The 72,089-nt window shown below is 44.5% G+C and overlaps 1 protein-coding gene across 2 annotated transcripts; it reads right to left on the minus strand.

The window, feature by feature from the left end:
- Positions 1 to 9,722: 9,722 nt before the first annotated feature.
- On the minus strand, positions 9,723 to 50,140 carry SRP72 (signal recognition particle 72). 2 transcript variants are annotated; one of them, XM_073661290.1, is made up of 19 exons: positions 49,895 to 50,140; positions 48,117 to 48,237; positions 32,714 to 32,837; positions 32,316 to 32,459; positions 32,089 to 32,200; positions 31,163 to 31,194; positions 19,498 to 19,622; positions 19,358 to 19,415; positions 19,044 to 19,175; positions 18,798 to 18,926; positions 17,857 to 17,929; positions 17,711 to 17,775; positions 16,303 to 16,398; positions 15,646 to 15,749; positions 15,484 to 15,561; positions 15,218 to 15,352; positions 14,524 to 14,561; positions 11,009 to 11,168; positions 9,723 to 10,215 (listed from the first exon to the last, which is right to left on the minus strand). In XM_073661290.1, the coding sequence occupies exons 1-19, from the start codon at positions 50,070 to 50,072 to the stop codon at positions 10,032 to 10,034; spliced, it is 2,088 nt and encodes a 695-aa protein (XP_073517391.1). In that variant the 5' UTR covers positions 50,073 to 50,140; the 3' UTR covers positions 9,723 to 10,031. The 2 variants fall into 2 exon arrangements, with proteins under 2 accessions (XP_073517391.1, XP_073517401.1); XM_073661300.1 differs by having other exon boundaries at positions 9,725 to 10,215; positions 49,958 to 50,140.
- Positions 50,141 to 72,089: the final 21,949 nt, after the last annotated feature.

Below are 72,089 nucleotides of genomic sequence, written 5' to 3' on the forward strand. Positions count from 1 at the left end.
TTTAATGTAAAACGATTAAAAAAAAGTTTTTTTGCAAAAACATATCAGTGAAGTGGGAGAAGGGGAAGAGGTGACATGGGGGAGGAAGATAAAAAGGACACGTTCTACATGTTTCAAGCTGTGGAGCTCTTAGTCCTGACAATGAACGTGTCCAAATGGTCTGAATTTATAGAAAACAGGAAAAAGGAGGAGATTAGTAGATGGAGCACATTATTGCTTCAGGTGGGTGCTGTCTATGGGTGGTGTGTAGGGGAAACCAGGCTATGAGACAATGTTTGGAAGCAATCCCTTACCAAGGCAGCTAGTTTAGCCAGTGTGAACATTGCCCTATATGTCCAAAAATAAAATAATGGTATAAAAGATGTCCAAATCAAAATACAGTCTTATGTTAGATTTTCGATCTACTTCCTTATACAATAAGACTTCAAAAATAATTTGGTCTCTATGATATTTGCCTGAAAATATCCGTGGAGGATCAATTGTTTAGTGTGGATATAATTGCTATATTGCAAATAACCCGATATGTCTGAATAGGCCTCAAGGAGATACGCTATGTTGGAAGTAGACAACATTAAAAAACCCAACAGCATATGAAGGACTACAAACCTCTTCGATTTCAATCTTACAGCACCATGTGTTGTGTGCAGTATTGTATGGTTTGTATACAGAGAAAATACAGAGAAATAAAATGTTAGTGCACCATATACATTTTTTTTTAAGTGTGACATTCTAATATGGAATACAATAGCATGGGTAGTTGTAATATACCAAATAAAGACATTGTTTATAGCTTATATATAGAAAAATAAAAAATGAGATGTGGTGTACAAACACTTAAGGTGTGGCATTTTGGTATGTAATGAAACAATGTGGGTGATTCTAACATACCACATAAGTAAAGACATTGTTTATACTGAGAAAAAGGTATTTGTTGTATGTCAGTTATTTCATATGGATAAAATTGCTGCGTTTCAGAAAACCCTACATGTCTGAATAAGACTCAGGAAAATACATTACGTTGAGAGTAGACAACATCAAAAACCAGTACCATATGAAGGACTACAAACCTCATCAGTTCCAATTCTAGGGCACTATGTGTTGTGTGCAGTATTGCACGGCTTGTGTAAGGAAAATAAAAAATTCTTTATATGAATGTGACATTTCAGTATGGAATGAAATGGTATGAATGAGTGGTTGTAACGTATCGGGTGACTACATCGTTTATACTAGGAAGGTATTTGTTCTATGTCAATTGTTTTATGTAGATATAAATGCTGCATTGCAGAGAACCCTACATGATTGAATGAGACTCAAGAAGATATGTTACATTGGGAGTAGTCAACATCAACCAACACCATATGAAGGACTACAAACCTCATCGGTTCCGACATTATGGTGAGCTATAGGCATTTTGTTTGGGAATGCCTAGACATAACATCTCTATAAAAGTGGGCTTTCGTCAGTTGAAAACAATCTAATAAAAATAAAACCTGTCTCACCATGTGGCAATTCAAAAAAAATATTCTACTGAGGACACCCAAGATAACCAATCCCATACGACTAAGAAAAATTATTTCTGGGATTTAGAAAAACTACACAGAGATTATGTACATGATGGGACGCCACAACTCTACAAAAATATTTAGATCTAAATATGATTCCAAGAGGACTAACATTAAAGAAGAATTGCACAACTGACTTCAATAGTGACTTTGAGAAGGAATGGTATAACATCCTTAATACTTGCTCATCTCATCTCATGCAACTCATTAAATATGAGCATATCAAACTCAAAGATTTAGAAACTACTATTTCCCAGCAACAGGAATCCATAAAAAAAAATGCTACAGAACCTGATTATACAACTCTCAAAGATCAACTGCAAAAAAAACAATAAGTGAACATGAGGACGCCATAACAGCGATTAAAAAATGGAAATTTACCAGAGACCTCTCAGACTATAAGAATAACCTAGCCTACACCTGGCAACAAGAATGGAAAACCTACACACCTAAGTCTATCCTCAAAAACAACCACTTTCACAAGAAACAATGCTCTTTTCATGTCAGTTTTAGCACATCTGAGTGGGATTCTTCAGACGATACATCCGACGGCTGCTGACACAAGTGGTTCAGAACTAGATTTGTTTTCCAATAATAACAAAACCAATGGACTATCCAACCAGGTTATGCCTCGCATACATCAATCAACATCAAAAAACGACCAGGGCACAGGGCAGGCAAGAAACACCGTAAGACCCCATTCATATTACACGAGAAGGAGAAAATACTAAACTGTGACTCCATACTTACCCCTGGGACGGACACTTACACAGTGGTGAACTTATCTGCTACAATTCTATCTGCAGAACAACTTAGTTTTAGCAATGGGCTTAAATTTTGTCCCCTCGAGAAAAGCAGACTTGTTCAGCACATTACTGGATATTAACAAATTTATGAGACTACTCACTGTAAAAAGGCAATTTTTTGACACAGGCAATGAATGCCCCACAGAGGACATTCGGGGGCATGAGGAGTGAAGAGGTACTGATCAGAGTAGAAGAAAACCTGCAGAGTTCCCTCAATGTTATGCAAGAAAAGTTGACTCAAATGGAAAAATAGTAGGCCAGAGACTGCTTACCTGGCCTACAAAATACTTATCGGGCCTTTCCTCATGTTCCCGAACCTAACCACCTACTACGCCTGGGTGTGGACCGTTCTACCAAGTTCCTCAATATCATCAACCGGCGGGCCCTCGGTCTGGACCGATCTATCCGGAACCCCAGAATCCTCCACCGAGGCCAGCTGGTCAAGTTCCAAGGGTGCCTTCTACATACAGACGAAGAAATTATTGTCAGGACACACAGTGTTGACTGTGTGGATGTAGAGGACACTTTGCTAAAGGGTGTCAGAGTGATTTGAAAAGACAGGGATGTACTGCGGGGGAGGTAGAGGGACAAGCCACCCAGCCTAATTCTGAACATCTGGTTGTAGGATGTCCCTTCCTGCAAGCTGAGTTTGAAGGCATCCCAGTGGACTGCTTAGTGGATACTGGGTCACAGGTAATGACCATGCCCGAGTCAAACTTCAACCGTTACTTTCAAACGATGGCCAAGCCAGAGCAGGAGACGTTGATTCAGGTAACAGCGGCTAATCAGCAACCTATCCCCGTGACAGGGGTCGCGTGGATTAATGTTCGGCTATGTGGACAAGATGTGGGAAGAAAAGGTATTTTGCTGGTTCCCGAGCCATTCAAAGAAGATGCATCAGTGATATTGGGCATGAATATCCTGCGAGAGTTGGACCAGATCATTTTCACTAAACGGGGGCCTGGCTACTGGAAACAGGCTACTCCGCACAAACCTATCCAGAAAGCATTCCAACGGCTGATCCATGTTATGTGGGACACAGAAGAGCGTCCCTGTACACCAGTCTGTGGGAGGTGCTCGAGTGCTGAGAAGGATATCCCTCTCCCACCGTCCTTGTGGGGAGACCATTCTGCCACTGCCTGTGGGAAACTTCCGCAACCTTGAAGGCATGGAGGTGGTCATCGAACCAGTGAGCCTAGGAGAAGTAGGCCAGAATGCCTCGGTAGCCCGTACATTAGCAGTGGTCCATAATGGACAAGTACCCATCACGGCCGTGAATGTTGGACAGAGAGAAGTCTGTTTAACCCCAGGAGTGGAGCTGGCTCGTGTGCATCTACATCGAAGTGAAGTGCTGAGTCAGAAAGAAGTGACACTGACCCCGGTAGATGATTCTGTCTGGACCCTGGCAGTCACGGCCGAAACGGAAGACGTCCCGACCCCGGAATGGGATGGGCGAGCCATCTTGGCCCAAATTGAGATGAATGTGAAGTCTCTCGATCCAGATAGTATATAAGCAGTTGAAAAAATGCTGTGGGAGAATCAGGCCATGTTTGCCCGCCACGCCGATGACTTTGGCTGCACAGACGCCATCACCCATGAGATAGCGACATTGTGGGATTCTGGTTAATAGGGAGGAGATATCAGGTCCAGAGAGGTAGATCTGTGTGTCATCAGCATAGAGGTGAAAGGCGTGAGACTCCATGAGCTATCCCAGGCCGAAGGTGTAAATGAAGAAGAGCAGGGGCCCTGGGACTGAACCTTGGAGGGCACCGACAGATAGGGGGCAAAATGAGGAGGTGGTGTGTGAGCGGAAGACACTGAATGTCAGGTCTGTTAGGTATGAGGAGATCCAGGATAGGGCCAAGTATGTGATGCCGATGTGGCACCCCAGGAGTCTAGTTGCCACAGTGGCATTGCCTCCCTCACAAGGGGGTGGATGCCATGCCTGGAAGCAAGGAGGGGTCCCCTAATCAGGTTTTGCTAGCATGCAACACTTTCCTGGCTCCAGACCAGCAAGGGGAGCTCCTCCCCTTAGCAACTGGGATCTGGAGGCAGGGTTAGTTAGTGTGAGGAGAACAGACAGGAGTTGAAGTCAGGACGTCGACGAGGAAAGACCTAGGGAGTGGAGCTGCACTGCAGTTCACCCCAGAGGGAAGCGCAGAAGAACCGGACACCAGATTCCGAGGTTGTGGGGCACCGAAAGCCCAGCAGCAGAAACCGGAGGGCAGGAGACTGCAGGTCTCCTGGCCCCATCAGACACCCGGAGGCTCAGCAGCACGATAGGGCCCAGCACCGCCACAAGGGAGCGATACTCCAAGAAGGTCCAAGCTGCCTGCCATACGGGTGAGTACAAAGACGTTTTACTCAGGGACGATGGCCCCAGCATAGCTATATGCAGCAGGGCCAAAGAGGTAGCGCAAAGGGAAGGCCTACAACTCCACCTGGCTAGGTGGATCCCCCAACTTGCTTCCAGGCCGCCCGGACTTCTACTACCAGCTAGTACCAGTGCCCCAGTCTGCCTAACCACCGCAAGTAAAGATAAGAGGAAACCACCATTATCACAGCATACCACGGGTGGCGTCACGAACTGTATATAAAAACTATAAATCCCCTGTAAGTATCTCCTTTCATTGACCGCCCTGGGTCACGGACCGGGTCACCGCCATTGTGACATCTCCCCTAGCAACGACCGGCCAGGTACCGAGTACCCCACGGCCCAGGGGGCGCGTCACCGAGAGATGAGAGAGTCTGTAGTAAGAGGAAATGGTCCACTGTGTCGAAGGCAGGTGACAGGTGCAGGAGGAGGAGGACAGAGTAGTGTCTCTTGGATTTGGCGGTTAGTAGGTAGTTGGTGACTTTAGTCAGGGCAGTTTCAGTGGAAAGCCAGATTGTAAGCGGTCAAAGAGGGAGTAGGAGGAGAGGTGGAAGGACAGTTCAAAATGGACATGTTGTTCCAGTAGTTTTGAGGCATAGGGGAGAAGTGATATGGGACAATAGTTAGTCAGAGAGGATGGGTCAAGGGAGGGCTTTTTGAGGATGGGTGTGATCGAGGCATGTTTGAAGCATGAGGGGAATACATCAGTTGTTAGTGACAGATTGAAAAGTTGGGTTAGGGTTGGGATGAAGACTGTGGTAAGTTTGGGGATGAGGTGGGACGGGATTGGGTCAAATTCACAGGGGGTGAGGTGTGACTTTGAAAGTAAAGAAGAAAGTTGATCTTCCTCTTTACTTTGAAGGAGGAGGATTGAGTAGATATGAGGAGGGGCTGTGGGGACTTTAGGCAAAAGCTTTCTCTGATGGTGTTAATCTTCTGTTTGAAGAATGAGGCAAAGTCTTCAGCTGAGATGAGAGTAGAGGGAGGAGGCCCTGGGAGAGAGGAGAGAATTGAAAAGTGTTGCATAACTGTTTAGGGTTGTGAGACAGGGAGGATATGAGAGATGAGAAGTAGGTTAGTTTTGCTGCAGTGAGTGTGGACTTGAAGGTAGTGTGGGACTGTTTGAATGCGATGAAGTGCTCGTTGGAGTGGGACATTTTCCATCTCCGCTCAGCAACCCTGGAGGCCCGTCGCAGTTCTTTAGTTAGGCTGGTGTGCCAGGGTTGCCTGTTGATTGTGCAAGCTTTGGTATGTGTGAGAGGGGAGACGTAGGGAGAGAGCAAGATATGAGCATAGGAATAGGATAGAGTTAAGTAGTAACTAGAGATTTAGGATAGGGGAGTACTGTAGTGATAGGAATATTAGTTAATGGGACTTGCCTAAGTGGGGGGAGTAAAAGTTATACAGAGGTCTAGCACTTCCTGTACAGTTCAGATAGGGCAAGTGTTGAAGTTTAAGCAGGAGGTACATTTGAGATAAAAAGAGAAAGCATTCAGGGCCCTGGGGGCTGAAGGTCAGTGAAGATGCAGCAAGAAAGTGAGGGCAGCATGAGGAATCTTCCCGAAACGGCTGGGGCCTATGGCCAGGAGAAGGCATAGAGGAGCCAGTCTTCATTGCTCCCAAGGAAGGGAAAACGGACGGGGATGCACCTGTGGAGAGTAGGACCGTGTTCCTAGAAGCTGTAGTAGAGGGTGGGCTATACCTGGTGGACGAGGAGTTAGAAGAGAAAGGAACAGAGAGGGGAACAGACTGTATTGGTTGTGTCCTAAAATGCTGTATCTGTGACCACAACTGAACTATTGCAAAAGTTAAAGTAAAGTTGATAGGAAAAGAAATGGAGTATGAAAAGGAGAAAAATCGGCACTCCAACAGGTAAAATATAAAAAAACTTTATTGGATCATAGCTATGACTAAGGGAGCAACCCTAGCTCCAGAAACACGTAAGAATTTTAAACTTTTTCCCTGTTTTTAAATGATCCAATAAAGCTTTTTCATATTTTACCTGTTGGAGTGCCGATTTTCTCCTTTTCATTTTCTTCATATGACTGTACTCACCAGCGGGACCGGCAGCCTTCAGTGGATTATCTTCACCCTGCTTGGATTCAGCGTTGCAGCCCCCTAACCCTCCCTCCTGTTTCTCCATATGGAAATGATTGTCTGCCTGCAGCATCTGGAATCCTGAAGCTGTTGGGAACCTCCAGGAAAACCGTGAGTGTTGTGCAATACACTCAGACCAGAGTAGGCAGACTGGACACTATTTATTCTTTGTGGGGAATCAGGGTAAGGGAACACATCAACAGCCCCTCGTCACCACTACCACCCTGCACCCCTCACACATGTAGCGGAGCTGTGTGTGTGTGTGTCAGATATCAGCTGCAGAGCCCTCTCCTGTGCCAGCATGTAGCAGAGTTGTTTGTATGGAATGTCCACAGAGTAATGATGTGTGCAGACTGAAGCTGTGGCTGAGATTGCCCCAACAACTCCAGTATGATGGATGGGAGTGTCAGTCATGAAAATAGTGTCCTGACCTCTGAGTAGGCGCTGAGCTGGGTGTATGCTCAAGTTCTAGCTGGTGTAGTTATCTGCAAGCTATTCTTTAAGGGGTATATTCAAGATTGAAAGTTATTCCCCATCTGTGGTATAGGGGATGGGTTCTTGATCACTGTGGGTCTGATCGCCAAGGACCCTATTGATCCAGAGAACCTGGGCGATCATGCACACGGCTACTACAATCATTCTTATGGCAGTGCCGAAAAAAGCCAAGCGCGGAGCTGAGCCAATCTCCTGCTGCCCCATCAAGAACAAATTGAGCGGCAGTGCGCATTAAAAGGGGGTTTTCCCATGAACAAGTTCATTTTAATCAATGACTGTCTGACCGTGTATAGAACATACCACAGCTCCTGGACAGGGGAGGAAGCAAAAGAGTATACAGATATTACAGCAGGGGATCACAGAGGATTCATTTTGTGAGGTAAAATATTGTTTAAAAACAAGCACTGAAATGTTTTACCTCACAAAATGAATCCTCTGTGATCCCCTCCTGTAATGTCTGTATACGCTCTTGCTTCCTCCCCTGCCCAGGAGCTGAGGTATGTTCTATACACGGTCAGACATAGTCATTGATTTTAATGACCTTTGTTTAGTGGGAAAACCCCTTTAATGACCACTGCTCCAGCTCAGCCCAGGCTCTCTGATCACCAGCGAACGGGTTCTTATCGCCCATCTCAGATACGGAATATCTTTCAAACTTGAGAATCCCTTTTTAAGTCGTCATTTAGGTTTCCCTGATGCAAAAAGTGGTCCTAGTCATCAGTGTTATTTATTTATTTTTCAATACTTGAAAATCAGTAATGAACAAGTTTCTCCTATACATTACAGTGTAAATCACAAAAAGTCCACTGGGAATGATGGGAGGGGCAGCGATGGATGTGGCTCGCGACCATATCTCAGAGGAGAGTATAGCCCTCAGGCCACGGTCACACTATCAGTATGTTATATCAGTATTTGTAAGCTAAAACCAGGAGTGGAACAATCAGAGGAAAAGTATATTAGAAACACTGGAATAAAGTAGTACCATTGCGCTAAAATGTTTAATTTATGCACCAGTACATATAGCAATATAACAAGAAATAGGGAGGTCCGTAGACCACTCACTGTTGGAGAGCCTGCGTCCAGAATCTCTTGAATAGTCAGTGAAGATCGCAATGCAGGGAGCCCTGGCTGGTGGCTTGCCTGGGCTGTGCAGACGTCACACACCGCTTCTAATCTTCCTACACGCGGTCTGCACAGCCGCAGGCAAGCCACCAGCCAGGGCTCCCTGCATTGCGATCTTCACTGACTATTCAAGAGATTCTGGACTGTAGACCCACGCAGGCTCTCCAACAGTGAGTGGTCTATGGACCTCCCCATGTGAGGATGTTGTTGCCCTCTCCCCACTATACCTTTATTATTAGCAAACATTGGGCAGTCTCAAAGATAATTTTTGTTTGCATGACACTGACATGCCCTATGTTGCCAGTGTTGACACCTCTAATCTGGCATTCTAATGCTAAATGCTAATTATTGACATGGTCAGCATACTGTTAGTATTAGTGGGAGTGATATTTGCATTACAGTGTAAACCTCACTGGTTGTCCCCTCTTTTTTTTCGTATTGATCTGTGCACTATTAATTTGACAAGCACAACCAGTTTGGTATTCGCTTTTTAATAGTTTTTCCTTCAACTATGTATATATTACACAGGTGACTGTTTCACAGCGGGTTGTATTAGTCTTGTATTTGATGAGCATGTGCCAAACCCTAGGGAATCACAGCAACATATGCTAGTTTTTCACTTTTAATTAGGTTTTTGTGAAGTTGCGGACCTCATAAGTTTGTCCCACAGAGATTATTGTTCTATTGCTATATGTAGTGGTGTATAAATTAAACATTTTAGCACAGTGGCACTATTTCCTCCATTGTATCCAGTTATTATTCACCACTCCAGAGGTGTTGTATCCACTTGCTGCTGTCATGTTTGGAACATTGACGCAGAAGATAGATATAACAGGAATGCTCGCGCTATTAAAGTGTATATTATAAATACGTCAGCACTTCTGGATTTATCACCCACTCCTGGTTTGGGCTTACAAATACTGAGGTAAAATACTGACCGAATACTGACCGTGGCCTCAGGGTAATAAAAGTTGATGACCGCTGCATATACATTTATTGAACCTGATGAGTTTAGTTGGACCAGCCAACCATCTAATGTGTATGGGGGGCTATGACTCTCTCCTTGAAGATCTTGGGGAGGAGGGGGACAGAATAATCAAGTTTTAAAAAAAATAAAATAAAATCAATAAAATACCTTTTTACATATTGTTTTATAGTCAAAACTGCCTTTAAAACCTAAAATTATAGTGAGTTGTGTATATAAAGGAAGAGACAAATTTAAAAGAAAAGAAAGCCAAACTATGGTTGCATGTAGCCAATATCGATTTAATGCACAATTAAATTAAATTAAAAAGACCAGTTTTTTTTTTTTTATAGCTAAAAAGACTTCCTGGTGGAAGGTGGTCCTAATGAATGCCATGATTTGAGGAATACCATAGAGCTAAACCAAAAACATGATGGTTGTATTTGGGAAAATAAAAAGGAAGCAGGAATCGCAATAGTTAAACACAATCGCAAATTTAAATAAAAAATTGCTTCCGAAGTCCATATTTTGAGATTTCCTAAAAAAAAATGTGAGTGCATGAAACAGCACATGGTAAGAAATTGATCAGATTTCTTGTAGACGGGTTTTCATCACCAACCGCTCCGTCCGCCTTTCTTTTTCTTCTGCTGCTGTTTTTTCTTTGTGCCAGCGGCACCTACTGGTTTTTGATGTCTCGGTGGAACAACATTGCTGTTCGCTGTTGACGGAGCATTTGTCGCTGCCACTCCAGGTCTCGGAGATGTCGGCGGACTGCTGGCTGTTTTACTTGCGTCACTAAAAGCAGAGAAATTATAGGAAAAAGAAAATCCAGTGTACTCATTATGGTAAGTATAAAACACTAGAAATATGAAGAAACAAACGCTCTTTACAGTGTGGACATAGTATTTTTTACTCAAAAGGAAAAAGCAAGAAATTTATTGAAAATATTTCCTAAAGGGAAAAATAATTAGTTGTGCATGACAATTCTAGGCCATGATTATCAGCACATATGCAAGTCCATTGTTATATCATGCGAGTCCAACGTCTCATTATTGTGATATGACTCACTGAGAATATATGCACGCTAATACCCAACTTATAAAGATAAATGATTGTTTAGTACTTAAAGCAGATAAATAACTAAAAATTAGTTGATAGCCGTTAAGGGAAAAAAAAAATGCTCTTGCAATGCAAGGTAAAAATACCCAGTGAACAACACATATACCTAAAAAGAGATGCCATCTCTAAATTTGACAAGATATGGGGTCTCTGGATTGATTGCTCTGGTTTGACATCTAGGGAACGGAGGAGATTTTGCCTCGGCTTGCTTTGAGTTATGTTTATATGATGCCACAAATGAAACTTTTCGAAAATTGTGCTTAAGTTTGGGAGGTGGAGAACGGTTTCTCCAATGTTTGTCTGGTGGTTGCTGTCCCCCCCCCCCTCCCCTTGTGTAAATCTTTATAAAAAAGAATAAAAAAAGATTTGATTTAAAAGAAAAAAAAATGCCCAGCGAACACTATTAATGACCTGACTTGCCCATCATATGGCTGATAGCGCACTGTTATCGGAGTCAAGCCTTACTCACAGCTCAGCAGTTACAGCTGATGTGGCTCCCTGGGTTCCTTTTCCAATTTGTTCCTTCTTCTTCCCTTTCTTCTTACCACGATAATATGACCTCTCTCGCATGGGCAACCATCGCTCTGGATCTGGGGCAACCTTGGGATCGTAATTCTTGGGTAACTTACCTAATTTATGAAAAAAAAAAAAAAAAAAAAAAATACCCCAAAACATTAAGATGTACATTTTCCCACTTTTAAGTAGATGTAGCATGACCTTCAAAATTGAAGCCTACAATACTATTAACCCCTCCATGACCAGGAAATATTCAATTTTTTGTAAACGCTTATTTATTTAACGCCCCTGCTACCAACAGCAACAACTTTCTTTGTTCATCAATATAACTACATGAGGGCCTGTTTCTTTGTGGATCAAGCTTTGGTTTTCAATGCCACTAATCACATTAAATGCAGAACGGAAAAAAAAAAAATGGGAATGTGGTCAAGTGATTAATTGACAAAAATGGCCTCCCAGTATTAATTCTTCAGGTCCGTACAAGTATGGTGATAAACTTCTAGGCTACATTTCCACAATGAGCTTTTGGAAAGTTTGTGATGTTGAAGGTTTTCGGCACCCATTAGGCAAATCAGGTTAATTACATGTTTTCTTCATTATGTTTATATTGCGTTTTTTGATGCTGCTTTTTTTCGTCTCTTTTTGGTATGTCATTCATGCTTTAAATAAAGCTGCTTTGTTTTTGATACTTCCTTGTATTTGGCATTGACAAAACTTGGTTGATATAGTCATGTGCAGATTACATCACCACGAAAACACACTAAAATTGCATGTGCGTTTTTTTACCTGCGAATTTTCTGCATCTCAGGCTATGTGCCCACGTTGCGGACCTGAAGCATATTTTTTACGCTTCTCCCTGGCGGGAAAATCGCATGCGGATATTACATGCGGTTTTCCCGCCAGGTAGAAGCGTTTGTGAGGCGTCTTTGCATGCATTTCCGCATGCGGGTTATCAAGCACTTCTCCAAGCATCACTTGGAAAAGTGCTTGACAACTTGTTCAGAATGGTAAAAAATAAAAAAATAAACTTTATACTCACCTTCTGATGCATTCTCTGCCCCGTCCGGAGTCTTGAGCGGCTCACGCTGTTGTGTGGAGGACCTGCGGTGACGTCATTGAGTCATGTGGTGGGTCACATGACTCAATGACGTGGCAGGTCCTTCAGACAACAGCGCGACGGAGGGAAAACATCAGAAGATAAGTATAAACTTTATTTTATTCTTTTTTTCACAGGTTCTTTGGTACCCAGGTCTGGGTGAGAGTCTCCTCTCCTCCAGACTTGGGTACCATCCGCACATTGATTCCGCAGCGCTTCCGCAGCGCAGCATATACGCTGCGGAAAAATCCGCAGCATGAGCATTGACATTGCGGAATGCCATTGGGGACCATGGGGTGCGGATATACATGCGTTTTTCAAGCGTTTACGCTGCGGAAATTCCGCAGCATATACGCTTGAAAAACGCTACGTGGGCGCACAGCCTAATGCAAGAAAAACCTGCACATACAACAGTTGCGGATTGGAAATACGCACCACATGTCTGTTTATGCCGATTTTCTTTTTCAAAGCACTTGTGCCCACTGATATAAATCCCATCCACTTTGCTTGAACTGTGAGGGCATGTTCACACAGGGCGTTTTGGTGTGATTTTTTTCTGCAGAAAAACCTGTCTCTTGGCAGGAAAGGAGCAGCGTCAAAAATGCAGGTTTTGGTGACTATTTCAGGATCCCAAACTTTAGGTTTGGTCTGGCAAAGTTAACCTAACACATTGGCAGAGCATTGTGTTTACTTTTACACTCTGATCTATCATTGAGTTTCTCAAGCATTGTTCATACACATTGGCTGACCAAGGTGTGAGATTAAATCACTAATTTAATTAAACTGTACTAATCCAAACTGCCATCTTAGGTGACCAAGACAAGATGGTAAACTTGGGAAAATCACAAAAATAAATGTATTTCACATACTGCTGTACTGCTTTTTCCACTAAAAACACCGCAAAACGTTCACACTAGGCGTTTTTTTGCTTTCTTTGGGTAAAAAACTATGAAAAGTAGTGACATGCTATATTGTGGAAAAAATATGCAATGCACAAAAAAACATTTTTTGATGCCTATAAATACCAATTGTGTTATTTGAGGATTGCATAACAAACTCTAGTTTTTACAGGGTATGATATAGTCATCCTTTCTTATATATACTTGTCCATTCTATTTACTGTTATTAGAGCCTGGTGATATATTCACAATTATTGAATATTATTGAATGCTGTTGGTTACGTTACCCAATCTATGAAGTACGGGTATATGTTTTTAGTTAGAATTTTTTAATAATCTACTCAATAAACGTTGAATTTTATTATCTTGTTTACTCATTTTTTTGCTATTTGGACTAATATTCCTCATGGAAATTGTTGTTATACATGTTTGGAGCTTTGTATGATCATCTATTTTTTCCACGGATACCATTTGGGACTTATGATTGTTAATAAAAAAATAAAATAAAAATAAAATATGGCGGCATTTTCAGAGACCCGTAGCATCTCCATTTTTCGTGATCTGGGGCCGGGCAAGGTCTTATTTTTTGCGCGCCGAGCTGATGTTTTTATTTATCCCATTTTGGGATAAATCCGATGTTTTGATTGCCCGTTATTGCAATGTTGCGATGACCCAAAAAACAAAACAAAACGTAATTCTGCTGTTTAGAATTTTTTTTCTAACTAACCATGTTAGTGTCCCATCCCCTGATGACGCCGCTAGTGCGGTGATACATGATGGGGAGACATGTGCTGAGATTTATTTATCCAATTCAGTTCTAGTGAGGACACCCCATGGTACCATCAGGACGTCATAGAATTTAGTCTATTTATCATTTTGGCTGACTAGAGACAATATTTTAATACTCTCTACATTCACATTTTAATATAAAGCTTAAAAGTTAAAATTTTATAGCCTGTTTAGAGATGGATAATTATATGCGTTTTCCCATTTGGTTGATTATTTGTACATACATTCCTCCAAGGCTATCTTTTTCCTCTTTGCTTGTGATATTTCCCTAGTTAATAACTTATTGATTGGTGGGGTTCCAACCTACATGGATCGGCAGAGCGGGGAACTTTTATATCCTGTTAGAATGGAGCAGCAATGCGCACTCTTGACTGCCACTCCCTTCACTGCCCCTGGGGGTGGATCAGTGCTGTGCTCCGCTTTTACAGCAGCCCTATAAATAATGAATGGAAAGGCAGTTTGAGCAACAGACCTGCTTCATTTAAGTAATGCGGATTAAAGTGCCTTGTCAGGGTTAAAAGGGCCCCTCAGGCAATCAATGTGGATCCTAGCTGTCTGATCTCCACCGATTATCAGCTGATGTGTGCTTTAACGAACAACCCCTTTAAACTGGCAAATTGCCTGTATGGACCTAGCCTTACAATTATTGTGTAATACTTGAATCATTTTTATATGATAACATACCTTTCTTTTTCTTCCTCTTTTTCTTAATTTCCATTTGGCTGTTTTTGAGAGAAGGGAGGAGATTAAAAAGATGTATTTCATTTTTATATAATTAGCATTGCAACTGTTTTTTTATCTTTCGATTCTGTACTAGTCCAAAACGAATAAATAAATTTGCCATGTTTCGTCAGCTGCCACATGTACAAAGCTGTTTTACCCCCATAAACAGCATCAAAAGGAGAATATGCACAGGGTACAGGATTAGGTGATAAATGTCTGGATTAATTATTGGCATCCCCATGATCAGTAGAATGGGTACCACAAGGTCCCCAACTGGAGCAGCTTGACCTGACCATGTCACTCCATTCAACCGAGACCTCAGCTAGGAAGAACATGGGCCCAGAAAGCCTGTTATAATGATTGGTGGGGGCCCAGGGGTCAGACCTTTATCTCATAGGTTGTAAGCAAGGCCCTCATTCCTCTTCTGTATCTTCGGTATCTGTTGATTTATGTGATTATTGTTATTGTGCAATGTCTTTATTGTCTGTACAAGTCCCCTCTAAAATGTAAAGTACTGCGGAATATGTTGGTGCAATGAAAATAAAATAATTATTATTATTAAACTATCCTCTAGGTGGTAAACGTCATTCATGGGAAAAGCTCTTTACATTTGCATTATTACCATTACGGCGATGAAGTTAAAGTAAAAACATACCCTAGTACTTTGGCCTGCTCAGCCGCCACCTTAGCAGCCTTTTTCCGGATAAAGGTAGCTCCAGTGGAATTTTCTAAGGCATCAACATCTACTTTCAAATGCATAGTGTCAGATGAAGGCAAATGTTCACTAAGACTGAGTTTCTGATGTAAGGAAAACATACAGGCATAGAGGTACAGAAACAGACCAGGATGCCGATAATTACTAATGCATTATTAAAAGTCACATAGATCTCCGCAGTATGAAAACCATAAAAAAAAAGATACACTTTTGCCTTATTAGCATCCACAAGAGAGTATGCGGAGATTAGCTGCGCCAACGTATGAATATCTTTGGGGTTTTGTCTGTAATGATATAATTGATTAATATATCGCTCGTTCAACTTGTAACAGTCTAGTAGCTGAAATGTGGGAAAAAAAAGAACTCACTTCCATAGTTGTTCCAGGTCATTGATCGCCTCCTTCTTTCGGCCATGTTTTAACTTGAAGTTTGAAGCTTCTCTTATTAGGGCTAAGTGTGCTGGAGAGTTTGGCTATTAAAAAAATAATAATAATAATAATATATAATATAATTACATACATACATTTTTCTCAACATTGTAATTGCAACACAGAAGGAATTAGTTAGAGTTATGGAGATCATACGATTAAAAAACGTGTTACTGATATACAAGTCATGAAAATATGGAAATAAAGTTTAAAAAAAACTTCTTTATTATTCAGTATTGAGTATCAGCAGCTCATATATATATTTTTATTAATTGAAATCCCTGGGGCTGTTTTGTAATTAGGAGTCAAGTGGTCGGTCCTATTAAGGGGAGTCCAGTTTTCCCTGTATGGCTCTGTATGCAGAGATAACCATCAGTCACTAGTAGGACGGCCCACTGGACCCATATACACCAAGGATTTCAATTAATAAAATGCAAGGTTTACTGAAACTTTTCCCACAAACCATTCTGCTCAGATTCTCATTTTTTACATCCTGTTTTCCACAGATTGGACTGCACATACAGCATTACAGGTTCCCATTAAGTTTCAGTTTAGGGAATCCATTTTTAGAATCATTTGATTGAACAAATTACTTACTTGCTTTACTTGGTACCAACGGATTGCCTGGTTAAACACTTCTATAGCACTGTCAATATCTTCATCATGGCTGTGCATAGTCACTAGTGCAGATACCTGGAACATCGAAAAATGGCACAAAATAAAAGGTTAGATGCAATAACTAAAGTGCATACAAAGGAAAATGCAGTAAAACTAAATCTCCCACATGTTAGGACTGATAGAGTAATGCAGAATCAAGACTGTTTACGTTTTGGACACAAAGGCAGCAATATCTAATTTCTAAGAGTTTTAATGTTCCTGGACCGTTTTATTTCGGTGTATATTAGTGGAGCAATGCTTGCAGTACATATTGTTCAACTTTGTCCTTAGGTTTTAGGCCCAGCTTTCCTTTACACAGTACAAAAAAATAGGGACGCTTATTACACGTGGAATATATAGCGAGTGATGTAAGCTGGAAAAATCTCTGCAGAGAGCTCTACCTAGTGGAGGCTGGAGAGAAATAGAATTGTTCTATGTCAGGAGTTCAGATCTAGATACCCTCTCCATGGGCACCACAGTGGTCTATGGTAGGGATTGCCATTATCCTTGACACTCCCCCCAACTATTATTGCCAGCACCTCCAAATGAATATTTTAAAGTTTTCCTACCACTGTAATTGTGAAAAATTACTGATTGATGGTGACAGCAACTGAATCTGGCTTGTAATGGGACTACATTGGCAGAACGAATGTGAGAAATAAAAGCTTGAGTCCTAGTGATACAATGGTTAGGAAGTCATCTACCTCCAAGTTAAGGCATGCTAGGGATTTGGGAGGGAGACCTTTAAAAGGGATTGTCTAGTCTAAAATGATAAGTCTGCAGTCGCTCTGTGTGACTGCAGACTCCTGAATCCCCCCAGTGCACACACTATACGCTGTGGGAGATTCACCAGTTTCTGAGCCAGGAACGGTAGTGATGTATGCGTTATACATACTCCCGGGCAGAAACAGTCTAGTGGGCGCAACCTCGCTCCATACAAGTGTATGGAGTGAGGACACGCCCACTCGATGGCTTCTGCCCTGGGGTATGTATAGCGCATACATCACTACCGGTCCTGGCTCAGAAGTCACCTTTTGAAATTTTTCTAGAAAATGGTTTGCTATACACATGTTTATTTCCTTTTGTGTGTATTGGAACATGTGTAATTACAATCATTTTCTGGGAGAAATGCTCCATTTTCTGCAATCATTTCAAGGGCACCAACACTTTCAGCCATAAAAATTTTGCTCTCAACATTTTTACCTCTGGATGAAATCCTACTAATTTATCATGGATTATAATGGTGATTGTGTACATTAGGATTATAAGAAGAGGGAAGACAAACAGTGAAAGCCTAGATGTCTACTGCGCCTACGACTAAGAAATATTCTGTAATGTAGAAACTCACCAGGCCAGGTCTGTGCTCCAGCTCCTTAATGGTTTTCATGATCATGCATGCCTTGGTTACATTACCTGAGAAGAATTAAAATATAATATCTACATTTTTTTTTAATTTTTTTTAGGGGAGGAGTGTCGGGTAGGCAATCTGCATACCTTGTGAGAGTTTTAATTGTGCCATTGTTAGTTTGATTTGGGGTGCATGGGCTGGATTCTGATCAGCAAATTCCTAGAAAAATATTAAAATAAATCCCTTTTTAGTGGATTGATTCAGTGGGACAAATAGAATATAATATATTTCAGATTAAGAAGTTTAGTGGACAGGGCTTTGTGAAAAAATTATATAATATATATATATATATATATATATATATATATTCAGACCGCACATCTATTACATTAGCATACAGTCCCTGTATTGTCCGTGATTAACCTTGTAGTGGATATGAGAAATGTAATTTATTTTTCTACACGTGAAAATCACTGATGCTAAAAACTGACACTGACCAAACACTGATAAAATTTGGAACCAAAATACTGATGAAACTCCGGACGTTTTTTTACGCACGTAAAACACAGACATTTGTAAGAGGCCTTACTTGCATAAATGCATTAACATAGCTGTGCGGAGATCCTATAAAACAGCCCATTTTTCCCCTCCCCAAGACACATTAAGGCCAAGTTATCAGAGCTAGCGAAGTGGATGAGATTTATGTAAATCTCATGCCCATTCTGCTAGTTTTTTGTTTTTTTAAGTTGACCTGCCCTAATTTTTTATTTCTAAATTTCTTTTGCATTAAATAAGCGTTTTATTTGTGGATTTTTTCCATAGACTTTAACGAGAAGTGGAAAATCCGCAAATAAGTTACACTTGCAGAAATGCAGTAAAAACGCATGTAAACGGGTTTGAATGCATGTATACACGCAGTAAAAATAAGTAAATTGGTGCAAAAATGTAGCATCAAATACTTATCAGTGGAACACAGCCTAAAAAAAGTCTATGGGCAGAGCACACAGCCTCGGAAGCTATGCTGTCCGGTTGTCCACCTTTGTCAAAGTTTCCACGATCTTAATCTGAAAATGCCTCAGATGTGTACCTGGAGCAGGTCTATAGCTTTCCCATGCTGTTTCTCACGACAAAGCTGGGCAGCCTGAATGAGAACAGGAAGAAGGTCCTCGGGATTCTGAGCCTGTAAACTGCTGGACAGCTTTCGACACTGCTCTGCCTGAAAGAAACAGAAGCATTCCAGATACTGACATGTCTCTAGTAAGACACTGAAAAAAGAAAAACACTCTGGAAAATGAAGAAAAGGTCATGAGTTGTCTTATATCAAGCTGCATACCTGATTTGTGTACATAGAAAGCAAAGCCTTGTTAAATTCTATGGCCTGAAGTTGTCTCTTCGAAAGCTTATGTTCTACTCCTTCAGCGTTTGCAAGCTTTACCTTCTTCTTTGAATCAAACACGTTTTGGTCCTTTAAAAAAAATTCAACTGATAGCTAATGGGGTTGTCCATTTCAAAATTATTTCATATAGTCAAAATTACTTTTTTTTTTTTTTTTTTTTTTTTTAAGAAGAGAGCGGGCACGGGAGGAAAAAAAACAATAAATAAATAAAAAAATAAAAAAAATTAGGGTGCTCGAAGCAGCATACCAACCTTGTTAACCGTTATGATGTTATTTGCCACAACAGCCAACAAACCAACGTCAGTGGGCCTGTAAGGAAAGAGACCTTGAAGTGAACTATTGGCAAAAAGTACAATGCAGGAGATAAAATAGCTGCTTCTGTATTCCTTACTTTAATTTGATGATTTGGTTATAAAGCTGAAGCGCATCTTCTATAGAGCCTTGGAGCTGCATGACATAGGCCATTTGACCATGAATTATGGTCAGTTCAGCATCTATATCTTCTTCAGTCAAATCCTGAGAACATATTATAGGTGTCATTTATCTCAGCAGAAAAACACTTGTAGTCCATTAGTTTCATTAACCCCTTCAGGACATGTGCAGTACGGCTCAAATCCAAAGAGTGTGTATGGAGCATGCTCCAGCCCCATACTCTGCAGGTGACGGCTGTCTGTCACAGCCAGGACATGCCTCTAACAATCGCAGGTGGAGCAAACCGACAGCGGCATTTAACATGCACCGGAAGGTTGGCACGTTATTCCATGCGCCCAGCGGTGGGTCCATGACGTGATCGCGGGTTGCTATGACAGCAGGGGGGGGGTCTATTGAAGAGCTACATGCTTGTCATTATGGAGCTGCTTTGAAACCCTTCCTGTGGCCAAGCTTCAAATGACCATGATCTTTACTATAAGCAGCTATGCTGTGGCATTGCTGTATGTAGCACTAGCACAAGTGAACAGACAATTACAACTTTAACCCCTTCCCGACCGCCCACTGTATATAAACGTCGGCACTGCCTGGGCGCGGTGGTCGGTGGTCCCGCAGCGCTCAGGACCCCCAGGGTCCAGCAAACGCTGCGGGTACGGTGCAGAGCTACAGCTCTGACAGGGGACATCATCGGGACCTGATTGGATCAGGTCCCAATGATGTCAACCCTTTGCCATCTTCTAGATGCCGCAATCTATAGCGATCGTGGCATTTAGAAGATAGTGAGAGGAGAGGGGGTCGTCCACTTACCTCTCTGACGGCCCCACTGAAGTCTGAGAGGACCTGGCGTTGTCATGAGAGAAGGAGGTCACATGACTGCCTCCGGGTCTGCCATTTACTGTGTCCTGCTAGGCTCAGCCTGCAGCTGAAGTCTAGCAGGAGACACTGACACTGTAAAAAGGTTAGCAGAGCTCTCATGCAATGCAAGTCTATTGCATTGCATGAGAACAGTGATTAGAAAAATAAAAATTAATGTCCCTTACAGGGACTAAGTAAAAATGTAAAAAAAAGTTTAAAAAAATGTTTTCAAACTGTTAAAAAAAATAAATAAATAAAATAAAATATTAAACCAATAAATCCGTATATTTATGCAAAAACAAAACCAAAAAAGTACACATATTTGGTATCGCCGCTTGCGCACACCGTAAAAAGAAAAAAAACGCAGTAAAAAAAACAAAAACTATGCTTTTTCATCATATCGCCAAATAAAAAGTGGAATAAAATGCGATCAAAAAGCCAAATGGAAATAAAAAATGGTACAGCTGAAAACGTCATCTTGTTCCGCAAATAGCACGCCATACAGCTCCATCAGCCGAAAAATAAAAAAAGTTATAGCTCTCAGAATAAAGCGATGTAAAAAAAATATTTTTTCTATAAAAATTGTTTTATTGTGTAAAAGCGCCAAAACATAAAAAAAAATATACGATAAGTGTAGCATCGCTGTAAATGTACTGACCCGAAGAATAACGCTGCCTTATCACTTTTACCACACGCAGAATAGCATAAAAAACAATTCCTGAATTGTTGGTTTTTGTTCATTTTACCTCCCAGAAAACGGAACAGAAAGCGATCAAAAAACTTCATGTATCCAAAAATGGTTCCAATAAAAATGTCAACTCGTCCCGCAAAAAACAAGCCCTCACATGACTGTTGGCCGAAATATGGCGATGCAAAAACAAGCGTTTTTTAGTGTGTGACAGCTGTCAGTCATAAAAACCCGATATAAATCTGGTATCGCTGTAATCGCACCGTCCCAAAGAATAAAGTAATCTAATCAATTATACCACACGAGGAACGGCGTAAAAAATAAATAAAGAGGGATTTTTGGTACTCACCGTAAAATCTCTTTCTTGGAGCCTTCATTGGGGGACACAGGACCATGGGTGTATGCTGTTGTCGCTATGAGGTTGACACTAGGCAAAAAAAGAAATAGCTCCTTCTCCGCAGTATACACCCCCTACAGGCACCAAGCTCACCAGTTAGTGGCTAAAGCAGTAGGAGGAACATAAAACAATTAACTATGCAATGCCCAACGGGGCACAACCGTGAAAACTAAATTAGATGCCCAACAGGGCCAAGTGTACCTATGCCCAAAATCAGGGAGGGTGCTGTCTCCCCCCAATGAAGGCTCCAAGAAAGAGATTTTACGGTGAGTACCAAAAATCCCTCTTTCTTTATCGCTTCATTAGGGGACACAGGACCATGGGACGTCCAAAAGCAGTCCCTAGGGTGGGAGAACAAAAGATAGCCACAGACTACGTCTGATTGGAAGGTTCTGCGGCTGCCTGCAGAACCTTCCGTCCAAGCCTGGCATCAGCCGAGGAATAAGTGTGGACCTTGTAAAACCTTGAAAAGGTGTGGAGTGAAGACCATGTTGTGGCCTTACAGATCTGAGCAGCTGAAGCCTGATGGCAAACAGCCCAAGAGGCCCCCACTGGCCAGGTGGAGTGAGCCCTTACCCCCGGAGGGGGAGGTTTGTCCGAGACACGATATGCCTCCAAAGTGGTCGAATGTATCCAACGGGCGATGGTTGACTTGGAAGCAGGAAGACCCTTGCGACGCCCTTCAGGGATGCCAAATAGGGCGTCCGAAAGCCGAAGGGAAGCAAGCTCTGACCAGATCCAGTTTGTGCAGGGATTTCTCCCGTGTGTGCACTGGGGCCGGGCAGAAGGAAGGCAAAACAATGTCCTCATTGATGTGGAAAGAGGAGACTACTTTTGGCAAAAAAGAAGGCACTGGCCTGAGCACTACCTTGTATTGATGGAAGACCAGAAAAGGCGACCGACAAGAGAGGGCTGCGAGCTCTGCAACCCTCCTAATAGAGGTAACAGCCACCAGAAAAGCCACCTTCCAGGAGAGTAGAGAGGTTGAGATGTCCTGAATGGGTTCAAACGGTCGCTGTTGAGGACGCTCAGGACCATATTAAGGTCCCACGGATTCACCGGGGGGGGGGGGGGGGGGGGGGGGGGGCGATAAGTCGGCGCCAGGTGAACCACCCCTTGTAGAAACGTCTTGACCTGAGGACGGGAAGCCAAGTTACGTTGAAATAGAATGGACAAGGCCGAAACTTGGACTTTGAGAGAGTCCCGCTTCCAGGCCTGACTGAAGAAAGGCCAAAATGACCGGTAACTAAAAGGACATGGGAGCTAGCTCTCCAGGTTCTGTGGTATATGCGCGAGGTTGCGGGTTTCCTGGCACTAATTAGGGTCTCGATGACGTTGTCCACAAAACCCGCCTTCAATACTGTGGCCTCAAAGGCCATGCCATTAAATTCAGAGAAGGAGAACTCTGATGAAGAATAGGCCCCTGAGAGATGAGGTCCAGACGGTCCGGTAGTCTCCAGGGGGAGTCGACGAGCAGGTTTACTAGATCTGCGTACCAGACGCGTCTGGGCCAATCCGGGGCTACTAGAATTACCGATACTCCTTCTGTCTTGATCTTTTTGACGACCCGAGGGATCAATGGTAGAGGGGGGGAAAAGATAGGGCAGCTGGAACTGAGACCATGAAATGACTAGCGCATCTAGAGCGGTCGCAAGAGGATCGCGGGACCGGGCTACAAAGGATGGAACCTTGTGGTTTAACCGAGACGCCATGAGGTCGACGTCTGGCGTGCCCCATCGTAAGCAAATCTGATGGAACACATCGGGATGGAGAGACCATTCTCCTGCGGCAAGGCCCTGCCGACTGAAGAAGTCGGCCACCGAATTGTCGACCCCCGGAATGTGGACTGCTGAGATTGCCGGAACTGTGTTCTCGGCCCAAACTAGCACTCTTGCCACCTCTTTCAAGACCGACTTCCTGCGCGTTCCTCCCTGACTGTTTATGTACGCCACAGCCGTGGCGTAGTCCGATTGTACGCGGACTGGGAACCCTGCAAGAATATCCTGCCAGTGACGCAATGCCAGGTAGATCACCCTTATCTCCAATATATTGATCGGTAGGGATATTTCGTGGGGACTCCAACGGCCCTGCACCGTGTGGTGAAGGAAGACTGCCCCCCAACCGATGAGGCTGGCATCGGTCATGACCACCGGCCAGCGAAGCAGTAGGAATGACCTCCTGGGTCTGAAGGAAGAAGGGCGAGTCCACCATATTAATGACCTTCTCACACGAAGAGGTAACATGATACGTCGATCTAGAGACGACGAGTTCTCGTCCCATGCCGACAGAAGGGCCAGTTGAAGAGGCCGGGTATGGAACTGGGCGAACGGCACTGCTTCCATAGCTACCACCATTTTTTCCCAAGACGCTCATGCACAGGTGAAGACGGCGTGGACTTGGAGAGAGTTTCCCCTCGGGAGAAGGACCCGGGCATGGGTCGTGTCGAACTGCATCCCTAGAAAGGTTACGCGTTGAGATGGGACCAGGGAGGATTTGTCTGTGTTGATCAGCCAGCCTAACAGAGAGAGTGTTTTCAGGGTGATCTGGAGACAGTCCCTGAACGTGGCACCCCTGATCAATAGGTCGTCGAGGTAGGGGATAATTACAATCCCACTGGCTCGTAGAATGGCCATGACAGTCGCCATTACCTTTGTGAAAACCCTCGGGGCGGAGGCAAGCCCGAAGGGGAGAGAAGTGAACTGGTAATGTGCATTCTGGAAGGCAAATCGAAGGAACTTCTGATGTGGTGTGCAGATTGGGATATGAAGATATGCATCCTGAATGTCCAATGAACATAGATATTCTGCGGCCTCCATCGAGGCGATTACCGACCTGAGGGACTCCATTCTGAAGTGCCGTACGCGTACCTGTCTGTTTAGTTGTTTGAGGTCTAGGATCGGACGTAGTGAGCCATTGTTTTTTGGAACAACGAAAAGATTGGAGTAAAAACCGGAAAACCTTTCCTGAAGGGGGACTGGAACTATGACTCCTGAGCGCAGAAGGGAGGCAATGGCCTGAAGGAAATCAGGAAGCAGAGATGGATGAGGGGGGCGGGACCTGAGAAATCGTGTTCCTGGCATGGCGTTGAACTCGATCTTGTAGCCGGAGGTCACAATCTCCTTGACCCAGGCATCCTCTATTGCCAAGACCCAAGGGTCTCCGAACAGAAGTAGACGGCCACCCACCCTGGGAGAAATCCCAGGTGGGAGTGACCAGTCATGCTGAGGAACATCTGTTGGACCGTGATCGGGATCCAGAGGACTTGGAAGAGCAACCCTTTGCGCGCCAGTTGGGAGTGGGCCTAAAGGTAGGCTTACGTCTCTCTTGCTGTGCTGGGGTACGGTCCTGTTGAGAGGAGTGTCCCGGTTGAGCGAACCGACGAAAGGACCGGAACGTCTCCTAGGAAAGGGGCGATTAGGTCTCGGCTGGGGAAGGGAGGTGCTTTTGCCCCCAGTGGCATCAGAGATGATCTGGTCTAACTTAGACCCAAACAGTCTGGAGCCCTGAAACGGGAGATTTGTTAGTGATTTTTTGGAGGCCGGGTCGGCGTTCCAAGCCTTCAGCCAAATAATTCTACGTACAGCGATGATATTGCTAGAGACGCGGGCTGAACAGGTAGCGGCATCAAAGGACACCGTGAGCAGATATTTCCCTGCGTGGACGATCTGATCCGCTAGGTCAGCCAGATCGTCTGGGGAAGCCCCAATTAGGATGCCCTGCCTAAGCTGTTTGGCCCATGCGGATACTGCTTTTGATACCCAAGTTGAGGTGAAGGAAGGACACAGGGAGGTGCCAGCAGCCTCAAAGGCTGACTTAGCCAAGGCCTCAACCTGTCTATCCATAGTGTCCTTGAGGGAGGAACCGTCTGGAAGAGACAGCACCGTCTTAGCCGAGAGACAGGAGGATCCACAGAAGGGGACTCCGTCCACCTGCTTACGAGGTCGTGGTTAAAGGGGTATAGCATGTCTAACTGTTTCTTTCCAGTGAAGCGCTTTTCTGGATGCTCCCACTGTTTCAGTAAGACACCATCACATTCTGAATGGTTAGAAAAGGTGCGTGCTGGGCGCTTGATTCTCTTGAAGGAAACGGAGTAGTCCTGAGAAGGGCTCTCGTCCTCTTTAACATGCAGAGTCTGATTGACGGCCGATATAAGGCTGTCAACCATGTCCTGGATTCTAGAATATTGGTCAGTGTCAGATCCAGAGTCAGAATCTGAGGCCGTGTCTGATCCCGGAGCGACATCTGGGAAGAGGTGTGAGATGCAGGGAGCAATTTGGAGTCTGGAGAGCTGGAAGATGAACTTGTGCGAGTCAGTTTCTGAGAACGTGCCCTCGGTCTGCCCTTAGGAGGAGGGGGCAGGGGTGCCTGCGAATCGTCCGTGGGAACGTTCGGAGCACAGGTGGCTGTGGATAACATGGGCAAGCGTTCTAGGACCAGCACCAGAGGTTGAGATACCTTGGTGAGGTCAGAGACAGACTGGGACATAGCAACAGCCCACTCCGGAGGAGGGGGGAGTTACTTCGTCCTGGGCGGCAGGGGGATCTTGGGGTGCCAGCATGGTGGGAGGCTTGCAGGTCGAGCATAAAGCCGTTGTCAGACCCACGGGCCACTTAGTACTGCAAAGAGCACAGGAAAAGTATGTGACTGTGTGAGCAGGACGGACAGAAAGCTCCCTGGGTTTGAGCATATGTGCCTAACTAGGAATACTGCAGAGGAGGGAGCCTGAGGACAGGAAAGGGTGTATGTAGGTGCCAGGGCAGGGCCTACCCGGTCTGGAATGTCCACGGTCCCGTATCCCCCGTCGGAAACTCCGGAGCTGCGGAGACAGGAGCAGGGCTGCGGTGATGAGGCAGTCAGGCAGAGTGATGCTGCCGGAGCCAGAACAGAGAGCAGCGTAGAGGGGCGGGGCAGAAGCAGCGTAGAGGGGCGGGACAGGAGCAGAGCGTGCTGCCCTGAGTAACCTAGGGGAGCCAAGGCTCTGATAGGCAGAAGGAATGGGGGCGGGCTTAAGAACCCAGCAGCTGATAGGTTCCCGGGAGAACTGTGGGTGTGGTGGAAGCGTCACATTCCTCCTCGGTCCTGATTGGCCGATTGCTGGAGGGGGTGTATACAAGCCGGTAAGAGGAACCCCACCCGAGACGCCCCCCCGACGGAGGAAGCGCGGGCAGATTTGCCGCGCAAAAAGGAAAAAGAAGGGGGGGGGGGGGTTGTGGGGGACGCCATGCTGAGGGAGATGCCATGAAGATGCGAGGAGAGGGGACGTGACCAGGGGAAGCGCTGCTGTAAGTGAGCGTTGGTGGAGATGTGATGCCCCCATTAATAGTCCACGGGATTTACAGGACCCGCTGGCAGGCAGCTGTGTGCCATATCCAGTGTTCTGAGGGACCTGGGGGGCTGCGGTTGTAAGGCAGCAGGAGTGGGAGGGATTACCTTTGTTTGAGGTCCCGATACCTCTTCTTCCTCTCCCCTTCTGAGGACGGTCACAGGAGGTCCCCCATGGATAGGGGGGGGGGGGGATCCTGGCTCTTCCTCCTTCCCGCACTGACCGGTACTGGACAGTGCAGGAGACGGTGTCGACCCCAGAATCTGGGGGAAGGTCACCGCAGTGACCACCGTCTCCCTCCCAGGAAGCTGCGAGGAGGGGGCTGGGGTGGGGAATAGGGAAGGACTGGCCACCGGGAATCACCCTGAGACACCTAGAGGTGACAGGGGATAGGTCCTGCCCAGCGGGTCCGAGAGTGGGCGATGTGGGAAATGCCACACTGCTCTCTCGGTCGCTTGAGAATGGGGATAACAGGAAAAGCAATGTTCCCTGCTAACCCTGAAGAGCTGCATCTGAAAAATAAAGAACAAGGATTAATAAAACACAACAGGGTTGGATCAGTTAGGATCCAGATCTACCTCCTACAGACACTAAGCTTAAACTGGTGAGCTTGGTGCCTGTAGGCGGGTGTATACTGCGGAGGAGGAGCCATTTCTTTTTTTGCCTAGTGTCAACCTCCTAGCGACAACAGCATACACCCATTGTCCTGTGTCCCCCAATGAAGAGTTAAAGAAAACCAATTCTTCACCTGCTGATTTGTTTATTATGTCTCCCAAAGATAGCAGTAAGGCTCTGCTCACATTTATCCTGCGCTCTGCGCTGAGCACTTACACCAGAGTTTCCGTGTAAATCTCTGAAATAAGTGATTCAGACGGAACCCATGACGGAAGATTCCCTATGATAAGGCAGATGGAGGCACTGTGGATGCAGTCTGGTCTGTGATCCCACGGTGTCAGTTTTTTTAGGCGTGCATAAAAGTGCGGTTGGCCACAATTTTGTGCACTTTTTTTTTTTTTGTAGAAGGACACCGCTAAACAGAGGCCAGACGGAGTCCAGAGTAACTCTGCTGCCTCATTACAGTGAATGGATCCCGCAGGGGTTTCATCTGAATTACATCACATGGAAATTTAGATGGAAACCCCGATATAAGTGCTCAGCCTAGAGCGCCGGATAAATGTTATGTAAAATGTTCCCAATAAAAGGTTCAACTCAGTCCTCAAAAAAAGCTAGTTCCCACTCAGGTCCGTTATCTGTTAAAAATATAAGGGACTTCCAAGTTACTGGTAGCAGAAAGGCTCTGGAAAAGCGAAATGGCCCTTGCCCCCCAAAAGAAATTCAGAAAACTTTGTGCTCCCAAATCCAAATGCCTCCCTCCCTTCTGAGCCCCACAATGTGCCTAAACTACATTTAGGGTCCACATGTTTGGCATTCCTGTAGCGAGAAGAGCTTGCCTAATTTACAGGTGCATGTCTCCAGAAGCACGAGCTGGGCACAACGTACTGGTCACTTCAACGGCAATTTGAAATTTTCACTCAGCAACATCCACTGCTTCTTGTTTCTGGAAAAGACCCATGGAGTCAAAATCATCACTACACCTGTAGGTAAATTCCCAAAGGGGTATGATTTCCAAAATGGGGTCACTTGAGTGGGGATTCTGCTCTTCTAGGGGCTGTGTATCTGGAGTCCGCAAACTATTCTACAATAATTTGTTTTCCAAGAGTCAACTAGCGCTCCGTCCCTCCCGAATCTCGCTGTATGGCTAAGCGGTACGGTACAGCCACATATGTGGTACTGCCACGTGTAGAAGAAATTGTGTGACACATTTCAGCACCATTTTTACCCATTGCCCTGTGTGAAAATGTAAAATCTGAGGGTAAAACATTTTTTTGTGGTAAAAATATAATTATGCTTTTTTCACTGCCCAATGGTATAAATTTAAAAATTAAAAAATACTCACTACTTCCCTAGATGAATTCCTTGAGAGGTGTAGTTTACAAAATGGGGTCACTTGTGGGGGTTTCTGCTGTTTCGGCATGTCAGCGACTCTTCAAATGTGACATGGTGTCTGGAACCTATCCCAGCCAACATAGCGCTCTTTTTTCTTCTGAACCCTGCCATACACCAAAGCAGTGGTTTTCCCCCACATATGGGGTATCAGCGTACTCAGGAGAAATTGCACAACAAATTTCATGGTGCAATTTCTCCTGTTACCCTTATGAAAATGCAAAATTGGGGGCTGAAAAACATTTGTGGGAAAAATGTGAAAATTTTATTTTTACAGCTCAATATTATAAACTTATGTGAAGCACCTGGGGGTGCAAGGTGCTCACCACACATCTAGATAAGTTCTCTAAGGGGTCTAGTTTCCAAAATGGTGTCACTTGTGGGGGGTTTCCACTGTTTAGACACATCAGGGGCTCCCCAAATGCAACATGGCGTCCGCTAATTATTCAAACAAATTTTACATTCAAAAAGTCTAATGGCGCTCCTTCCCTTCCGAGCCCTGCAGTGCGCCCAAACAGTGGTTTTCCCTCACATATGGGGTATCAGCGTGCTCAGAAGAAATTGCACTACAAATTGTGTAGTCCATTTTTTCCTGTTATGCTAGTGAAAATAAAAAAAATTGGGTCTAAAGTCACATTTTTGTAAAAAATAAATGTTCATTGTTTTCTTCCACATTCCAAAAATTCCCGTGAAACACCTGAAGGGTTAATAAACTTCTTGAATGTGGTTTTGAGCACCTTGAGGGGTGCAGTTTTAGAATGGTGTCACTTTTGGGTATTTTCTGTGATAAAGACCCCTCAAAGTCACTTCAAATGTGACGTGGCCCCTAAAAAAAATGTTTTTGTAAATTTTGTTGGAAAAATGAGAAATCGCTGAACTTTTAACCCTTATAGCTCCCTAACAAAAAAAAATGTTGTTTCCAAAATTGTGCTGATGTAAAGTAGACATGTGGGAAATGTTATTTATTAACTCTTTTGTGTGACATATCTCTCTGATTTAAGGGCATGAAAATTCGAAGTTTGAAAATTGCTAAATTTTCGCCAAATTTCTGATTTTTTCACAAATAAACGCAAGTGATATCGAAGAAATGTTACCACTGTCATGAAGTACAATATGTCACGAAAAAACAGTCTCAGAAGCAGTGGAATCCGTTGAAGCGTTCGAGTAATTACCTCATAAAGTGACAGTGGTCAGAATTGTAAAAATTGGCCCGATCACGGAGGTGAAAACAGGCTCTGGTGCGAAAAGGTTAAGTTCCATAAGGGGATTAACAAAAAAAACAGTGAAAGGTAAAATTAAAAATAAAACAAAGCAAAAACATAACAGCTCAAATCACTCCCCGCCCCCCCCCCCCACAATTAAAAAAAAAGAATTATAATATATATACATACATACATACACTATATTATATTTATATATATAAATAATTTTACACATGTGGTTCGTTGCCTTCAGGCAAGTCAGATCTATCAAATCTAAAAATCTAGATTGGTAAACACTGTAAAACGGAAAAAAATTCAAGAAAGCCAAAACAAAATTTTTTTGCTTTGGTCACTGCAATACCACAAAAAATGCAACAAGCGATAAAAACATCACATCTTTCCAAAAATTGTATATCTAAAAACCAGGGCTGTGGAGTTAGAGTTGGTATAAAATGGACCTACTCCTAAAATATATAATAAATTGGGTACAGTAGTTCAATGCAGTTTGTGGGGAATATTTTTTCATAAGAATTTGGGAAAGTTATGAGATGTCCTATAAATGTCTGTCCTATTTCTGATCTAAGGGTCTAGACTTTTAGCTGAGATAAATCTGTGCTCCACAGCCCTGATAAAAACGTTGTTTCGCCCAGCAAAAAATAAGTCATAATACAGCTCCATCGATGGAAAAATGAAAACGTTATGGGTCTCAGAAAATGGCAACACAACCCCCCAATTTTTTTTTCTTTTGTGCGAAGTTCACTAAAATAAAAAAAAACAACTGGCTATGTTTGGTATCGCCGTAATCGTACTGATGAGCAGAATAAAGTTTTGGAGGTAATCACAATATAACACATATCACACTGTATAAACAATTCCCAAAAAAGCTGACAATTGTCCCCCCCCCCCCTCCCCACAACACAATGTCTCCTCACTTGGGATTTTTTTCTCATTTTTCAGTACACTACATAGTTAAATGAATGGGGTCATTAAAAAGTATAACTTGTCCCGCAATAAGCAAGCACTCATATGTCTAAGTGGGCTAAAAAAAAAAAAAAAAGTTATGCTCTGGGAAGAAAAAAAGGAAAAATAGGAATAGGCCATATTGTGAAGGATTTAAATATAGAAGGCACAGTATCTACGGTAAGAGAAAATACTCACAGTGTCTTCTGAAATGGATTGTCTGCAGAGATCTTAAAACAAAAAACAAAGGGTAATGAATTTCAAAATGGGCCACTTAGTTGAAACAATAATACTTATTTTACTCCCTATCGTTCCAATACATCAATAAAATGTGATGAATATGCAGTTCTAGTACTGTAAAGGCAGTATATCACAATTAGCCTATTTGGTTATTAGGAGCAATTAAAGAATACAACGAACTCATCCTGAATGAAAGCAAGTTCGGAAACTCACTTTTTCTTCTCTGGTTTCTATAGAATATATTAATCGTTCAGATGTGTAATACTAACTATTAGTATATTTATTGAAGAATGTGCTGAGAAGGTGTCCAAATACTTTATTGAGGTTTTCTGTTTTTCTTTCTTTTTTTTTTTTTTTTAAAATCATAGGCTTTTCCACTGTAAAAATAATTAAATAAGCTTTTACTTACCCACCCCAGATCTAGAGCTGCCTCTCTGCCAATGTCCCTAAGGTTTTCAAAGCAGTCTGCAGCCTTGGCCTCACCACTACAGAGCATGTGACCACCGCAGCCAATCACAGGGATCAGTGCCTTCATTACTACTATGGCATAACTGCTGAGCCAGTGACTGGCTGCAGTGGTCACAAGTGCTGTAGTCATGACATCACCACCGCAGCAGAGAGTCAGCTCAGAACCTGGGGTTGGTAAGCAAAGATATATATATATAATTTTTTTTTTTTTACATAGTGGGCCCCTTGCACCTTTATTCTAATTGGTGCAAAATTACAAGTTGAATCCTCATACGAACGCCATACAGAAAATAAAATATGTATTTTATTATGATCAAAAGGAGTATTCAGAAGCCATCAAGGCACAAGGTCAGCTAAACCAGTATGAGGGGCAACACCATTATAGGTCCAATAAGCCAGAAGAACAGTGAACTTACTTTCAGCCTCTCGCAGCTTTTTCATTGCGTCACTAAGCCTCCCCTGTCCAATCAGGCTACAGGCAGCATTGTAGCACAGCTCATAGGTGGCCTCCTGCAGACCAAGGTCCTCCTATAGCAGGAAGCAAGGTAAGAACATGGCTGGATGTTACCTGCTAGCTGCGGAAATACAGATGTGTCACGCACGGTACAATAATAGGAGATATTAAGCTAGTAAAGACACTTACAGGCTTTGTCTTCGACCATAGATTCATAGCAGCCACCACCGCAGACAGATTGGTTTGTCTTTCCTCATCATAATCATCTTGAGAATTTCTAATCAGATCTCGATAGACAGATAAGCATTCTTCATATCGTTCCAGCCTATAAAGCTGATTAAAAAAGCGCATAAAAAAAAAAAAAAAAAAAAAAAAAAGATTAAAGCTGTGGCATCGTGCGATTGGCTTCCCCTTCATAAAATATATATGTATATATATTAATTAATTATGTCAGATGGAAGTCATAGGGAGGAAAAATATACTCATTACTTCAATGTCATTTATTTATCATTATACGTATGGTAATGAGTCCTGGTGGCTTTATGGCATTTACATTACTAGGTGGACCAGATAACAAAACGACTTACCACTTGTCCATGAAGTTCACTTAGTTTTTCTGTTTTTTCAGGAGCATTTTCTATTGTTTTCAATGCGCTCTCAATTTTATTCAGCCTGTATTCACAGTATGCCTTTTCAAAAGCAATAATGTCACTATAGGAAAAAAAAAAAAATCTATAGGACTCACAAAACCCAATCTTGCCGCTGTTCTCTAACATGCCAATACGTTAAGTTACAGCTTATGGGAGTTATGGAAAGCCAAACAAGTAGCTCCTCTGAGTTTTTTAGTATCATATACAGACTTTAATTTAGAGGTCCATAGTCTGGCAACAGTACGGACAGGGGAGTGTAACCTGCGGACATAGCATAAATTCGTAAGAAAGTAATAACCCTTTAACCCCTTCCCATATTATAATGTGAATAAACATCCCAGGATAAGTTCGCAAGGTCAGGAGATGATCTCCCTCCACATGTGTTAGATATTGGCTATGTAACATGCGCAACATCTGTGTCTAACAGTAGCGAGCAGAGCAGAGATCGGGCTGTGGCTGTTAATCATTCAGATGCTGCAATAAATCTGACAGCATTGAAATGGTGTGATTGCTTGTGCAACCACACACAAGTTACCATTGGCCCCCCGTGAAGGCTTCATGGAGGCCAACAAGTTGCTCAGCCAGCCAGCTCAACATGCAAAAAGCAAGCCCCATCAACAGAAAAGTAAAACAGTATGGGACTTGAAAATGGTGCCACTAAATGTCATGGGTCTTTGGAAAATAACTACACAAAACAAAACTTTTTTTTTTCCCAAAAAATATATTATATAGTACAGACCAAAAATTTGGACACAACTTCTCATTTAAAGATTTTTCTGTATTTTCATGACTATGAAAATTGTACATTCACACTGAAGGCATCAAAACTATGAATTAACACATGTTGAATTATATACTTAACAAAAAAGTGTGAAACAACTGAAAATATGTCTTATGTTCGAGGTTCTTCAAAGTAGCCACCTTTTGCTTTGATGACTGCTTTGCACACTCTTGGCATTCTCTTGATGAGCTTCAAGAGGTAGTCACCGGAAATGCTCTTCCAACAATCTTGAAGGAGTTCCCAGAGATGCTTAGCACTTGTTGGCCCTTTTGCCTTCACTCTGCGGTCCAGCTCACCCCAAACCATCTCGATTAGGTTCAGGTCTGGTGACTGTGGAGGCCAGGTCATCTGGCATAGCACCCCATCACTCTCCATCTTGGTCAAATAGCCCTTACACAGCCTGGAGGTGTGTTTGGGGTCATTGTTCTGTTGAAAAATAAATGATGGTCCAACTAAACGCAAACCGGATGGAATAGCATGCCGCTGCAAGATGCTGTGGTAGCCATGCTGGTTCAGTATGCCTTCAATTTTGAATAAATCCCCAACAGTGTCACCAGCAAAGCACCCCCACACCATAACACCTCCTCCTCCATGCTTCACGGTGGGAACCAAGCATGTAGAGTCCATCCGTTCACCTTTTCTGCGTCGCACAAAGACACGGTGGTTGGAACCAAAGATCTCAAATTTGGACTCATCAGACCAAAGCACAGATTTCCACTGGTCTAATGTCCATTCCTTGTGTTCTTTAGCCCAAACAAGTCTCTTCTGCTTGTTGCCTGTCCTTAGCAGTGGTTTCCTAGCTCCTATTTCACCATGAAGGCCTACTGCACAAAGTCTCCTCTTAACAGTTGTTGAAGAGATGTGTCTGCTGCTAGAACTCTGTGTGGCATTGACCTGGTCTCTAATCTGAGCTGCTGTTAACCTGCGATTTCTGAGGCTGGTGACTCGGATAAACTTATCCTCAGAAGCAGAGGTGACTCTTGGTCTTCCTTTCCTGGGGCGGTCCTCATGTGAGGCAGTTTCCTTGTAGCGCTTGATGGTGTTAGCAACTGCACTTGGGGACACATTCAAAGTTTGCCCAATTTTTCAGACTGACTGACCTTCATTTCTTAAAGCAATGATGGCCACTCATTTTTCTTTACTTAGAATTTGTATTATGGCAAGAAAAAAAGCAGCTAACAGTCTATTCAGTAGGACTATCAGCTGTGTATCCACCAGACATCTGCACAACACAACTGATGGTCCCAACCCCATTTATAAGGCAAGAAATCCCACTTATTAAACCTGACAGGGCACACCTGTGAAGTGAAAACCATTTCCGGTGAAGCTCATCAAGAGAATGCAAAGAGTGTGCAAAGCAGTCATCAAAGCAAAAGGTGGCTACTTTGAAGAACCTAGAATATAAGACATATTTTCAGTTGTTTCACACTTTTTTGTTAAGTATATAATTCCACATGTGTTAATTCATAGTTTTGATGCCTTTAGTGGGAATGTACAATTTTCATAGTCATGAAAATACAGAAAAATCTTTAAATGAGAAGGTGTGTCCAAACTTTTGGTCTGTACTGTATATATATCCCTTCATACGGCTATGTCAACAGAAAAATAAATGTCTCCTGGAAGAAGGCGGGGAAAAAACAAAAGCACACAAATGAAGAATTCTCCGGTCATTAAAAGGTGTAAGTTTGGAATACCTTATCAATTGAATGGAAAGCCATTTCCAACCATCCAATTTTCATTATTTCAATGGATCCAAAATGAAGTAAAGTTGCAATGATCTGGATTCGCATCTACAGCACCTGCGTAAATCTTAGGCTATGATCACACGTTGTGTTTTTTATGCAATTTTCATGCACACGTTTTTTGTTTTTTTTTGTCGTTTCCCCCCCACCCCCATAACCGAATTGGAAAACTGCTGCGATTTTGAAAACTGCAGCATGTCATTTCATTCAGTGTTTTTTTTCACCCATAGAAAGCAATGAGTAAATGCAAAAAAGGCAGCAAAAATGTTGCCATGAGTTTTTCAGCGTTTTTTGGTGAAAAAGTCTCCACAAGTACAGCAGGATGTAAAACACATTTATTTTTGTGATTTTCTCAAGTTTAAACCATAATGTCTTGGTGTCCTCACATGAGCCTGGATGTTAGTATTAGTACAGGTTAATTAAATTAGTGATATGTGTTCAAGTAAACAATGCTAATCAATTCAAACCCCCTCCAACGCATGACGGTGAACGCCCCCCCTCCCCCAACGCATGAAGGTGAACAACGCCCCCCCCTCCCCCAACACATGAAGGTGAACAACGCCCCCCCCCCAAAGCATGAAGGTGAACAACGCCCCCCCCCCAAAGCATGAAGGTGAACAACGCCCCCCCCCAAAGCATGAAGGTGAACAACGCCCCCCCCCCCCAAAGCATGAAGGTGAACAACGCCCCCCCCCCCCAAAGCATGAAGGTGAACAACGCCCCCCCCCCCAAAGCATGAAGGTGAACAACGCCCCTCCCCCCCCAAAGCATGAAGGTGAACAACGCCCCTCCCCCCCCAAAGCATGAAGGTGAACAACGCCCCTCCCCCCCCAAAGCATGAAGGTGAACAACGCCCCTCCCCCCCCAAAGCATGAAGGTGAACAACGCCCCTCCCCCCCCAAAGCATGAAGGTGAACAACGCCCCTCCCCCCCCAAAGCATGAAGGTGAACAACGCCCCCCCCCGCAAAGCATGAAGGTGAACAACGCCCCCCCCCCAAAGCATGAAGGTGAACAACGCCCCCCCCCCAAAGCATGAAGGTGAACAACGCCCCCCCCCCCGCAAAGCATGAAGGTGAACAACGCCCCCCCCCCGCAAAGCATGAAGGTGAACAACGCCCCCCCCCCCGCAAAGCATGAAGGTGAACAACGCCCCCCCCCAAAGCATGAAGGTGAACAACGCCCCCCCCCCCAAAGCATGAAGGTGAACAACGCCCCCCCCCCCAAAGCATGAAGGTGAACAACGCCCCCCCCCCCCAAAGCATGAAGGTGAACAACGCCCCCCCCCAAAGCATGAAGGTGAACAACGCCCCCCCCCAAAGCATGAAGGTGAACAACGCCCCCCCCCCCCAAAGCATGAAGGTGAACAACGCCCCCCCCCCAAAGCATGAAGGTGAACAACGCCCCCCCCCCCAGAGCATGAAGGTGAACAACGCCCCCCCCCCCCCAAAGCATGAAGGTGAACAACGCCCCCCCCCAAAGCATGAGAACAACGCCCCCCCCCCCAAAGCATGAAGGTGAACAACGCCCCCCCCCAAAGCATGAAGGTGAACAACGCCCCCCCCCCCAAAGCATGAAGGTGAACAACGCCCCCCCCCCCCCAAAGCATGAAGGTGAACAACGCCCCCCCCCCCCAAAGCATGAAGGTGAACAACGCCCCCCCCCCCAAAGCATGAAGGTGAACAACGCCCCCCCCTCCAAAGCATGAAGGTGAACAACGCCCCCCCCCCCAAAGCATGAAGGTGAACAACGCCCCCCCCCCAAAGCATGAAGGTGAACAACGCCCCCCCCCCAAAGCATGAAGGTGAACAACGCCCCCCCCCCCCAAAGCATGAAGGTGAACAACGCCCCCCCCCCCCAAAGCATGAAGGTGAACAACGCCCCCCCCCAAAGCATGAAGGTGAACAACGCCCCCCCCCCCCAAAGCATGAAGGTGAACAACGCCCTCCCAGCTCAATGTATGAAAGTGAACAATGTCCTACTAACTCACTCAATGCTCTGACAATGTGTTAGGTAAGCAATGGCATACCAATTCAACTTCCTTGACTGCTTTTAAATTCGCAATTATGTATTTTTAATGAACTTTTTTGTTCAGAATAGACACTATTTTTTCAGTCCAATAAACATCTTCCACTAAATAATTTAATTACATTTCCCTTTTTTGCAAAAATGTTTTAGGGTTTCACATATGTCTTGCATTAGTGCCCTAACACCTTGCATTGTACTCAGAACTGTGTGGGCTGGGATGAGGTTGGAGAAATCATAGGTCTGCAGTCACAGAGAGCATCTCACTGCCACCAATGTCTATCCGTCCATACTGGACCCACCCACCGCCTATTTAAGACAGGCCACTCACAGTGCACACCTTGGAACAAGCGGTGTATACCACTTTCTTATAGAGGTATACAGCATATCTATCAACACAAGGTATGGCTCATTCCTTGCCCTTTCTTGGCCCGACCAACTTCTTATTTCTGCTCATCACTAATAGCCTCTCACTCTTTTGTAGTCTCAGCCAAGTCAAGGCAGCCCCATTCAAAATAACATACTGGTATGTTCTTTTCCCATTTTCTCTCTCTAACTAGGACATCTACCTCATGCCTTCTTCCACTCCTTCCCTGTACCTTCCCATTCCAGGTGGTTAACAATTCACAATAGCTATTAGCTATATGTCACCCATTACATCATTATTATTTTATATGACGTTTTTTTCAATTATTGCGACCATATATTAATTGTCATTTATTTTTGTTTTGTTGCTCTAGTACACTGATGAAGGTCCTAAGTGACTGAAATGTTTGTACATTGTGTGTATATCAACTTTATTAAAATCAAGAAAAATTAACTCAAGTCTTCGAGTGCCAGGTTATTACTATATATTTACACTTGGTTTGGCACCTTACCCGGGCACCAACCTACACCAGGAGTGCTATAGTTTTTCAATAATCCGTTGGTTCCTATATATTAGCACCCTGGTTGGTTATGACTTCTCTCAACACATTCTTCTACAACACGGAAGAAACTTCGCAGATTATCTCGCAGTCTAATTTATCTTGTGACTTCCTCCAAGCTCCAAAGGAAACACGAGGAAGGGATTGGGAAAGGGAGCTCCGGCATTTAACAAACATCGAACTCCACTGTGCCACATTGATGGAATATGTACGCGTTCAGTGCATCCCAAGAGGTTTTAGGGTACCACTCCGTCCTACCCTGTTCAGTGACCAAGGGGAATATTGTGCAAAATTTGAGCGTATCCTCAAATGTTCTTTTGACTTAATATAAGTAGAAAGATAGGGGCGCAATAGCGCTGTTATCCAACAACAACCAAGTAGGTAAAAAGAAAATGTGCTCACCTTTATAAGCTGTGTAAAGCACAACTCATGTAAGAATTGGTAACGAAGGGCTGCAGCCAGCACAGAATCCCTAGGGATCTTGTAAGGTTGTCTGTAGTAGGATGAAGTAGGTGGCGGGAAAAAATCCGCGCTCCTCCGTAGTGAAGAAATTTGACTAGAGATTGTATAATTAAACAATCTTGTAGTTTATTGTCAAAAGCTACGATTACTACGCGTTTCATGGACGTCCCGTCCACTTCCTCAGGTACATAGCTACTTTTGACTTAATGATACTTACCATTGAATCTTTACAGAAAGCCATTTCCTCTTCTAAAGAACAGATCACTAATATGGAGACACAGCTATCAACACTGATCCCGACTGAGGAATTTGAAACCTTGAAGATTAAAATTCAGACAACCATCGAACAACAGACGAGATACTGAAAGTAGGAAACGCACCAAATTCACCATAGACTCAGAAGATTACCAACAAAACTGTGTCTACAGATGGCGAGACAGACAGGCTCCAAGACGAAACTATACACGCTTCGGGCACTCCTCTACAGATCAATCCACCTCGGGATCGGAGGCAGACAGACGCGACCTCACTACATCTACTCATTTTTTTAGACAATCGCAAGAAGAATTTCAGAAGAAGAGGACCAGGAGGGGAGGGACTCACAAGAGGAAACAAGGACTTTGTGCGAGTGACCCGCTCTCAGGTACAGCCCCACTCGTAGTAAACATCTCCTCACGCTTCCTAAGTATCGCTGAACTTACTGTACTTCAGAAGGGTCTCAATTTCTGTCCTTCCAATAGGTGTAACACCTTCACACTAGGCATGGAATTGCAAAGATTCTTTCGCTCCATCAGACTCAAACCACATTTCTCACAGGAATCCCCCCTGAACACAACCATTACACCATCCATCACCCCCATAAATTCACCCCACATCACAACAGCCAGTTTAGGTTTAAAACTTAAAAGTACCTATCGACCGCGACGCAATCAACATGCAGTGGAGACTTTCACTGAATTTATAGACAACTCTTTTCAAAAATTACGATCTGATATGGATAGGGGTCACATACACTATCACCATAATATGTCCAGCTTTGATAAACAAGCTCTCAAATCACTACAGGCTGATCAATCATAATCAAACTTACCGACAAAGGCGGTGCTATAGTCGTTATGGACAAGATCTCATACTTAACAGAGATTAAGCGCCAACTTGATGACACCACTGTGTATCTGAAACTACCAAATGATCCCTCACATATCAGTACACTTGTCACAGGTACTATTGATCAACACCTAAAGAAAGGTACAATTGATCTCAAAACACATGATTTTCTAATCAAGAAATCTCCTAACACCCCAGTAATCTACATACTTCCTAAAATACATAAATGTTTAGAAAACCCACCAGGACGTCCGATAGTCGCCTCCACTGACTCCATATTATCCCAGTTATCAATCTTTTTAGAAAAAATATTGACCCCATTGGTCAAAGAAAGCCCATCGTTTATACTAGACACAGGAGCCTTTCGCAACATGATACAAACGATTCACCAAATTCAACCAGACGCCCTCCTAGTGAATCTAGATGTCAATAATCTTTACACCGCTATTCTACATGAAAAAGGTATTCAATGTGTGGGAAATTTATTGGACAAATCTGACATATCCCCGGAAACACGTGATCTTTGCATAGATCTCCTTACTCTAGTTCTGAAAAAAAAACTTCTTGTTCCAAGATACCTATTATATTCAAAGACAAGGGACCGCTATGGGCTCTAATGTAGCCCCCCCCGTATGCCAATTGTTACATGGCCACCTTTGAAGATGATATCGTTTACCCCAATATTCTATATAAAACTCATGCCATTCTATGGAAAAGATATATAGATGATATTTTCTGCATATGGGGGGGCTCGGTCGAGTCACTTACAGACTTCTTCAATACTATTAATTCAGCATGGGAGGGACTTAACCGGTTCCCGACCGCCCACTGTACATAAACGTCGGCGCTTGCTGGGCTCTGTGCAGCGCCGACGTTTAAAAATGGTGGGTGGTCCTGCGCTGCGGTACCGGTTCAGAGCGACAGCTCTGACATGTGGCATCATGGGGACCTGATTGGATCAGGTCCCCATGATGTTAACCTGTTCCTATCTTCTAGATGCCGCGATCCAGAGCGATCGCGGCATTTAAAAGATAGTGACAGCCGGTGGTCGGCGATCGGGACCCCCCACATACCTCAGGAGCGGCGGGGATCCCGGTGCTGTGACCTCTGACATCATCGAGACCTGATTGGCTCAGGTCTCGATGATGTCAGCGTCACACCAGCCAATCAGAGAGATCCCCAGGGAAGTTTGTTTTAGCAACAAACTTTCCCGGGCGATCTGCCTGATAAAACACTGTTTCTCCTCCGATCTCCGTGAGAGAGCAGAGGAGAAACAGTGTGACAAGAGCTGTCAGTCTTGCCACTGTAAAAGTGAAAAAAATAAAATAAAAAAGAAAGTAAGAGTTAGGGTTAGTCCGGTCCCGTCCGTTCAGTCCGGTCCCATCCGTTCAAAAAATATAAAAATAAAATGGCCCGTCAGACTTATACTGCAGAAGAGGTGTATGCCCTGCTGTGTTCTGATAGTGATGACAGTGCAATCTCAGATGGAGATATGGATTTTGAGGGCTTTAGTAGCGGTGACACTGAGAGCTCAGAAATGAGCAGTGATTCTGGTCCATCCTCAAGCCCAAGGACCAGTACAGCAATAGGGGCAAATAGCGCTACTGGAGAAAAGTCTCCAAATCAGGGAACACTGCCCAGTACAAGCGCTGTCCCTGCTACTAGTGAATTGGCGCACGCCAGTGTACAAGGGGCTTTGCCACATGATCTAGCATTTCCCAGATGGGAGGCTTCAGATTCGGCTGCTCCATTCAGCCCCGATTTCAACGCCACTCCTGGTATAAATGTGGAGGTGGAAGATTTTGGACCGATTCATTTTTTTAATTTGTTTTTTTACAGACAGCTTGCTAGAGCATACTGTTGTGCAAACAAATTTATATGCATCCCAATTCATAAGCCAGAATCCCCGATCTTACTATGCTAGGGCAAATTTATGGACACCAACTAATGTCCCGGAAATAAAAAATTTTTTAGGACTTACATTTGCCATGGGGCTTGTTAAAAAACAGAGCTTTCGATCCTACTGGTCCAACCACCCTGTTCAAGCCACCCCTATGTTTTCAGTCGTTCTGCCTAGGACCCGTTATGAAATGCTCATGCGGTTTTGGCATTTTAACGACAATAGTCAATGCCTGCCTAGAAATGCCCCAGAACATGACAGGTTATATAAAATTAGACCCATCATTGAAAATTTGTCAGAAAAATTCTTAAGGCTCTACACCCCAACACAAAATATTTCTATAGATGAGTCCCTTGTAAAATTCAAAGGAAGACTGCACCTCAAGCAATTTATCCCATCTAAAAGGGCAAGGTTTGGAATAAAGATCTATAAAATGTGCGAAAGTTCAACCGGATACACATCCGCTTTTCACATATACGAGGGGGAAAGATAGCCAACTAAACCCACCAGGATGCCCTACTTATCTGGGGACATCTGGAAAAATTGTTTGGGAGCTGATAAGTCCATTTTTTCAAAAAGGCTACAATCTATATGTGGACAATTATTACACCAGCATACCCCTATTTAAAAGTCTGGTTGAACACAACATCGGGGCTTGTGGGACCATTCGTAAAAACCGTCAGGGGTTTCCACAGCCATTGGTCAACCAAAAGTTCCAAAAGGGGCAGTCAGGGGCTGTACACAACGGAGAGCTGCTTGCCCTGAAATATAGGGATAAGAGGGATATTTTTGTCCTCAGCTCGATCCACACATATGCCACAAGGGCCATTGTAGAACTAGGATCCACCACTCCGAAGCAAAAACCTGTGTCAGTCATTGACTACAACAAACACATGGGGGGTGTGGACCTTGCAGACCAGGTTCTACAGCCATACCAGGCATCAAGAAAGTCCTATACCTGGTATAAAAAGTTGGTTATTTATTTGTTTCAGGTGGCCACATACAATTCTTTTGTGTTGTACAAAAAAGCAGGAAATTCAGATCCTTTTCTTGATTATCAAGAAAAGGTAATTGAAAATCTTGTCTTTCAAAGTGTTAGCCCCGCTCGTCCATTAGAATCTGAGGATGTGAAAAGACTCACTGAGCGACATTTTATTGCACTTATTCCAGCAACGGAAACAAGAAGGAACCCCCAGAAAAGATGTCGTGTATGTACTAAGAGAGGAATGAGGCGTGATACCCGCTACTATTGCCCACAATGCCCATCATTGCCAGCCTTATGCGTCACTGACTGCTTTAAAATCTTCCACACAGAACCACGTTTTTAAACTGTAAAAATGTATCCCAATTTGTCATTCAAACATTTGGTTCATTTAGTGAATGACACATTCGAGTAGAGCTCACTTAATTTCCAGGGGGGTTCTCCAGAATCTAAATCTTCCATTGTGTGCTTGTTTCTGGAAATCATCCATGGAGTTAAAATGGTCACTAAACCCATAGATGAATTCCCAGAGGGGTGTCATTTCCAAAATGGGGTCACTTGTTGGGGGTTTCCTCTGTTTAGGCACCTCAGGGGCTCTCCAAATGCAACATGGCGTCTGCTATCGATTCCAGTCAAATTTCCATTCCAAAAGTCAAATGGCGCTCCTTACCTTCCAAGCCATGCCGTGCGCCCAAACAGTGGCTTTGCACCACATATGGGGTATCAGCGTGCTCAGGAGAAATTGCACAACACATTTTGGGGTCCATTTTTTCTGGCTGCCCTTGTGAAAATTAAAAATTTGAGGTTAAAGTAGCAGTTTTGTGAAAAAAAGTTAAATGTTCATTGTTTTCTTCCACATTCCAAAAATTCCTGTGAAGCACCTGAAGGGTTAATAAACTTCTTGAATGTGGTTTTGAGCACCTTGAGGGGTGAAGTTTTTAGAATGGTATCACTTTTGGGTATTTTCTGTCATAAAGGCCCCTCAAAGTCACTTCAAATAAGATGTGGTCCCTAAAAAAATGTTTTTGTAAATTTTGTTGTAAAAATGAGAAATCGCTGGTCAAATTTTAACCCTTATAGCTTCCTAACAAAAAAAATATTTTGGTTCCAAAATTGTGCTGATGTGAAGTAGACATGTGGGAAATGTTATTTATTAACTATTTTGTGTGACATATCTCTGATTTAAGGGCATGAAAATTCAAAGTTTGAAAATTGCAAAATTTTCGCCAAATTTCCGATTTTTTCACAAATAAACGCAAGTGATATCGAAGAAATTTTACCAATATCATGAAGTACAATATGTCACAAAAAAACAGTCTCAGAATCAGGGGAATCCGTTGAAGCGTTCCAGAGTAATTACCTCAAAGTGACAGTGGTCAGAATTGAAAAAATTGGCCCGGTCACGAAGGCAAAAACAGGCTCTGGTGCGAAGTGGTTAAATTCACAATCTCCTCACAACTTGACTATTATTTTCCTAGATACTAGGGTCATGAAAAACCAAGATGGGATCCTTTCCATTGACCTCCATGTCAAACCCACTGACCGAAACGGGTTACTCCGTTTCGATAGTCTACATCCCAAATCCACGATTTCTTCAATCCCCAAATTACAATTTCACCCCGTAAAACAGATAGTGAGTGATCCAGTCATGTGTGATCTTAGACTTAAGGAAATGCAAAGTAAATTTGAGGAGCGGGGTTATCCCCCCGATCTATGGAAAGAATCGATGCAACCCAAGGCCAACACCCGCCCCACCACTTCTAACCGCATTCCTTTTGTCCACACCTACCATCCGGCTGTACTCATTCTCCATAAAAAAATTAGACCACATTGGAAAATATTACAAACAGCATATCCTTCTGTACCTGAGTTTAATTGTCCCTTCCTACCGTGCTTTAAAAGAGCCCCCAACATTAGAGACCGACTCATCCGAGCTGACTAGGGTACCATTAAAACCTTACCTAGACAAAGATTCCTTTCAAATCCGAAAACTGGTACTTTTCCGTGTCTACAATGCTACCAATGTAATAATGTCACCAGGGGTAATTCTACCACCCACACTCAGGTAAACAATACCAAATCAAAGACTATTACACTTGCAATTCATCCTTTGTGATTTACTTGGGAGAAACAACCCAATCCGTCAAAGACCGTATACCAAAACACAAATCTACCATACGTTGCAAAAATTTATTTTTACCATTACCATATCACTTCACTACAGCCGGACATACAGTTTCACAACTCAATTTTCAGGTTATTGACCATATACCATTACCATGTCGAGGGGTTGACCGAATACGTATGCTTAAAAACCGAGAAGCCTACTGGATTCATGAACTACAATCCCTTACACCCAGAGGACTTAAATCGAGAATATGATCTTCTCTCTTTCACCTAAATAACAGCCATGGGGATACATTCCACCACAACTCATGCGTTGAACACATACTAATTCGGTTTTTCCGTATAAGATTCTTCAGCTGACGCTATATTGAGATCTGAGATGGATTTTCCTTTCGGCTCTATATTTAAATACATGTCATGTTTAAAAGTATTACTGTACAATTTATATACAATTGCCAGTATATGGAATATTTTGTCAAACCATCATATGCATATTAAAATTAGAGATGGATTTTCCTGTTTCTGCTCTATATGTAAATACATGTCATGTTTCAGAGTATCACTGTACAATCTATATACAATTGCCAATATATGGAATATCTTGTTAAACTTTCATATGCAATTTTCCATGCATTCTAACGTTTTCCTTTTTTTGCTTTTTAGAATCATCCCTAGATCCCTGCACCCTCCTGATGTCCCCACTTTGGATCTTCCTTCTCATATCCTTTTACCTTAGCCAGCTATTCCCACAAGCCGCACTATGGAACGCACAACATTGCGGTGGAACGCAAGCGGCACGTCACTTCCGCTCACGTGACCGCCGTTTAGCTCCAGGACCTGTGACGCGTCACTTCCGGTCTGGCAGGTCCTTCGCGATACCGCGCGTTTTCACGGCATCTCACTGCCACCAATGTCTATCCGTCCATACTGGACCCACCCAAAAGCCTATTTAAGACAGGCCACTCACAGTGCACACCTTGGAACAAGCGGTGGATACCACGTTCTTATAGAGGTATACAGCATATCTATCAACACAAGGTATGGCTCATTCCTTGCCCTTTCTTGGCCCGACCAACTTCTTATTTCTGCTCATCACTAATAGCCTCTCTCTTTTTTGTAGTCTCAGCCAAGTCAAGGCGACCCCATTCAAAATAACATACTGGTATGTTATTTTCCCATTTTCTCTCTCTAACTAGGACATCTACCTCATGCCTTCTTCCCCTCCTTCCCTGTACCTTCCCATTCCAGGTGGTTAACAATTCACAATAGCTATTAGCTATATGTCACCCATTACATTATATCATTATTATTTTATATGACTTTTTTTTCAATTATTGTGACCATATATTAATTGTCATTTATTTTTGTTTTGTTGCTATATTACACTGATGAAGGTCCTAAGTGACCGAAACGTTTGTACATTGTGTGTATATCAACTTTATTAAAATCAAGAAAAATTAACTCAAGTCTTCAAGTGCCGGGTTATTACTATATATTTACACTTGGTTTGGCACCTTAGCCGGGCACCAACCTACACCAGGAGTGCTATAGTTTTTCAATAATGCAGTCACAGAGAGTGACTGCAGACTTTTCGATTTGGACCGGACAACCCCTTTAAGTTACATTACAGTATTAACTACATTAAAGGGAACCTGACACTTTGGAAAATGCTATTTACTTGCAGATAAAAGGGTTTATGTGCAGAGAAATAGTCTCCCAATGCTGCTTTCCTCACTCTCAGCAACGTGGCCTACCAGAAGAAAATTAACTTATTATTTCCTGGGAGCCGCCTGCTTTCAGCCATGGGGGCGGTGCAGGGAGCAGCTGCAATCATTTCTCATCATACTGTGAGTGGTGGCTGTAAGCATGTCCTGGAACTTTGATTGACAGCTCACTATGCATTGATGCACTGTAAAGTCAGCTGTCAATCAAAGCGCCGGAGCGTGCTAACGGTATAGTCAACAGTGCTGTAAGAGATTACTGTAACCGCTCTATGCGCACGCCCCTATGACTAAAAGCCGGCAAAAGAAAAAAAATGTATTAATTTTCTCCTATTAACTAAATTTTCAATTAAGCGGGTCAGGAAGCATTTTGAAACCATAAGCTGCAGATTAAACCTACATTTGCAGGTAAATAGCAGATTTTGAGCTGACATGAGAAGTTTATTGGTGCTCCCCAATGGAAACTTTATATGCTTCCATAGAGGTAAATATGGTATTTTTATGAACTTTAACTCAAAGTTTTCAGTATTCAAGCCTCTAAAGAATGTATAGCCCAGGCATATACAAAGCAAGCACTGTCAACATAGAAAAGACACAGCGTGCCGAAGCCTCTTCAACCAGACGACAGTTGGCCCTCACCAACCTAACATTGAGGAGTTATCCTTAGGATAGCTCAGGCAGCATGAATCACGAACCAGCATTGGTATTAGAAGCATCCATGTTTTTCAAGAACACAGTTGAAAGCAGGCGGGAGACTAGGACTAGTCGAAGAGCAATGTCTGCGCTTCTGTGCGGCCCAGGTAGAGTAACAGGTTTCTCCCGCAATGTTTCAGAGACAACACACATCTGGAGCCAGTCTCCGATCCATGCTGCTCCGGGTTCAGGCAGCATACAGCAGCTGATTCTCTGTTTATTATCATAAAACATTCTAATTTGCATCAGGAGCCTCAAAACCCATCCAGACCACATCCTCTTTTTTTAATGGAAATCCTAGATCACATGTGACTTTCAGTCACACTGAACCATAAATGGTTCCACAACAGCAAGCTGCACGACTTGTACATGGCTTATTGCATACAAAGTCACTGCACAGCCCTAGCTAAGCTGTAATAAACCTTTAAAGGATATGTTTACGCAGAAGATTTTTTCTTGGGGACAAGATGGTATATGATAAATTTGGTCATGCTCACCTGCCGGCACCCACCTGGATCCAGCTGTTCCATGGACTGCACACAGAAAGGAAGTGGCAAGGTCACTGTTTCACCAGACGCCAGACCGCTGAGGACTGTGATTGACTTTAGTGGTAAGGTTACCTTGAGAAGTGTGTCATCATAAAACATCCCACAGTACTTTATTCAAGTTACCCAATTGCTGCAGTCAATCACAAACCACAGCGGTCTGGCGGCTGATGAAATAACTGCTTCCCGGCTCTGCGCAGACTAAAGCAGCAGCCAGCGCTGGATACAGGTGGGTGTTTATGACGGAGTTTGGTTATTTTATTTATTTTCACATATCCCGTCCCCTGAGCAAAGTTTTATTTTGCCTGGGCACAACCCTTGTAATGCTTACCTGGTCAGTAATTTAGAATTGTTGTTAATTAAAGTCAGGGCTTCCTTAAAGCTTCCGCTGTGAATGAGACAAACCACTTTACAATGAAGAGCTTTCACGTCATCCTTCGCCACCTGCAATACTAAAAACATAACGGATAAATGAGAACACCACGCTAAAACAGATAGGGGAGAGATGACATAAAATAGTCTGCATCTTCAAATGAGATGTAGGAAATAGAGGTTCCCATGACTTTCCTTTATATTAGAGAGAAACCCAATCATGCATATTTATGCTGTGAACAGAAATAGGCCTCATTAAGACATCTGTGATTTTTCTCGTACGTTAAAAACGGTCATAAGAATTTGGGAAAGTTATGAAATGTCCTATAAATGTCTGTTCTGTTCCTGATCTCAGCTTTTAGTTGAGATTAATCTGTGCTGCACTATATGTACACACTCAGTAGTAAGGCAGGGCTGTGGAGTCAGAGTCGTGGAGTCAGGGAAACTGAAAAGTAGGAAGATTGGCTTACCGACTCCACAGCCTTGAATACACAGTCAGCAAAAGAAAATGGACATGTGAATAGCAACATAGATAGAACAAGTACGTGATTCATGGACATCTGAATGAGGTCTTAGGGTATGTGCACACGATCCATACAAGCAACCCTTTGAAGGACGCATACTTTAAACAAAGCGCTGCATGCAGGTGAATCCCCATGTGTTCATTGAACCATGCAGATTCACCGCAAGCAATACATTGTACTGATCTAATTTCTCTTGCGGAGACTAACGACTCCGCAAGAGAAATTGCCATGCTGCGGTCTGGAAAGACACGCCGCATGTCCGTGTCTGCGGGTGATCCGCAGCCACAGATGAATGAATAGTGGACATGGGATTTCTACAAATCCCATCCTCTATGCAGTAACAACTGGCCGCTGCGGGTTTGACGCTGCATTATACACAACTTCAAACCCGCAGCGGTTCCCGATAGTGTGCACATACCCTTGGATCAAGAAACTGTTTAAAGCTCAGCTGTCATGAGAAACCTGTATCAATCTGACTTCACGGGAGCAGAACATCAAAATGCAAAGGGAGCAAAATATGTAGACAGCTAGAGCATATAGAACGGATGTACAAAAACCTGTCTGATCAGTGGGGTCTAACGGTTGTAGCTCCCATAGATCCTGATAATAGGAGTGCACAAGACCCTATTACTGCACATCGCTCTCCACTAGAAGTTAGGCCACGGTCAAACGTTCAGTATTTTACATTAGCATTTATAAGCCAAAACCAGAGTGGAACAATCAGAGGAAAAGTATAATAGAAACACGTCACCACTTCTGTATGTCACCCACTCCTGGTTTTCGCTTACAAATACTGGAGGTAAAATACTGACCAAATACTGATAGTGTGAACATGGCCTTGGACATATGGAAAGAGCACGCAAACAGCTAATAATAAAGAGCATGCCTTCATGGAGAGAAAGCTTTATATCATAAACTGAGCACAAGACAGCCCCTCTTTTCAGGATTAGGAATGCTCCAAGCAGTCAGGGCCTCATTCCCTCCACTGATCACATATGTCAATATTAGGAACCTCTGGGGTCTCCCCATTATCATCCCTTCCTGAAATGCAGCCAGTGTAGCCCACAGATGATCACTGCAGCTGGGGCTGATCACTTGTGGCCCCAGTGTAGGAAATCATACCAATAAGCATTATGTTCCTATGGGGGCAGATAGAGGTGACACTCAAACATTTTAAATAGATCTACCATGAAATGAAGACAGACTGGCTTGCTGCAAGGCAGAGACCAGGACCTGCAGTCAAGGAGGTACAGCACCACATCTAATCCGCACTCACTCTTGTTCACCGACTTCAGAGCCCTGGTGAAGTCGCCATTCTGTCCGGCCTTGTTCACGTCGTTCCACAGAGAAGCTAAGGATGAAGAGCCGGCTGCTCCCCCAGAGCTCGCCATCTTCGCGTCTACACTATTACTGGCAAGCTCAATAAGGAAAATCAGCGATTGTATCAATGACGTTGTAACCTCGCGACCTCCGCTCTAGGCGCCATTTTTATCACTGGCAAACCCCGCGCTGTACTCATGACTGACTTACCATATATTTCTAATACGCTTCGTATTCTCATACTACAGCACTATAAAATGTATGACAACAAACCTAGGAGCGGAAAAATATATTCAGAAGTGTCTATAAGGGCTAAGTGTTCAATTTGCCATCAACAAACATGGTGAAACAGCAATAAAGGCTGTAAGGGCACGATTAGTACGGACACGTTTCATGAGTGGCTCGCAGCCACGCCCACACTTGTAGGGCTAGCTCCTCCTCTTCCTGCACTTGTCACGCGTGTGCTCATTTCGCTGCTTCCAGTGCAGAGTACGGCTGTGTGTGGAAGCTTCTCTCACACAATTGGACTTTAGGGACGTGACTCGTCAATATATAGGGGGCTTAGGGAGGAAAATACACGTGTCCATAGCGAGACCGGGTTCTCACGTACTGGGCTGCGAGGTTTTCTGTCAGAAGTCGGGCTCAGCGTGTAGTAGCATGAGGCAACTGCTAGCTATAGAAACCAAAGGCTGCATTATGTTATGAGGCACCCGCTGTAGGGTAAATGGCGCACACCAGGTCTGACAGAAATGCGTAAATGGCGCACACCAGGCCCGACAGAAATGCGTAAATGGCGCACACCAGGCCCGACAGAAATGTATAAATGGCTCACACCAGGCCTGACAAATGCGTAAATGGCTAACACCAGGCCTGACAGAAATCTGTAAATGGCTAACACCAGGCCTGACAGAAATCTGTAAATGGCTAACACCAGGCCTGACAGAAATCTGTAAATGGCTAACACCAGGCCTGACAGAAATGCGTAAATGTCTCACACTAGGCCTGACAGAAATGCGTAAATGGCTCACACCCGGCCTGACAGAAATGTATCAATGGCTCACACCAGGCCTGACAGAAATGTATAAATGGCTCACACCAGGCCTGACAGAAATGCGTAAATGGCTCACACCAGGCCTGACAGAAATGAGTAAATGGCTCACACCAGGCCTGACAGAAATCTGTAAATGGCTCACACCAGCCCTGACAGAAAAATGTAAATGGCTAACACCAGGCCTGACAGAAATCTGTAAATGGCTAACACCAGGCCTGACAGAAATCTGTAAATGGCTAACACCAGGCCTGACAGAAATGCGTAAATGTCTCACACTAGGCCTGACAGAAATGCGTAAATGTCTCACACCAGGCCTGACAGAAATGTATCAATGGCTCACACCAGGCCTGACAGAAATGCGTAAATGGCTCACACCAGGCCTGACAGAAATGAGTAAATGGCTCACACCAGGCCTGACAGAAATCTGTAAATGGCTCACACCAGGCCTGTCAGAAATCTGTAAATGGCTCACACCAGACCTGACAGAAATGCGTAAATGGCTCACACCAGGCCTGACAGAAATCTGTAAATGGCTCACACCAGGCCTGTCAGAAATCTGTAAATGGCTCACACCAGACCTGACAGAAATGCGTAAATGGCTCACACCAGGCCTGACAGAAATCTGTAAATGGCTCACACCAGGCCTGACCGAAATGTATAAATGGCTCACACCAGGCCTGACAGAAATGTATAAATGGCTCACACCAGGTCTGACAGAAATGTATAAATGGCTCACACCAGGCCTGACAGAAATGCGTAAATGACTCACACCAGGCCTGACAGAAATCTGTAAATGGCTCACACCAGGCCTGACAGAAATCTGTAAATGGCTCACACCAGGCCTGACAGAAATGTATAAATGGCTCACACCAGGCCTGACAGAAATGCCTAAATATCTCACACCAGGCCTGACAGAAATGCCTAAATATCTCACACCAGGCGTGACAGAAATCTGTAAATGGCTCACACCAGGCCTGACAGAAATCTGTAAATGGCTCACACCAGGCCTGACAGAAATGCATAAATGGCTCACACCACGCCTGACAGAAATACGTAAATATCTCACACCAGCCCTGACAGAAATCTGTAAATGGCTCACACCAGGCCTGACAGAAATGTATAAATGGCTCACACCAGGCCTGTCAGAAATGTATAAATGGCTCACACCAGGCCTGACAGAAATGCGTAAATGGCTCACACCAGGCCTGACAGAAATGAGTAAATGGCTCACACCAGGCCTGACAGAAATCTGTAAATGGCTCACACCAGGCCTGTCAGAAATCTGTAAATGGCTCACACCAGACCTGACAGAAATGCGTAAATGGCTCACACCAGGCCTGACAGAAATCTGTAAATGGCTCACACCAGGCCTGACAGAAATGTATAAATGGCTCACACCAGGCCTGACAGAAATGTATAAATGGCTCACACCAGGCCTGACAGAAATGCGTAAATGACTCACACCAGGCCTGACAGAAATCTGTAAATGGCTCACACCAGGCCTGACAGAAATATGTAAATGGCTCACACCAGGCCTGACAGAAATGTATAAATGGCTCACACCACGCCTGACAGAAATGCGTAAATATCTCACACCAGCCCTGACAGAAATCTGTAAATGGCTCACACCAGGCCTGACAGAAATCTGTAAATGGCTCACACCAGGCCTGACAGAAATGCATAAATGGCTCACACCATGCCTGACAGAAATACGTAAATATCTCACACCAGCCCTGACAGAAATCTGTAAATGGCTCACACCAGGCCTGACAGAAATGCGTAAATGGCTCACACCAGGCCTGACAGAAATCTGTAAATGGCTCACACCAGGCGTGACAGAAATCTGTAAATGGCTCACACCAGGCCTGACAGAAATGCGTAAATGTCTCACACTAGGCCTGACAGAAATGCGTAAATGTCTCACCAGGCCTGACAGAAATCTGTAAATGGCTCACACCAGGCCTGACAGAAATGCGTAAATGGCTCACACCAGGCCTGTCAGAAATCTGTAAATGGCTCACACCAGCCCTGACAGAAATCTGTAAATGGCTCACACCAGGCCTGACAGAAATGCGTAAATGGCTCACACCAGGCCTGACAGAAATCTGTAAATGGCTCACACCAGGCGTGACAGAAATCTGTAAATGGCTCACACCAGGCCTGACAGAAATGCGTAAATGTCTCACACTAGGCCTGACAGAAATGCGTAAATGTCTCACCAGGCCTGACAGAAATCTGTAAATGGCTCACACCAGGCCTGACAGAAATGCGTAAATGGCTCACACCAGGCCTGTCAGAAATCTGTAAATGGCTCACACCAGCCCTGACAGAAATGTATAAATGGCTCACACCAGGCCTGTCAGAAATCTGTAAATGGCTCACACCAGGCCTGACAGAAATCTGTAAATAGCTCACACCAGGCCTGTCAGAAATGTATAAATGGCTCACACCAGGCCTGACAGAAATGTATAAATGGCTCACACCAGGCCTGACAGAAATGCGTAAATGGCTCACACCAGGCCTGACAGAAATGAGTAAATGGCTCACACCAGGCCTGACAGAAATCTGTAAATGGCTCACACCAGCCCTGACAGAAAAATGTAAATGGCTAACACCAGGCCTGACAGAAATCTGTAAATGGCTAACACCAGGCCTGACAGAAATCTGTAAATGGCTAACACCAGGCCTGACAGAAATGCGTAAATGTCTCACACTAGGCCTGACAGAAATGCGTAAATGTCTCACACCAGGCCTGACAGAAATGTATCAATGGCTCACACCAGGCCTGACAGAAATGTATCAATGGCTCACACCAGGCCTGACAGAAATGTATAAATGGCTCACACCAGGCCTGACAGAAATGTATCAATGGCTCACACCAGGCCTGACAGAAATGTATAAATGGCTCACACCAGGCCTGACAGAAATGAGTAAATGGCTCACACCAGGCCTGACAGAAATCTGTAAATGGCTCACACCAGGCCTGTCAGAAATCTGTAAATGGCTCACACCAGACCTGACAGAAATGCGTAAATGGCTCACACCAGGCCTGACAGAAATCTGTAAATGGCTCACACCAGGCCTGTCAGAAATCTGTAAATGGCACACACCAAACCTGACAGAAATGCGTAAATGGCTCACACCAGGCCTGACAGAAATCTGTAAATAGCTCACACCAGGCCTGACAGAAATCTGTAAATGGCTCACACCAGGCCTGACCGAAATGTATAAATGGCTCACACCAGGCCTGACAGAAATGTATAAATGGCTCACACCAGGTCTGACAGAAATGTATAAATGGCTCACACCAGGCCTGACAGAAATGCGTAAATGACTCACACCAGGCCTGACAGAAATGTATCAATGGCTCACACCAGGCCTGACAGAAATGTATCAATGGCTCACACCAGGCCTGACAGAAATGTATAAATGGCTCACACCAGGCCTGACAGAAATGCGTAAATGGCTCACACCAGGCCTGACAGAAATGAGTAAATGGCTCACACCAGGCCTGACAGAAATCTGTAAATGGCTCACACCAGCCCTGACAGAAAAATGTAAATGGCTAACACCAGGCCTGACAGAAATCTGTAAATGGCTAACACCAGGCCTGACAGAAATCTGTAAATGGCTAACACCAGGCCTGACAGAAATGCGTAAATGTCTCACACTAGGCCTGACAGAAATGCGTAAATGTCTCACACCAGGCCTGACAGAAATGTATCAATGTCTCACACCAGGCCTGACAGAAATGTATCAATGGCTCACACCAGGCCTGACAGAAATGTATAAATGGCTCACACCAGGCCTGACAGAAATGCGTAAATGGCTCACACCAGGCCTGACAAAAATGAGTAAATGGCTCACACCAGGCCTGACAGAAATCTGTAAATGGCTCACACCAGGCCTGTCAGAAATCTGTAAATGGCTCACACCAGACCTGACAGAAATGCGTAAATGGCTCACACCAGGCCTGACAGAAATCTGTAAATGGCTCACACCAGGCCTGTCAGAAATCTGTAAATGGCTCACACCAGACCTGACAGAAATGCGTAAATGGCTCACACCAGGCCTGACAGAAATCTGTAAATGGCTCACACCAGGCCTGACCGAAATGTATAAATGGCTCACACCAGGTCTGACAGAAATGTATAAATGGCTCACACCAGGCCTGACAGAAATGCGTAAATGACTCACACCAGGCCTGACAGAAATCTGTAAATGGCTCACACCAGGCCTGACAGAAATCTGTAAATGGCTCACACCAGGCCTGACAGAAATGTATAAATGGCTCACACCAGGCCTGACAGAAATGCCTAAATATCTCACACCAGGCGTGACAGAAATCTGTAAATGGCTCACACCAGGCCTGACAGAAATCTGTAAATGGCTCACACCAGGCCTGACAGAAATGCATAAATGGCTCACACCACGCCTGACAGAAATACGTAAATATCTCACACCAGCCCTGACAGAAATCTGTAAATGGCTCACACCAGGCCTGACAGAAATGTGTAAATGGCTCACACCAGGCCTGTCAGAAATGTATAAATGGCTCACACCAGGCCTGACAGAAATGCGTAAATGGCTCACACCAGGCCTGACAGAAATGAGTAAATGGCTCACACCAGGCCTGACAGAAATCTGTAAATGGCTCACACCAGGCCTGTCAGAAATCTGTAAATGGCTCACACCAGACCTGACAGAAATGCGTAAATGGCTCACACCAGGCCTGACAGAAATCTGTAAATGGCTCACACCAGGCCTGACAGAAATGTATAAATGGCTCACACCAGGCCTGACAGAAATGTATAAATGGCTCACACCAGGCCTGACAGAAATGTATAAATGGCTCACACCAGGCCTGACAGAAATCTGTAAATGGCTCACACCAGACCTGACAGAAATCTGTAAATGGCTCACGCCAGGCCTGACAGAAATCTGTAAATGGCTCACGCCAGGCCTGACAGAATTGTGTAAATGGCTCACTCCAGGCCTGACAGAAATGTATAAATGGCTCACACCAGCCCTGACAGAAATGTATAAATGGCTCACACCAGCCCTGACAGAAATGTATAAATGGCTCACACCAGCCCTGACAGAAATCTGTAAATGGCTCACACCAGGCCTGACAGAAATGTGTAAATGACTCACACCAGGCCTGACAGAAATGTATAAATGGCTCACACCAGCCCTGACAGAAATCTGTAAATGGCTCACACCAGGCCTGACAGAAATGTGTAAATGACTCACACCAGGCCTGACAGAAATCTGTAAATGGCTCACACCAGGCCTGACAGAAATGTATAAATGGCTCACACCAGGCCTGACAGAAATGTATAAATGGCTCACACCAGGACTGACAGAAATGTATAAATGGCTCACACCAGGCCTGACAGAAATGTATAAATGGCTCACACCAGCCCTGACAGAAATGTATAAATGGCTCACACCAGGCCTGACAGAAATGTGTAAATGGCTCACACCAGCCCTGACAGAAATGTGTAAATGGCTCACACCAGGCCTGACAGAAATTTGTAAATGGCTCACACCAGGCCTGACAGAAATGTATAAATGGCTCACACCAGCCCTGACAGAAATGTATAAATGGCTCACACCAGCCCTGACAGAAATCTGTAAATGGCTCACACCAGGCCTGACAGAAATCTGTAAATGGCTCACACCAGGCCTGACAGAAATGTATAAATGGCTCACACCAGGCCTGACAGAAATGTATAAATGGCTCACACCAGGCCTGACAGAAATGTATAAATGGCTCACACCAGCCCTGACAGAGATGTATAAATGGCTCACACCAGCCCTGACAGAGATGTATAAATGGCTCACACCAGCCCTGACAGAAATGTATAAATGGCTCACACCAGCCCTGACAGAAATCTGTAAATGGCTCACACCAGGCCTGACAGAAATGTATAAATGGCTCACACCAGGCCTGACAGAAATGTATAAATGGCTCACACCAGGCCCGACAGAAATGTATAAATGGCTCACACCAGGCCTGACAGAAATCTGTAAATGGCTCACACAAGGCCTGACAGAAATGTATAAATGGCTCACACCAGGCCTGACAGAAATGTATAAATGGCTCACACCAGGCCTGACAGAAATGTATAAATGGCTCACACCAGGACTGACAGAAATGTATAAATGGCTCACACCAGGCCTGACAGAAATGTATAAATGGCTCACACCAGGCCCGACAGAAATGTATAAATGGCTCACACCAGGCCTGACAGAAATCTGTAAATGGCTCACACCTGGCTTGACAGAAATGTATAAATGGCTCACACCAGGCCTGACAGAAATGTATAAATGGCTCACACCAGCCCTGACAGAAATGTATAAATGGCTCACACCAGGCCTGACAGAAATGTATAAATGGCTCACACCAGGACTGACAGAAATGTATAAATGGCTCACACCAGGCCTGACAGAAATCTGTAAATGGCTCACACCAGCCCTGACAGAGATGTATAAATGGCTCACACCAGGCCTGACAGAAATCTGTAAATAGCTCACGCCAGGCCTGAAAGAAATCTGTAAATGGCTCAAACCAGCCCTGACAGAAATGTGTAAATGGCTCAAACCAGCCCTGACAGAAATGTGACCAAATCATGAGAAGTGTGGCCCTCAAATTTCAAACGCCAATTTTATTTTAATTCATTTTGATCGAAACATTTTATTTATTTTACTCACTTATATAGCTCCATTAATTCCACAGCGCTTATACATACATTATAGGCATTGTCCCCATTGGGGCTCACCATCTAAATTCCCTATCAGTATGTTTTTGGAGTGTGGGAGGAAACCAGACAACCCGGAGGAAACCGGAGAACCTGGAGGAAACCCACGCGAACACAGGGAGAACATACAAACTGGGAATTTTTTTCCTTGTGGCTTCACTGCTTTATGCACCTTAAAATAATGAAAGTGTCGAACAATGTTTGATATATTTGGCAGACCTTTCGATATAAAACTTAGAGCCGTTTTCCCACCATCGCTCTTACTAGAGTGACTTTTTTGTGACTAAAGCCTTAATCCATGTAATACCTGATTTGTGTAGCTAGTATCCTCCACATTCACACGCCTGAGCGGCATAAAAAAGCAAACAGTCGTATCATCTGTGAGCACAACAAAATTTGTGACTATTTAATTCAAAAAAAGGCTTAGAATTTCTGATAGATTTACCCTGCTGTGTACACAACGCCTTATGTATTAACCCCTTAACAACATCTGTCGTACTAATACGCGTCTGTGCCCTGGGACTTAAGAGTCAGACCCGTATTAGTACGTCATGGCGATCGCGCGCGCACACAGGCTGTGCGGGCGCGATCGCCGCCGGGTGTCAGCTGATTGTCACAGCTGACACCCGATACTATGTGCAGGGAGCGAAGTCGATCGCAGCATTGCGGGGGCAAGGGGAGGTGATCGCAGATACTCACCTCCTCTTCCGGCTTCCAGCGCTGTCTGCAAAGGCTTCCCGGGTGTTGCCATGATGACCCGATGTCGTCATGACAACATCTGGGTCACCAGACAGCAGGAAGATTGTTTGGACATGCGCAGTGCATCTCCAAACAATCATCTCCCTGTCCAGCGCTGACAGCCTGCATGGCACAGGGATGATGCTGCATTCCTGTGCCATGCAGGCGATCAGAGAAAAAAAAGTGAAAGTCCCAGAGTGGGACAGAGTAAAAAAGTGTAAAAAGTGCCAGAAAGTGAAAGAAAAAAAATAAAAAAAAAAATGCAAAAATATGAAAAAAAAAAATAAAAAAAATAATCCACCAAAAATAAAAATATAATGTACCCATCAATAAATATTATTATAAAAAAAAACAAAAAAAACAATAAAAGTACACATATTTGGTATCGCCTCGTCCGGAACAACCTGACCTATAAAACTGTCCCACTAGTTAACTCCTTCAGTGAACACGGTAAAAAAAAAAAAAAAATGAAGCAAAAAACAATGCTTTATCACCATACCGCCAAACAAAAAATGGAATAACACGCGATCAAAAAGACAAATATAAATAAAAATGGTACCGCTGAAAACGTCATCTCGTCCCGCAAAAAACAAGCCAACATACAGCACCATCAGCCGAAAAATAAAAAAGTTATAGCTCTCAGAATAAAGCTATGCTAAAAAATAATTTTTTCTATAAAATTGCTTTTATTATGTAAAAGTGCAAAACATAGAAAAACGATATAAATGTGGTACCGCTGTAGACGTACTGACCCGAAGAATAAAGCTGCCTTATCAATTTTACCACACGCGGAACAGAATAAAAAAAAATAAATTCCTGAATTGTTGGTTTTTGTTTATTCTGCCTCCCAAAAATCGGAATAGAAAGCGATCAAAAAATGTCACATGCCTGAAAATGGCACCAATAACAACGTCAACTCATCCCGCAAAAAACGAGCCGTCACATGACTGTCTGCCAAAATCTGGAAAAATTATAGCTCTCAAAATATGGCGATGCAAAAACTAGATTTTACAAAAAATGCGTCTTTTAGTGTGTGATAGCTGTCAGTCATAAAAACCCCATATGATTCTGGTATTTCTGTAATCACACCGACCCGAAGAATAAAGACGTCTAATCACTTATACCGCACGAGGAACGGCGTCAAAAATAAACTCTTGGGTTAGGATTGGGCTAGGGTTAGGGCTGGGTTTGGGGCTAGGGTTAGGGTTGTGCTAGGGTTAGGTTTGTGCTACGGTTAGGGCTGGGGTTGGGGTTGGGATTTTTTTCAAAAGTAAGAAAAAAAGATGACGATATGTTGATCGCAAGTGCTCGCTACTTGAGTTTGCATCGGTGCTCTGGTATGCATTGAGTATCGTGGGTATTTGAGTGACATGCTCGAGTCTCTGCCCCATATGCTTCGCGGCCAAAAAAACTTTACGGGGATTACCTGCCATGCACGAGTGATCCCCGCTTGTTTCTTTTTGGGTGTCTAATAACCGTGAAACATGCGGAGCAGGGACTCGAGCATGTCACTCGAGCACACGCTGTACATGGTGCATACCTGAGTACCCGATGCAAACTCAAGTAGCGAGCACTTGCGCTCAAGACTAATGACAACTTGTTCAATATGATGACCTAATGTAAACAAATTCTGTGTCGTACCTCTGGGTTCAAAATGTTCACTATACACCTTAATAAAATCATTGAGGGGTATAGTTTCCAAAATGGGGTCACTTGTGGGGGAGCTCCACTGTTTAGGCACATCACGGGCTCTCCAAACGCGACATGGTGTCCGCTAACAAATTGAATGGAAAATCGGCTCAAATTGTTAGCGGACGCCATGTTGCGTTTGGAGAGCTACTGCGTGCCCAAACATTGGAGCTCCCCCACAAGTGACTCCATTTTGGAAACTAGACCCCCCAAGGCACCTATCTAGATGCATAGTGAGCACTTGGAACCCCCAGGTGCTTCACAAATTAATTCGTAAAAATGAAAAAGTGAAAAAAAAAACACTTTTTCATATTTATGAATCAATTTGTGAAACAACTGGGGGTTCCAAGTGCTCACTATGCATCTAGATAGGTGCCTTGGGGGGTCTAGTTTCCAAAATGGGGTCACTTGTGGGGGAGCTTCAATGTTTGGGCACACAGGGGCTCTCCAAACACAGCATGGCGTCCGCTAATTATTCAAGCAAATTTTACAATCAAAAAGTCAAATGGCGCTCCTTCCCTTCCGAGCCCTGCCGTGCGCCCAAACAGTGTTTTTTCCCCACATATTGGGTATCTGCGTGCCCAGGGGAAATTGCACAACAAATTTTGGGGTCCATTTTTTCTTGTTACCCCTGTGAAAATAAAAAAAATTGGGTCTAAAGTAACATTTTTGTGAAAAAAGTTAAATGTTCATTTTTTTTCTTCCACATTCAAAAAATTCCTGTGAAGCACCTGAAGGGTTAATAAAGTTCTTGAATGTGATTTTGAGCACCTTGAGGGGTGCAGTTTTTAGAATGGTGTCACTTTTGGGTATTTTCTGTCATAAAGACCTCTCAAAGTGACTTCAAATGTGATGTGGTCCCTAAAAAAATGGTTTTGTAAATTTTGTTGGAAAAATGAGAAATCGCTGGTCAACTTTTAACCCTTATAGCTTCCTAACAAAAAAAAATTTTGGTTCCAAAATTGTGCTGATGTAAAGTAGACATGTGGGAAATGTTATTTATTAACTCTTTTGTGTGACATATCTCTCTGATTTAAGGGCATAAAAATTCAAATTTTGAAAATTGCAAAATTTTCAAAATTTTCGCCAAATTTCCGTTTTTTTCACAAATAAACGCAAGTGATATCGAAGAAATTTTACCACAATCATGAAGTACAATATGTCACGAAAAAACAGTCTCAGAATCAGGGGGATCCGTTGAAGCGTTCCAGAGTAATTACCTCATAAAGTGACAGTGGTCAGAATTGTAAAAATTGGCCTGGTCATTAACGTGCAAACCACCCTCGGGGCTTAAGGGATTAAGTATTTGCACCGAGAATGAAATACTTGAGCTATTTATTAAATAAGACATTTCTTAATGGAACAAACAGCCATCATGCTGACTTAAAATGTGAGCACAAAACTAAACCTGACTAAAAAGGATAGGTTCCCTTTAGGACTAGTACAGAATTAAAAACTGAATAGAAAACTAGAGTTGCCCAAGGTGTTATCAATTGTGTCATAAATATAAATACGTATCTATCTACTTTTTTGTAAAGTTTAGTGACGGAATGAATTTGGTAGAGAGTTGAAGAGATGCTTCTGCATCCATTATACTAGGATCTCTAGGAAGAGAGGTTTCTTTTTATTCCTGACACTGTTAACTACATTTGATGTAAAAGAACAGTGTTCAAGAAATTGCCCAGCACTCACTGGCTTTACAACCAGTACAGGTTCGATTCCACAACTGGTATAATCCAGTGGTGCTCAGAATCTTTCTATAGGATCAGCAGTATATCCAAGCTTTTTTATTTCATAATGCGTCCATATTCAATAAGGGCAAATACAAGCAACAGTGGTACTCCAACCTCTCGTGGCAGCTGATTTGTGTCAAGTTACGCTTCGTCCAAGTGCCTATGTGACTAGTCTACAAATATGTCCTATGTACAAAGGAAATGTGGTATCTTTAACTTTAGGCCTTTTAGAGCTCATTTCATCTTTAACTTCATTAACTGTTCACAATAACAGTAATTTTGACAAGCTGTGCCCAAACTTTTACATGCCACTGTGTTTTAGTTATGTTGTAGAACAGGAGGATCTTAGCAGGCTGTTACCCTGAAGTATATGAAAAGTAAAAATGAAAAAGGTACTGCACTCTGAATGTGGCAATGCAAAAATGAAAAGATACTGCTAAGATAGGCTTAGTAATACCATTATTAGAATCACAAGAGCAATACAAAATCTAAAACAAATTAAAAAAAAAAATTTAAACCGGTACATTTTTAATTGTAATAGGGCAGCAATAATAAAAATGGTAATAATAATAATAATAATACATTTGTGAGGACTAGTGCCCCGTTAGTAAGTTAATGTAGTGTTAGTATAGGGAGCGCAATTGGGGGAGAAAGGTTAAACTTGATGGACCTAGGTCTTTATTCAAGCTACGTTACTATGTTACTATGAAAGTGGGTTAATCCTTCAGTAGTCAAGTGAATACATTATTTAAAACTAAGAAGACAGGCACAGAGTTTGAACTTTATGTTAAAAGGGTGTTTCAATCTGGGAGATTACTGAAATATAGATAAGCTATGCCATAGATTTCCAATAGATGTGGGTGAAGTGATCGGACCCTCATCTCTATCGAGAATAGACCACTGTCATACTGTGTCAGAAATAGATGTGGCAGTGCATATATGATTCTACATTACATTAAGAAAATCAAACCTAAATTATCCACCTTTTATCTTTTACCTAAGCTCCACAAAGATCAGTTGGATCCACCTGGGAGACCTATTATTTCTGGAAATGGCAGCCTGTGTGACAGTATATGCACCATTTTGGATTATTACCTTCAGCCGTTGGTGCATACTCTCCCATCATATATTAAAGATTCTACAGAAGCCCTCAAAAGATTGGACTCCATACAATTAGAATCAGGGTCTGTTATGGTGACGACTGACGTTGAGGCCTTGTACTCTTCAATTAAGCATGTGGATGGCTTGAAGGCAGTATCAGTGTTTTTGAGTGAGAGCAACATAGACAAATCTATGTCGGCCCTAATCCTAATTTTACTCCAATTTGTACTAGAACATAATGTGTTTACTTTTAACAAGAAGATATATCTCCAGAAACGGGGTACTGCAATGGGGTCTTCTTGTGCCCCCTCCTATGCAAACCTGTTTCTGGGGTTATGGGAAAGGTACCTTTTTCACAATGATGAAGTCGATGGCATTCACCTGGTCCAGGGGTGGATGCGCTATATTGATGATATTTTGTTCATCTGGGAAGGTACCATTCCCCAGTTGGAAGTATTCATGGAGCAACTTAACAGGAATAACCTTAACATCAAACTCACCTATCAATACGGTAGAGAAGTTAATTTTTTGGATCTTCATATTACCAGCTCCCTTCATGGTCATATCATGACTGATATATACAGAAAGGCAACTGCCACTAATTCGATCCTACACAGTACTTCTTCTCATCCCCCCTCAACTATTAGGGGAATTCCAATTGGACAGTTCCTTAGGTTGAGGAGGATTTGTACTACTAAAGAATCTTTTCAAAAACAATCACAGGAGCTGACGAGACGATTTAAAAATCGGGGTTACAGCAACAGAAACATCAATGCTGGTTATAAAAGAGCAGTTAGTACTAGTAGGGAACAGCTTCTTTACGGCTATCGAGGGATGAATACGCCCAGCCCGGATCAGGGTCAAATAAGATTCATAACCGACTACAATACACAGTGGTGTGAACTATTTGGGATCATTAAAAAACATTGGCAGGTATTAATGACAGATCCTGTATTACATAAAATTTTGCCCCCTATGCCATCTATGGTTGCAAGAAGATCCAAAAATTTGAAGGATCTCTTAGTCCATAGCCACTATGAAAAAGGGCCCCGTCCCCGATCAAAGACTAAGCTTGGCTTTTTCAAATGCAGTAAGTGCAAAGCCTGCAAAAATATGGTTGATGGCAGAGAGTTCACCAACTATGACAACACTAGGACCTTTGAAATTAGTAAACAATTGTCATGCAATTCTAAAGGGGTCATATATTATGCCTTATGCCCCTGTGAGAAAATCTATGTCGGCCTCACTACTCGTGAGTTAAAGGTAAGAACACGTGAACATGTTTTGGACATAGAGAAATCCGCTCTGAGTGAGGAAATAGTTGGTCTTCGCACTCTCCCCAGACATTTTAAATTGTGTCATAATAGCGATCCTAGTGGCCTAAAAATTAAAGCTATTGATCAAATTGAATTGGATTTTTAGGCTTGGGACACTGTCTCCCCAGGGACTGAATGAGCAGTTTGGCTTTGGGGCCTTTTTATAAATTTATACTAATAATAATATTTAGGTATTTGTATATCCGCTTATTCTATTTTTATGAATTTATACTAATAATAATATTTAGGTATTTGTATATCTGTTTATTCTATTTTTATACTAAATTATAATACACTTATAGGCCCTTTATTCCAATTATCTTTATTATAAATCATCTCATTTTTCTATCAAGTGATTGACTTGATTGACCTCTGTCATATGTATTATCAATTGTTCCTTTATTCCCATTAATATATATATATTGTAACATACCTGGCGGCGTCCTTGCATAGTGGTCCATCTCCCACTGTGCAAGAGCGCGCACTTGATCTCCGGTCCAGGGTGTCTCTCTGGCTTCCCTCCATGCTGTCTGTTTGTGTCTGTTTCTGCTGCTTAAGGGCGGCGCCCGATCACTTCCTGCTTTTTGTACCTGCTGTGGGTCACACCCCTTGTGCGTCCTCAGCCTATTGCTGTCTGTCACCTGGTATATAGCTCAGCTGCTCCCATCTATCCCTGCCTGAGCATAGTGTTTCTTTCAGTGTGTGCTCGCACGCTGAAGGTGCCAGGTCCCGCTCCTGTATCTTGTCTGTCCTGTCTGAACACGCTCCTAGCCTGTTCCTCCCGCCTTCTAGGGGCCGATTACCTAGACCTGTTCCTGTATCTTGTCTGTCCTGTCTGAACACGCTCCTTGCCTGTTCGTCCCGCCTCTCTGGGGGCCGTATTCCCAGACCCGCTCCTGTATCCCGCTGCAGTGTCGGTCTCCTCCGTACACTCAGTTCCAGTCTGAACTCTCTCCTATCCTTTACCTGTTTTGCCTCTATGTCCGTTCCTTTCCTTTTTCTGAACTTGTACCTAACTCCTGCTTGTTGTCTCTGTACTCCCATTTGTGAGTTTGTGGTCCACTCGTTACTTCACTGCAAGTACCCTGTGGGTATCTGGCTCTGCCTTTCTCTTCCTGTCTGTTCCGTGTGAACAGAGCCCAGTCCCCCCTTCTCTGCCTTGCTCACCGCTCCGGCGGTTCTAGCCTGCTCTGACTCCTTTGCTTACCGCTCCGGCGGTTCTAGCCTGCTCTGACTCCTTTGCTTACCGCTCCGGCGGTTCTAGCCTGCTCTGACTCCTTTGCTTACCGCTCCGGCGGTTCTAGCCTGCTCTGACTCCTTTGCTTACCGCTCCGGCGGTTCTAGCCTGCTCTGACTCCTTTGCTCACCGCTCCGGCGGTTCTAGCCTGCTCTGACTCCTTTGCTCACCGCTCCGGCGGTTCTAGCCTGCTCTGACTCCTTTGCTCACCGCTCCGGCGGTTCTAGCCTGCTCTGACTCCTTTGCTCACCGCTCCGGCGGTTCTAGCCTGCTCTGACTCCTTTGCTCACCGCTCCGGCGGTTCTAGCCTGCTCTGACTCCTTTGCTCACCGCTCCGGCGGTTCTAGCCTGCTCTGACTCCTTTGCTCACCGCTCCGGCGGTTCTAGCCTGCTCTGACTCCTTTGCTCACCGCTCCGGCGGTTCTAGCCTGCTCTGACTCCTTTGCTCACCGCTCCGGCGGTTCTAGCCTGCTCTGACTCCTTTGCTCACCGCTCCGGCGGTTCTAGCCTGCTCTGACTCCTTTGCTTACCGCTCCGGCAGCCTTGCTCCGCTCTGACCCTTTTGCTCACTGCTCCGGCAGTCTCGCTCCGCTCTTATCCTTTTGCTCACTGCTCCGGCAGTCTCGCTCCGCTCTTATCCTTTTGCTCACTGCTCCGGCAGTCTCGCTCCACTCTTGCTCACCGCTCCAGGCAGCCTCGTCCTGCTTTACTCTTGTTCACTGCTCCGGCAGTCTCGCTCAGCTCTGACCCTTTGCTCACCGCTCCTGGCGGCCTTGTCCTGCTCTGCTCTTGCTCACCGCTCCAGGCGGTCTTGTCCTGCCCTGTTCTCGCTCATCTCTCTGGGCGGCCTCACTCTGCTGTGTTTGTCCGCCACATCTGTGGTTCTGTTCCTGAGTCCCAGTGTGTACTGGGTCCTATCCCGCCAGTATCCCTACCTGCTAGTGCCTTCCTTTCTGTACTCTAGCTGTGCTCGCCTGTACCCCTCTGCCTGTATTGTTCCTGAGTCCCAGTGTGTACTGGGTCCTATCCCGCCTGTGTTCCTACCTGCTAGTGCCTCCCTGTCTGCACTCTAGCTGTGCTTGCCTGTACCCCCCTGCCTGCATACCAGTCGTGCCTGCATACCAGTCGTGCCTGCATACCAGTCGTGCCTGCCTATACCCACCAGTCTGTGCGCCAGCCTAACCAGTCTGTTCCTGTATTCCCCTGTGTGGGTCAACAGCCGTGTCCGGGGTCTGTCCTGGAGTAGCACCTGGTCCCTCTGCTCGGTTCCTCCTTGGTGCACTGGCGTCGTATGCCGTCGTGCGACCCTGGTCGGATCGGGTGAATACCTAGTTACGCCCCTCCAGGCATTCACTCTCCGGCACGGTCCAGTGGAATCACACGCACACGCCGCTCAGCCCGGGCGTGTGCATTACAGCATGCTCAGGCCATGGTTCCCGTTGAGCCCCACGGCCTTCGCTCTCTGAGAAGTTTTCCAGCGAATACATGCATTAAAATAAATAAATAATTTTTTTTTCCCCTTTAGCTGAGTTTCAGGCGAATTACGCACCCGTCCAGATGGATCTATCTGCTCTCGTTCCTGCGGATCCGCTACGTTATTATGGGGATCCAAGACAAAGTCGTGCATTTGTGGAGCAATGCATGCTACACTTCAAGTTCTACCCTCTATGTTTTCCCACCGATCGGGTTAAGGTGGCATTCATTATGTCTTACCTGGCGGGTGATGCCTTGGAATGGATCATCCCCCTATATGAAACACAGGATCCGATCCTCCTGGACCTAATGGCCTTCCTGGTGGCCTTTCTAATGGTCTTCGATGATCCTAACCCGGAGGCTCCTGCTGAAGCTTCACTTCCCAATATCCCGGAGCAGCCCCAATGGGTAATGTGTGTGGGTAGCGCAATAGTCCTCCAGCCTAATGAGACTACTGCCCACCCAGAATCCTCTCAGGGTGACTACGCTTTCCGGAATACTTCTCCCAACCTCAAGAGGCAGTCCAGACGTGCTAGGCGTAGAGGCAAGCCGTCACGCCAGGGTCTGTCCTCCCTGAGACCTCCTGACCCCAACCTTGAAGTCCCTACTGAAGCTTCATCTCCCTGTATCCCGGAGAAGCCCCAACGGGTAATGTGCGTGGGTAATGCACCAGTTCTCCTGCCCGAAGAGACTTCTGCCCATCCAGACTCCACACAGGGGAACTTCCTGCACCCGGCATCAGATGCTTCACCCACTTTAACCGGTGTGCATGTCCAAGGATGCTCCAAAGCTGTGGTTACCTCAGAGTCTGTGCACCTCTACTACCTGGCGGAGGACCCCCTGTTGCCTCCTGAATCCTCCGGGATACCACTCGACAAATGGAGAGAGACTTCTCTACACCCGGTACTCGATACTTTGTCCGCTTCGTCCTGTGAGCCTGACAATGGGTACTCCAAAGCAGAGGTTACTCCCGAGTCTCTACACCCCTCCGACCAGGCGGGGGACCTCCAGTTGTCTCCAGAACCCTTCGGGGTGCTACCTGGAAGCGAAAGGACAGAGACTCTCCTATACTCTGTACCTGATACCTCGCTCGCTTCGTCCACTGAGTCCATCCTAGTGTACTCTGAAGCAGAGGTTACCCGTGAGTCTCTACACCCCTCTGACCAGGCAGAGGACCGCCAGTTGTCTCCAGAACCCTTCCGGCTGCCACCTGGTGGTGAAAGGACAGAGACTCTCCTATACTCTGTACCTGATATCTCGCTCGCTTCGTCCACTGAGTTCAACCTAGTGTACTCTGAAGCAGATGTTTTCTCTGAGCCTCTGCACTCTTCTGACCCGGCGGAGGACCTCCAGTTGTTTCCTGAATCCTCCGGGGTACCACCAGATAACAAAGACAGTGACTTTTCCTCATTATGTACCTGATAACCCGTCTATTTCTTCCTGTGAGTTTGACAAGATGTACCTCGAAGCAGAGATTACCCCCAAGTCTCTGTCCCCCTCCAACCCGGTGGAGGACTTCCAGTTGTCTCCTGTACCCTCTGGGGTGCCAACTGAAAATATGTGGAGAGAGACTTCCTTGTGTGCTGTTCCTGGTACTCCACCCGTTTCGTCTGTTGCTAAGGGTGGCTGGATGGGAGGTAGCATCCTAGCTACCCAGAGGAGACCAGTTTTTCCGGTGGACAGTGGAAGTGATCTCTTCGAAGTGAAGAATTGGCCCTCGAATTCCCTGCGGAAGATTCTGGCAGGCCTGAAGAAGAGGGGGCGTAAGGGGGGGGGTACTGTAACATACCTGGCGGCGTCCTTGCATAGTGGTCCATCTCCCACTGTGCAAGAGCGCGCACTTGATCTCCGGTCCAGGGTGTCTCTCTGGCTTCCCTCCATGCTGTCTGTTTGTGTCTGTTTCTGCTGCTTAAGGGCGGCGCCCGATCACTTCCTGCTTTTTGTACCTGCTGTGGGTCACACCCCTTGTGCGTCCTCAGCCTATTGCTGTCTGTCACCTGGTATATAGCTCAGCTGCTCCCATCTATCCCTGCCTGAGCATAGTGTTTCTTTCAGTGTGTGCTCGCACGCTGAAGGTGCCAGGTCCCGCTCCTGTATCTTGTCTGTCCTGTCTGAACACGCTCCTAGCCTGTTCCTCCCGCCTTCTAGGGGCCAATTACCTAGACCTGTTCCTGTATCTTGTCTGTCCTGTCTGAACACGCTCCTAGCCTGTTCCTCCCGCCTTCTAGGGGCCGATTACCTAGACCTGTTCCTGTATCTTGTCTGTCCTGTCTGAACACGCTCCTTGCCTGTTCGTCCCGCCTCTCTGGGGGCCGTATTCCCAGACCCGCTCCTGTATCCCGCTGCAGTGTCGGTCTCCTCCGTACACTCAGTTCCAGTCTGAACTCTCTCCTATCCTTTACCTGTTTTGCCTCTATGTCCGTTCCTTTCCTTTTTCTGCAGAGTCTGAACTTGTACCTAACTCCTGCTTGTTGTCTCTGTACTCCCATTTGTGAGTTTGTGGTCCACTCGTTACTTCACTGCAAGTACCCTGTGGGTATCTGGCTCTGCCTTTCTCTTCCTGTCTGTCCGTGTGAACAGAGCCCAGTCCCCCCCTTCTCTGCCTTGCTCACCGCTCCGGCGGTTCTAGCCTGCTCTGACTCCTTTGCTTACCGCTCTGGCGGTTCTAGCCTGCTCTGACTCCTTTGCTTACCGCTCCGGCGGTTCTAGCCTGCTCTGACTCCTTTGCTCACCGCTCCGGCGGTTCTAGCCTGCTCTGACTCCTTTGCTTACCGCTCCGGCGGTTCTAGCCTGCTCTGACTCCTTTGCTCACCGCTCTGGCGGTTCTAGCCTGCTCTGACTCCTTTGCTCACCGCTCCGGCGGTTCTAGCCTGCTCTGACTCCTTTGCTCACCGCTCCGGCGGTTCTAGCCTGCTCTGACTCCTTTGCTCACCGCTCCGGCGCTTCTAGCCTGCTCTGACTCCTTTGCTTACCGCTCCGGCGGTTCTGGCCTGCTCTGACCCTTTTGCTCGCTGCTCCGGCAGCCTTGCTCCGCTCTTATCCTTTTGCTCACTGCTCCGGCAGTCTCGCTCCGCTCTTATCCTTTTGCTCACTGCTCCGGCAGTCTCGCTCCGCTCTTATCCTTTTGCTCACTGCTCCGGCAGTCTCGCTCCACTCTTGCTCACCGCTCCAGGCGGCCTCGTCCTGCTTTACTCTTGTTCACTGCTCCGGCAGTCTCGCTCAGCTCTGACCCTTTGCTCACCGCTCCTGGCGGCCTTGTCCTGCTCTGCTCTTGCTCACCGCTCCAGGCGGTCTTGTCCTGCCCTGTTCTCGCTCATCTCTCTGGGCGGCCTCACTCTGCTGTGTTTGTCCGCCACATCTGTAGTTCTGTTCCTGAGTCCCAGTGTGTACTGGGTCCTATCCCGCCAGTGTCCCTACCTGCTAGTGCCTTCCTTTCTGTACTCTAGCTGTGCTCGCCTGTACCCCTCTGCCTGTATTGTTCCTGAGTCCCAGTGTGTACTGGGTCCTATCCCGCCTGTGTTCCTACCTGCTAGTGCCTCCCTGTCTGCACTCTAGCTGTGCTTGCCTGTACCCCCCTGCCTGCATACCCGCCTGCCTGCATACCAGTCGTGCCTGCCTATACCCACCAGTCTGTGCGCCAGCCTAACCAGTCTGTTCCTGTATTCCCCTGTGTGGGTCAACAGCCGTGTCCGGGGTCTGTCCTGGAGTAGCACCTGGTCCCTCTGCTCGGTTCCTCCTTGGTGCACTGGCGTCGTATGCCGTCGTGCGACCCTGGTCGGATCGGGTGAATACCTAGTTACGCCCCTCCAGGCATTCACTCTCCGGCACGGTCCAGTGGAATCACACGCACACGCCGCTCAGCCCGGGCGTGTGCATTACATATATATATATAATATGTATTATTAATTGTCCCTTTAATCCCATTAGTGTATATATATATATATATATATTTCTATTAGTTTATATAGATTGTGGCTTTTTTGCCTTTCCTTTTCCTGTATGGAATTATTGAAGACATTTTGGTCCTTATAAATTTCCGTATCATATTGAAGCGTTTTTTTATTTCCGTCTTTTATTGTTATTGATTTTAATCCTTTATTGTTATATAGTTCTTACCTTGGTGCTGGTCCTTGTGCCGTGTGGATTTGTTGCTGGTTCTTGGTTGGCCTGGGTGCTGGTGGTCTCCTTTTCTGTGCGTGGTGTCTTCGGGGTTCTTCGCTTGGAGAGTGGATGTAGACCTGGAGGTCCATATACAAGAAAGAACATTAATGAATATCTGACGAATCGTTCAGTCTTAAATTGGGACCTTATATTATTGTGTTTGTGTATAATTTTTATTATCATTATTATATTATATTATATTATTATATCAAATCATTTATTACTATTAATATTATTTCACTATGCACATTCTATTTTATTTATTTATTTTTTTATCATATCCTTCCTTCCACTTTTTTATATATTATCTTTTGATTGTATTCACTTGCTGTGACAACGTATCTTTCTTCAGTACACCACGCCTTCTTTGAACACCACCACTATTATATGGGGATTTTGTATCTTTTGATTGTATTCACTTGCTGTGACAACGTATCTTTCTTCAGTATACCACGCCTTCTTTGAACACCGCCACTACTATATGGGGATGTTGTAATTGGAGAGTGCGCTTGTGTGCGAAAGGGCTCATTGAACTTCCGGTCTTGCGCAATAGACACAGCATGCGTTCCACGCTTGCGTGTCACGCGCTAGACAACGGAAGCTCCCGTTTATGAATGAGTTACCTAGTAACCTACACATGCGCCATTAGTACTCCAATCCCATGGGCTCACTATGTTAATTAAACACAGCTGTTGTCCACGGATATATAGTTGCACCTGGACTCACATCAGTACACGCCCCTTTGAAAAAGCTACAGGCGAAACGTCGTCGTCGGGGTTTAGGACGGCATATCTCCCCTTGCTATTCCCTTGGTGGTCATTATGT

The sequence above is a fragment of the Phyllobates terribilis genome, unplaced genomic scaffold, assembly GCF_046119375.1.
Source record: "Phyllobates terribilis strain yellow unplaced genomic scaffold, ASM4611937v1 Scaffold_1__5_contigs__length_1240528914, whole genome shotgun sequence".
In the NCBI taxonomy this organism is placed as follows: Eukaryota; Metazoa; Chordata; class Amphibia; order Anura; family Dendrobatidae; genus Phyllobates; species Phyllobates terribilis.

What these genes read in the sequence shown, in the direction of transcription:
- SRP72 (XM_073661290.1), bottom strand. Translation starts at nt 50,072, where the DNA reads ATGGCGAGCTCTGGGGGAGCAGCCGGCTCTTCATCCTTAGCTTCTCTG. An exon ending in ACATCATAACGGTTAACAAG is followed by an intron (nt 19,176 to 19,357) that starts GTTGGTATGCTG and finishes TTTTTTTTAAAG; the next exon opens with GACCAAAACGTGTTTGATTC. An exon ending in TCAGCTGTAACTGCTGAGCT is followed by an intron (nt 10,216 to 11,008) that starts GTGAGTAAGGCT and finishes CTCTGCTTTTAG; the next exon opens with TGACGCAAGTAAAACAGCCA.